General features: G+C 54.8%; 2 protein-coding genes across 5 annotated transcripts; one reads left to right on the forward strand and one right to left on the reverse strand.

The window, feature by feature from the left end:
• The first annotated feature begins 3,127 nt into the window (after positions 1-3,127).
• On the forward strand, positions 3,128-15,538 carry CXCR5 (C-X-C motif chemokine receptor 5). The gene is made up of 2 exons (XM_002822562.3): positions 3,128-3,285; positions 12,871-15,538. The coding sequence occupies exons 1-2, from the start codon at positions 3,235-3,237 to the stop codon at positions 13,936-13,938; spliced, it is 1,119 nt and encodes a 372-aa protein (XP_002822608.1). The 5' UTR covers positions 3,128-3,234; the 3' UTR covers positions 13,939-15,538.
• BCL9L (BCL9 like) lies at positions 15,412-45,520 on the reverse strand. 4 transcript variants are annotated; one of them, XM_009247147.4, is made up of 10 exons: positions 44,569-45,520; positions 38,153-38,206; positions 29,182-29,283; positions 27,533-27,918; positions 26,750-26,869; positions 22,471-22,687; positions 22,227-22,311; positions 19,856-22,145; positions 19,171-19,452; positions 15,412-18,762 (listed from the first exon to the last, which is right to left on the reverse strand). In XM_009247147.4, the coding sequence occupies exons 3-10, from the start codon at positions 29,205-29,207 to the stop codon at positions 17,669-17,671; spliced, it is 4,500 nt and encodes a 1,499-aa protein (XP_009245422.1). In that variant the 5' UTR covers positions 29,208-29,283; positions 38,153-38,206; positions 44,569-45,520; the 3' UTR covers positions 15,412-17,668. The 4 variants fall into 4 exon arrangements, with proteins under 4 accessions (XP_009245422.1, XP_009245423.1, XP_054381197.1 ...); XM_009247148.4 differs by lacking the exon at positions 29,182-29,283 and having other exon boundaries at positions 44,569-45,519; XM_054525222.2 differs by lacking the exons at positions 38,153-38,206; positions 44,569-45,520 and adding an exon at positions 30,408-30,426.
• Between the last annotated feature and the right edge of the window lie 23,965 nt (positions 45,521-69,485).

Consider the following 69,485-nt stretch of genomic DNA (forward strand, 5'->3'; position numbering starts at 1 on the left):
AGAACCTTCAAAATGAAATCCCTTAGGCATGCTATTAAGAGGAGTAGGACCCTGCAGGAAAGTCCAATTGTATTGTAGTTACATAGTTATAGAAGTATGGAATCTTTTTTTTTTTTTTTTGAGAGTGTCACCAAGGCTAGAGGGCAGTGGTGTGATCACGGCTCATTGCAGCCTCAACGTCCTGGGCTCAAGCGATCCGCCTATCTCAGTCTCCTGAGTAGCTGGGACTACAGGTGTGTGCCACCATGCCCAGCTAATTTTTGAATTTTTTGTAGAGACAGGGTTTCACCATGTTGCCCAGGCTAGTCTCAAACTCCTGGGCTCAAAGGATTCTCCCATCCTGACCTCCCAAAGTGCTGGGATTACAGGCACGAGCTACCACACCCTGCCAAGTATAGAGTCTTGAACAAGGAAATGCATATCGTCCTATATTTTTTTCCTAGTCAGATAATATCTAGACCATTAACCAGAAATCACCCAGAGGTCAAAAAACAGGGCGTCAAAGGACCCAGAAACCAAGTCTTCGAATAACAACTGAAGACACTGTGGAATTGTGTTTGGGAGACAAGACTCTCAGGATGTGCTGGCTGTCTTCAGAGGATGCTTATTGGAAGAGGAGTCAGACAGTCCAGACAGAAGGCACAGCCAGGACCTCTGGAGAGGAGTTACAGGAAGACATATTTTGACTCATCATAAGGAATAAGTTTCTAATCATGAAACCATCCTCCACTGAAACATGATCTATGGAAAGGAGCAAATGTCTCACCTTCATTGATGTTTGTATTCATTGATTCTGGGTGATCATCTGATAAGGATGCAGTGACAAGAATCTTGCATTTGCTGGGGGTGGGGGTGTGGTTGAGGATAGTCTGGTTTATCTTCCAAAGTTCCTTTCAATTCCTCTGTGATTCTATACACTGTACCCCTTCCTGATCGATGTCCCTAGCCAGGGTGGCCAAGGCTAAGTCAAGTATGCTAAGGGATTGGAGGGGCAGGGATATTGAGAATAGGGTGAATGGAAGGATGAGGAGTTCCCAGCAAGCTTGGGACACAGGAAACCTTGGGGCAGCTTCCTCCTGGAGGTTTCAGGACTGGAAGTGCTGGAGAAGAAGTGTGATGCCTTGTCCTGAAAGCCTTCTTCTTTGAAAGCAGCTTCTAAAGGCAGTGAATGGAGAAGAGCGAGGAAACAACCCCAATACCACCAACAGAGGCTGGAAACTCCTCAGGCTGTTTAATCTTAAGAATGATGCATCTGTTGGCCAGGCACGGTGGTTCACACCTGGAATCCTAGCACTTTGGGAGGCCGAGGCGGGCGGATCACCTTAGGTCGGGAATTCAAGACCAGCCTGACCAACATGGAGAAACCCCGTTTCTACTAAAAGTACAAAATTAGCCAGGCGTGGTAGCGCATGCCTGTAATCCCAGCTACTCGGGAGGCTGAAGCAGGAGAATTGCTTGAACCCGGGAGGTAGAGGTTGCGGTGAGCTGAGATCTCGCCATTGCACTCCATCCAGCCTGGGCAACAAGAGCAAAATTCTGTCTCAAAATAAATAAATAAATAAAAATACAAAATTAGCCGGGCGTGGTGGTGCATGCCTGTAATCCCAGATGCTCGGGAGGCTGAGGCAGGAGAATCGCTTGAACCTGGAAGGTGGACGTTGTGGTGAGCCAAGATCATGCCATTGCACTCCAGCCTGGGCAAGAAGAGCAAAACTCTGTCTCAAAAAAAAAAAAAAAAAAAAGAATGATGCATCTGTTGGGGATGCAGTGGGGTAAGCATCTTCAGTAAGCAAGATGTGAAGAGGGGAAAGAGGGAAGGCGAATGTGGAGGAGAGGGTGAAGGAGGGCGCTGGAATGGGTAGTAGAATCCCAGCAAAGGGCGATTTGGCTGAAAGGGAGCGTGATAACAAGGGTGGGGGTGGGGCCAAGAAGCAGCCACCATGTGTGGGTGCCTCTGTGCGTGCAGTCATCTTTTTCACATCATTGTGGATCAAGAGAGGAAATGCCCACTTCTGGAAGAAAAAGCCACAAAATGAGACTTGGAAGGGAAATTGATCAACATCTACAAAACGGCTTCTTAAAGGAAGCGGCCCTCAGACAGGACAGAGTTGAGGGAAAGGACAGAGGTTATGAGTGCCTGCAAGAGTGGCAGCCTGGAGTAGAGAAAACACTAAAGGTGGAGTCAAAAGACCTGAGTTCAAGTCCCAGCTCTGCCACTGGTTAGCTGTGGGATCTTGGGTAAGTTGCTCTCCCTCTCCGCCTCACGGATCTCCTGAATAAAAATTGAGGGTTAGACTGGATGATCTCTGAAGTCCTCTCTAGCTTGGTAGTCTATGAGGTTAATAATTTATGAGCAAACCAAGTTAATTTATAGGTAGAACATCATTGTTTTTCAGTCAGAAAATGACTGTGTAACTATGTGCTTTTCTTGGTGATTTCACTTTTTTTTTTCCTTTTAGAGATGGGGTCTTGCTATGTTGCCCAGGCTGGTATCCAGCTCCTGGCCTCAAGCGATCCTCCTGCCTTGGCCTTCCAAAGTTGATTTCATTTTTGTCTTCCAGTATTGTTTTACTGTTGTTCCCTTTGAAAAATTCTAACTTATCTTTTCTGAACTTGGGCTGAGAAGGGAAGGGGTTTTGCCCCTGTTGGGCAAAAGGATGGTGGCAAGTAGTGTGACCAAGTGCCCTAATTTGCCAGGACTTAGGGGTTTCCCAAGTCAAGGGACTTTTCAGTCCTGGGCAGACTGGAATGGTTGATCACCCTAGTGGTGAGGAAAATTAAGGTTTGGAGGTGGCTTGGAGGAGAGGTTGCTGGGAGAGCTCTTCTCCTGTTCTCTGTTGATTAGGAGTTTCCCTCATTATCCTGCTGACTTTGTGTGGCGGTTTCATTACAAGCCCCTTATTGGGGGTATAGGGAGGAGAAGTGAGGGCAGCCTTTAAACTAGTCATAGGCCCCAGTTGAGACAATTGTTGCCGGGAAAGAAGCTGAAATGCTTGACTAGCACTGATGCTGTGGGGGATTTTCCCTCTTTCTTCAAAAAAACAGAAAAGACCCAGTGGAAAAAAAAAAGTGATGAGTTGTGAGGCAGGTCGCGGCCCTACAGCCTCAGGAGACGATGCGCAGCTCATTTGCTTAAATTTGCAGCTGACGGCTGCCACCTCTCTAGAGGCACCTGGCGGGGAGCCTCTCAACATCAGACAGTGACCAGTCTGGTGACTCACAGCCGGCACAGCCATGAACTACCCGCTAATGCTGGAAATGGACCTCGAGAACCTGGAGGACCTGGTGAGTAGACATGGGTAGCTTCCTGTCGCCGAGGCCCTGTCTGGAATTCTAATATCCTTTGCCAGAGTCCAAGGGAGAGGGGACAGCGTGGGAATCCTCTCCCACTGTGGATCTGTAAAATCTAGACAGGTCAGTGAGCTCCCGCCCTTTAAGAGTTTATTTTCCGTTCTGTGGAAGACGCAGATAAGGAGAGCTGCTGTCCTTAGTAGACATCCTTTAGAGGAAGCTGGAAGACACGGGTTCAGGCCCCGTATCCTCCTCTGAGTTGCTATGTGACTGGGAACAGGATACTTCATCTCTCCATTCTTTCTCTCCTTTTCTCTTAGGGTCGGAATATGGAACTAGACAGGAAAGTACTTTGGAGGTTTTCTTACCGTAAGGAGGCTGGCATTGCTAATCAGTCAATGAATGCATAGCTGTTCATCTCTCGCCATATGATTATATCTTCAGGGCACTACATTCTGTGTTGGGTGGAGAAGTTGAGGACCTGGTCTTTGCCCTCAAATAGCTTCTGCTCTGGCCAGAGAAAAAAATCACTCACTGGAAGCTATTAGACAACAATTATGTGCTAAACTGAGGAAATGTGAGACCAGATGGTAGCAAGGAAGAGGATCCCAGCAGGCTGGAGTCAGGGAGCAGGGTGAGAAAACTGTTAATCTGAAAAATGTCTTGGAACCTGTTGTAGAATCTCTAGAGATAAGGTATTCTTGGAAAGGTTTCTTAGGTGGGCTAAGAAAATGGTCCCCAGCACTACGCTGCCACCACTCAAGTCTCTCCAGTGAAGCGTAGTGGTGCAGTTGACTTGGTTGTCACTGGGCTCCCAAAAGATGTGTGTGTGTGTGGAGCAGCTCAACCAGAGAAACACAGGGTTCCTTGTGAGCTGACGGCAGAGGCTGGTTGTAAGGGTTTCTTGGAAACTTCTTCACGGTCTTTTCTCCCCCTGGGGAGAGGACTTGTTTCGGGGCTGCACTCTGGGTTAGATCATGAAGGAGCCAAACCCTGGCTCCTACCAACTCTCCTGGCCCAAACTTACCCTGAGATATTGTCTGACTCCCTCCTGCTCCCCTGGCTGGAGTGGACTTTGTGGAGTGGACTTTGTAGTTCCACCAACCATGTTCCCAGACTTGCTTGGAGAAGCCCGCCTCTTGCTTGCCAAGATCCCAGGGCTGGGAAGTGTAAGTAGGACACAGGGAGAAAGTGGGCAGAAGGGCTGACTACCCAAAGCCTGGCCCCTCAGACCCAAACCGCAGGTGGAATCAGAGCCGGACCATTCATCTAATCAGGACCTGCTTCATAATTTGTGGGACCCAATGCAAAATGAAAACATGGGGCCCCTTGTTGAAAAATTATTATAAATAAGAAGGCAACAGCAGAGCACTAAACCTCGTGGGGGGTCCTGCTGGGTGCAGGCCCCATGTGACTGCCCCAGTTGCAAGCCCATGAAGCTGCCCTGAGTCTAACCACAGAGTATAGGCAATACCCCAAATCAGACTAAAAACCCGCGGCCCCAAAGGGGCAATGTGCTCCCACCCTGGCCCCCGGTCACGGCCGCTGGCCTCGCCTGATTAGTTTATTGGGCGTCTTCCTCTGCCTGCAGCTTCAAACTGACCACGAGCCCTGACCCAGTTGGATATCTTAGTAACCGACTGGAGACCTGGCGGGTCCCAGCTTCTGAGAAACCTTAAGAGTTTCCCCTAACTGCACGCCTCACCTCACTGAGTGACCTACTAGAGACAGGTGGTGGCAGGGGGCAGGGGCAGCAGGGTATGTCCCAAGAAAACCTACATCTGGGGGAAACGGACCCAGTGACTTGCTTCATGTCACACCTCAAATGAGTGATCCTCAGCCAGGCATTCCAATATCTGGATCCCTCACTCAGAGTCTAGCCAGGAGCCCAGGAGTCCTAGGACCATTTGGGCTCTGGAGCTCTTCAGCCAGCCACCAGTGCCTTGTTCCCCCTTCACGAATCTCCTACATACCCTGTCTCCAGGGCCAATGTCCCCTCAGAACACAGACCCTCTCCTCTGCCCACTCACTGAAGAGCCGTGAGCAGCTTGGCAGACCGTCCCTCAGTGTCACAGTACAAAAACCCCGGGCATAGTGGTACAGGCAGGAGAATCTTGCATGTAGCAGCTTCTCAATAGGTATTTATTGATTTGTGATGCAGTAAAGGTCTTAGCTCACCGTTTTCCTCTAGAGTTAGTCCGGGTTCTTCTATTCCTTCTGCTTCCTATTCTCCTCCTTGTCCTTGCCCATACCAAGTATTGGTTCACATTCCTTGAACACAGGGTTTGACACTCTAATGTTGAGCTAAGAACTGGGGCCTTTTGGTTACACAAACTTGCCAGAAAAAAAAAAAAAAAAAGGAACTGGAGGCTCCTGGCCATAAGCCAGGTTGGTCATTCTGTATTCCATTTGTCCTCTTGAACTCAAAGACCAACTCGAGCTGCTTAAAATGTCCACTTCTTTAAGGCAAGGGCCGGGGTGTGGGGAGGGGCTGCTAATTTTCATGAATGAATGGTCCAAATAAAAAAAAAAATTAGATGGTTAAGAACCAGGAACAACAAGATTCCAGGTCCTGGGGTGGGCATGCCAGGGATCCATCCTGCTGGAAAGGCAGATCCTGGCAGACCTAGAGCAGACCCTGTCTATGAGACCCTTGATCTGAGAGCCTCCTTCAACAGAACCAGGGCCTGGGCTGGGGCATCCACAGAGGCTGGTCATAAACTATACCTCCAGCCCCACCCTGCACACCAGCCAGGAGGGGAAGCTGCTATAGCGCAGGGTGAAGCTGGCCCAAGCCCCAGAGCCTGGCTTTCTATGACCCCGCTCCATAGACAATTACCACACATCATGACTTCAGTGTGACCAGAGCATCACAGGCGACACAGCCCGTCCACGTGGACCATCTCATTTCATCATGGAGGTGTGAAGAAGAGGAACCAAAACCAGCTCAGGCTGTTTCTGGGCTTCATCTAGGGGAAAAGGAGGTTCTCCACCTGCCCCCCGCAACCAGGTCAAAAGTCCCAGAGGAACCCCAGCAGAGGAGGCCCAACTGGGGTGTAGTTGGAGGGGTCAGAGATGAGGGAGAGCCCCAAAGCCAGGCTGAGGATGGGTCAGGGTCAAAGTGAATCTGGGTTCAGGCATACAAACTGCAGAGTCTCCGTCAGGAACTCTTGCTTTCCCCAGGGATGCAGGCTGCAGCTGATCCCACTCCTCTAGCAGAACGGCAGAAACAGTGGCCGCGTATGTGGACCTAAGAATCAGGACACAAGAATGAGCATTCTTTCAAGAGTGGTAGGGAAAAATATTTCCAACCCAGGAGATGGTTTCAAGAGGCTGCCACACACACCTGGGAGGCCTGTCTGCCTGCACCTTGGATTGTGTGACTGTATCCAAAGGGCAAAGAGATGCTGGTGTGCCAGGTGGGGCCCCTTTAAGCCTAAAGACTTGCTGCAGAGGCTTGGAGTAGCTTAAACTCTCCCCCTAAAACCACATCCAGCACAGTACCTGCTTCTAATGGCCAAAACCCGTGGGTAGAGATGGAAGAGGAGTCTCACAGACTCATCCCTGAAGGCTGTGGGTGTGGCAAGGGAGATGTGACAAATGGCAAGCCAGAGTCTCAGATGGTCTTTAGGGGTTATGGGCCTCCTGAAGAAAGACGGGGTAAGGGGTACAGACCTACACCCTCACCAACAGCCCAGTCTCATTCCTCCAGACCCCTGCACCCCTTAAGCCACTGAAGGCTGGAATGACAGGTACCCTGGCCAGCCCCACTCACAGCTCCTGACTCTCGGCTGGGAATATCCACACAGGGACATAAAAGGATATGGAGCTTGTGTGCTCCCCCTGGCCAGAGCAATGACTGGCGTCTGTGTGCAGACACCTCCCGCGGCCAGCATGACTCAAGCCTTGGAGTCCTGGGGTTCGGCCTGAGTAAGCCACGCATGCAGGCAGCCCTGCCCCCTCCTCGGGGCTGAGAAGCAAGGTCAGGCTGGGGCATTCACTGGCGGCAGAATGGACTAGAAAAACAAAGTCTCCAGCTACTGAGCTAGACGGAGATCACACTGAGAACCAGCTCAGCCCCAGGCAGGGCAGGACAGACAGAGAATCGGGGAGTGGGAGCGAGGGGCATTTGAAGGCAGAGTCCAGCCTCCTTCTTCCCAGGGCAGGAGTCTCTTCCCACACACTTGGGCTCAAATGTTCCTCTCCTTCCTAAAGGTACCATCTCATTGCTGGACAGTTCTGCCTGTTAGAAAGTTCTCCCTCGTTTGACTGAAACACTACCCCCTCAGCTTCTGCCCAGTCCTTCTAGACTGCCCCCTGGAAGCTCACAGCGAGAGTCCATTGCCGCCCTCTTGCCCATGGAGCTTCTTTCCAAGCCTTGACATCAGCCCTCGGGGACTCAAGTCTTCTCTTTCCCAGACACTACACCCCTAGTACCTGAAAATTTCCTCTATGGGCAGGGTTTTCCAAGCCCCTCAACAAAGTGGTCATCCTTGTCCAGACCAACCAAACTGGGCTGGTGTCAGCTGCCCACTTACAGGCCTCTGTTCACCTAGATGGAGGTAACTGTGGCCCGTCTGCTGGCCATGTCCCTCCCATGATTCATCTTAAGCTTGTAGGCGACAAACTCCCAAGTCTTTCTCACAAACTGTTGTTACCTGGTCCTCCCTAACTTATCCCTGGATGGGTAATGTTTTAAATCTGAGTCCTGGCTTGTATATTTTTCCCCATGCAATTTCATCTGGTTGGGTTGGACCCATGGTTCCAGCTTGTAAAGAACTCTGTGTTGCCTGAGAGTGCCCCCAAAGCTGGGATGAGAGTGCTGAAGAGGAGGGACCCAGGATAGATCCCTGAGGCATGCTAGACACCCCTGCCCAGTGCACCTGCTGACACAGAATCCCCATTAGCAAATGTGAGCTGAGCTCCATGCTGGCCAGTGCTGGGGAGTGGGGCAGCCTCATTATTTGGAGAAGTCAGGTGGGGCTTGGAGACTTAATTATCCAGGGAGGAGCCTGCATCCTATAGTGGAGGGAAGGAGAAGAGTAACATTTTGGACCCTACCACAGGCCAAGCACTTTGCATCTCCTTACACCCCCCACCTCCCCCTAAGCCCCTCAATACTGGACACTGTTACAGCCCCTGCTCCTCCCCAGTGCTCACAGCAATTTCTAACTAGATTCTAGCTCCACTCTCAGCCTCATTCTGGTCATTGTATTTCTTGCCTTCTTTGGGGCATGCAGCCCTGGCCTATGACCAGGCTGTTGTCTGCTGGGTGCCTGTCTAGGCCACATGCTGGTGTAGCCCATCTTGGCATCTGTGTCTATGCAAGGTGCGTGTTGCTGTCAAGAGTGTGTGTGTGCATGAAGGCCTTGGGTTTCTGCAGCTTTTCATGTCAAAGAATGGGCACACCGCTCACGCAAATGGTCTGCCCTGTGCTCCCTCTGGGCATGGGATTGGAGGGCTTCCTTCAGCAGCACATGCCCCACGGTATTCAGGATTCCTGATTCCTCAACTTCCCATGAGGCCAGAGCCAGCCTTGCTTTATTGCCTCTCTCCATAGTTTGGCGGAGATTGGGGGAGCTAGAACTCCTATGTGTGGGAAGTGGCTTTAACATGTGCCACTCCCGAACCCCCAAAACGTCTGTTTGACACCTCCTGCTGAGATGTGCTGTCAATTCCCAGCACCCCTCAAACCAGCTTCCTCCCATCTTACCCTCTCTGAACGCTGCCAGACAAATACCTCTTGGCAAGGAGGAAGACACAGGCCCCTCCCAAGCCCCCTCTAAATCTGGTTCTCAGGAGATGGGAGCCCTAGGAAGATGTCCCACTGCATTGACTTCAGATGAGCAATAACTCAGTCAGCCTGGAACCTTTGAAGGGAAAGAAATGCGTGGAGGACAAGCCCAGAAACCCAGGGCTTTCTGGGTCAGATAGGCTGGCTGGACCTAAGCCCTCACCCAGGCACAGCCAAGGTAGGTGGAGTCCAGCCCTGCTGACCGCCCCAGGCCCTGCTTATCTCCTCCCCGTCTGAACGGCTTGGCTCTGCGTGAAGACTGCTGAATTCCAGTATTAGTCAAGTGGGTGTGCTCAATGACGATATTGGAAATAGCTCCCAATAGAGAGAGAGCCCTCAAGATAGGATCTAGGATCAAGGCCGTCAAGGTTATTGGGAGAAGGCAGAATGCAGAAGATTACGGAGTGATTCCCTGCAGAGGCACTTGCCTAAGTCTCAGATTATAAGGGCTCCTGGCCTTCTCTGGGAAACTGCTTTCAGAGCAGGTCAGCACACATCTGTCCTATGTAAAACACATGGCCTTGGGAGGGGGACACAGAAGGCCTGCTTCTAAGACCTTGCCATCTGGTTAGAAAGTGGTCATCCCAACCCTGGGTGCTGTAATAAATGCACACGCACCATAAGGAGAAGAGCGAATTCCAACAGGGGAGCCGGGAAGGATGTCTGAAGATGGGATTGAATTCGGCTTTGGAGGAAGGGTGGAAATTAGATAGTAAAATTTGGAAAGAAAGACCTGCTAGGCAGAAGGAAAAGACCAAGCAGAGGTTTGGAGACAGGAATGCGTTGGGGTGTTGGGGAAAAGCCGGGGGGTGGTCTAGAGCAATAATATATTAATACAAGACAAAGTTTGAAAGGTCAGAGGAATATACATTTGGGAAGAACATAAAGGCTCTGTTGGGAGGTTAGACTTCATCCCACAGGTCCATGGTTTTCAAATGAAAGTAGAACCATTTTCTTCAATGAAAGCTTATGTGTGAAGCACTGCACAAGTCAAAAGTGGAGAGCTCTAGTTTAAAGTCAAGGAGGGGAGCCTGGAGCCCCAACACCACTCCCCACTCCAGGGGAACCCTGTGACACACACAGTCATGGGTACTCTAAAGAAAGTCCTTGGAGCTGGGCATTGTTGTCACACACCTGCAGTCCTAGCTACCCAGAAGGCTGGGGCAGGAGGACGATCACTTGGGCCCAGGAGGTCAAGGCTGTAGTGTGCTATGGTCACACGTATTAATAGCCACTGCACTCCAGCCTGGGCAACATAGCAAGACACTATCTATCAAAAAACAAAAACAAAGGTGTGTGTTTGGGGGAGAAATTCCATGGAATCCTACTGCATGGGCTGTTCCGCAATGAGTTCTAAACTTTATTTTTTAAAAAAAGGTTTTGTAGAGATGCGGTCTCGCTATGTCGTGCAGGCTGGTCTTGAACTCCTGGCTTCAAGCAATCCTCCCACCTAAGCCTCCCAAAGTCCTGGGAGCCACTGTGCCCAGCAGTTCTGAAATTTAGCCATGTGTGAGTGGCACTAAGTTTGGCTTACTCCAATCTTTTTCTTTTTTTTTTTTTTTGAGACTGGGTCTTGGTCTGTTACCCAGGCTGGAACGTAGCGGCATGATCATAGTTCGCTGCAGTCCCAAATTCCCTGGCTCAAGTGATCCTCTTGCCTTGTCTTCCCAAAGTGCTGGGATTACAGGCCTGAGCCACCATGCCCAGACTCCAATCAATCTTCTATTGATGAACATTATCACAAATATGATTTTTTCTTATAGTTGACTTTGCTATTAAATGTGAAATTGAGGCCAGGTATGATAGCTCATGCCTGTAATCCCACCACTTTGGGAGGCCGAGGCAGGGGAATCACTTGAGGTCAGGAGTTTGAGACCAGCCTGGCCAACATGGTGAAACCCTGTTTCTACTAAAAATACAAAAAAATTACCTGGGTGTGGTGGCAGATGCCTGGAATCCCAACTACTCGGGAGGCTGAGGCAGGAGAATTGCTTGAACCCAGGAGGCAGAGGTTGCAGTGAGCTGAGATCGTGCCACTGCACTCCAGCCTGGGCAACAAGAGCAAAACTCTACCTCAAAAAAAAAAAAAAGTGAAATTGAAAAAATAAGATAAAGACAAAAAACAAAAGAAAACCACTGCTTATAGGTGATGGGGAACCAGTAAAGGACTTTAAGCAGAACACTGATGCGATGGGATTTGTGTTTTAGAAAACTTACCCTGTCCTCTGTGCAGGAGGTGGACAGGATTAGAGAAGCTGGTGGGGATGGGACCCATGGAGAGATGGTCTCCTGAGCATTAGAGTGAAGAGAAGGAAGACTAGACTGAGGCAATGGCAGAGGGATGCTGCGGGAAGGGTTGGCAGATGGCTCTACCCTTGCACTGATGTATCTCCCACACCTCCTTCTCACAGACCCCCATTCCCCCAGAGCCAGAAGGAAAGACCCAGGTTGGAGAATGGGTCTGCTCGGCATTAGGAGTGAGTATGTGACCTACAACTGTGGCTCCTGAGAGGCAAGAAAGCCCTGAGGCACCCAGTGTGACCATCCCCTCCTTGTGGGGGTGCCTTGCTCTCCTGAAATGGGGGCACCATTAAGCCACCCAGAGCCTGGTGGACAGAGTACCATCCTCTGCCTCCCCGGGGCTCATCATTTATAGTATTGCCATTTTGAATACACATAGGTTGGTTATAATTGGTTTTGAATTGCCTGGGGAGGGGCTTGGGTAGGGAGGGTGGGAAGAACAGAGCTGGGAGGTGAGGAGGAACAGGTGCAGGGGACAGCTGTGAGTGAAAGGTGTGAAAACAGGCACATGTCTTCCTTTGTGGTTAGCTGGGTAAACAACCTGAGTGCTGGGGTGATGGAGGGGGGGTGATGGGGAGAGGAAGAGGAGGATGGGGAGGAGGGAACTTCCGGACACATCACGGGCACGCCCCCTGCACTTGGAGCAGGCTCTCTCCTTCTCTCCTGCCAGTCTCCCTGTGTTGCCCTCACTTTCTCCTGCCTCTCTCTGCCTCTGGGCTTTCTGCTTCTGAGTGCTCCTAGCTGCAGGGAGGTTGCCAGTGATGGGAAGTAGCAGGGAGCCTGCATCTGCTGCCCCTAGAAGGAAGCCCAGGCAGGGTTGTTCAGTGGGAGGTATTGGCTTTGGAAGTAGATAAACGTCGGTTCACACAAACCTGATCTTTAGCAAGACACATCTGTGAAATAGGAATAATATTACATACCTTGAGCGGGTTGTGCATATTGAATCAGATGGGAGGCTATTACTGCCATTTCAGTGATAACAGAGACAGTCAGGAACAGGGAGACCCATAAGGAGGGAGCCCGCAGGCCACGTCAGCACCCGCCCGCCCCTAGTCCCCAGCACGATGCTAAGTTGCAGTGCCCGACTGTTCTGCTCAGAACTGGAACAGATGGGTCCTTGTACCAAGCAGGTCCATTCCCCAAATTGAAGCCTGTGACTCCAGCCCCCAAGGCTGCAGGCTTCCGTACATGAGGACCCAAAAACACAAGCTGACTTACGGGGTCCAGCCCTTCAGCACTTACAAAGCTCAGCCACCCGCACGCCTCCCTTCATCTGCGCCACCACTCTAAGGAATCCGGTCCCTTTGACAGGCGAAAAACTGAAGTTGGAAAAAACAAAGTGATTTGTTCAAAATTGAAATTGGAAACTTGACATTTGGTCAGTGGGCCCTATGTAGGAAAAACCTCCAAGAGAGCTAGGGTACCTCTCAGAGAGGAAGGACAGGTTCTCAGGTCCTCACCCTCCCGTCTCCTTGCCCTTGCAGTTCTGGGAATTGGACAGATTGGACAACTATAACGACACCTCCCTGGTGGAAAATCATCTCTGCCCTGCCACAGAGGGGCCCCTCATGGCCTCCTTCAAGGCCGTGTTCGTGCCCGTGGCCTACAGCCTCATCTTCCTCCTGGGCGTGATCGGCAACATCCTGGTGCTGGTGATCCTGGAGCGGCACCGGCAGACACGCAGCTCCACGGAGACCTTCCTGTTCCACCTGGCCGTGGCCGACCTCCTGCTGGTCTTCATCTTGCCCTTTGCTGTGGCCGAGGGCTCTGTGGGCTGGGTCCTGGGGACCTTCCTCTGCAAAACTGTGATTGCCCTGCACAAAGTCAACTTCTACTGCAGCAGCCTGCTCCTGGCCTGCATCGCGGTGGACCGCTACCTGGCCATTGTCCATGCTGTCCATGCCTACCGCCACCGCCGCCTCCTCTCCATCCACATCACCTGTGGGACGATCTGGCTGGTGGGCTTCCTGTTTGCCTTGCCAGAGATTCTCTTCGCCAAAGTCAGCCAAGGCCATCACAACAACTCCCTGCCACGTTGCACCTTCTCCCAAGAGAACCAAGCCGAAACGCATGCCTGGTTCACCTCCCGATTCCTCTACCATGTGGCGGGATTCCTGCTGCCCATGCTGGTGATGGGCTGGTGCTATGTGGGGGTAGTGCACAGGTTGCGCCAGGCCCAGCGGCGCCCTCAGCGGCAGAAGGCAGTCAGGGTGGCCATCCTGGTGACAAGCATCTTCTTCCTCTGCTGGTCACCCTACCACATCGTCATCTTCCTGGACACCCTGGCGAGGCTGAAGGCCTTGGACAATACCTGCAAGCTGAATGGCTCTCTCCCCGTGGCCATTACCATGTGTGAGTTCCTGGGCCTGGCCCACTGCTGCCTCAACCCCATGCTCTACACTTTCGCCGGCGTGAAGTTCCGCAGTGACCTGTCGCGGCTCCTGACCAAGCTGGGCTGTACTGGCCCTGCCTCCCTGTGCCAGCTCTTCCCTAGCTGGCGCAGGAGCAGTCTCTCTGAGTCAGAGAATGCCACCTCTCTCACCACGTTCTAGGTCCCAGTGTCCCCCTTTATTGCTGCTTTTCCTTGGGGCACGCAGTGATGCTGGATGCTCCTTCCAACAGGAGCTGGAATACTAAGGGCTCACCGTGGCTAAGAGTGCCCTAGGAGTATCCTCAGCTGGGGTAGCTAGAGGAACCAATCCTCATTTCTAGAACATCCCTGCCAGCTCTTCTGCCGGCCCTGGGGCTAGGCTGGAGCCCAGGGAGCGGAAAGCAGCTCAAAGGCACAGTGAAGGCTGTCCCTACCCATCCGCACCCCCCTGGGCTGAGAGAACCTCACGCACCTCCCATCCTAATCATCCAATGCTCAAGAAACAACTTCTACTTCTGCCCTTGCCAATGGAGAGTGCCTGCCCCTCCCAGAACACACTCCATCAGCTTAGGGGCTGCTGACCTCCACAGCTTCCCCTCTATCCTCCTGCCCACCTGTCAAACAGAGCCAGAAGCTGAACACCAGGGGATGAGTGGAGGTTAAGGCTGAGGAAAGGCCAGCTGGCAGCAGAGTGTGGCCTTCAGACAACTCAGTCCCTACAAACACAGACATTCTGCCAGGCCCCCAAGCCTGCAGTCATCTTGACCAAGCAGGAAGCTCAGACTGGTTGAGTTCAGGTAGCTGCCCCTGGCTCTGACCGAAACAGCACTGGGTCCACCCCATGTCACCGGATCCTGGGTGGTCTGCAGGCAGGGCCGACTCTAGGTGCCCTTGGAGGCCAGCCAGTGACCTGAGGAAGCGTGAAGGCCAAGAAGCAAGAAAGAAACCCGACAGAGGAAAGAAAAGAGCTTTCTTCCAGAACCCCGAGGAGGGAGACGGATCAATCAAACCCGGCGGTCCCCTCCACCAGGCGAGATGGGGTGGGGTGAAGAACTCCTAGGGTGGCTGGGTCCAGGGGATGGGAGGTTGTGGGCATTGATGGGGAAGGAGGCTGGCTTTGTCCCCTCCTCACTCCCTTCCCATAAGCTACAGACCCGATGAAACTCAGAGTCGGAACGGAGAAAGGTGGACTGGAAGGGGCCCGTGGGAGTCTTCTCAACCATCCCCTCCGTGGCATCACCTTAGGCAGGGAAGTGTAAGAAACACACTGAGGCAGGGAAGTCCCCAGGCCCCAGGAAGCCGTGCCCTGCCCCTGTGAGGATGTCACTCAGATGGAACCGCAGGAAGCTGCTCCGTGCTTGTTTGCTCACCTTGGGTGTGGGAGGCCCCTCCGGCAGTTCTGGGCGCTCCCTCCCACCTCCCCAGCCTTTGACTGGGTGGGGAGTCAGGGAACCCTGCCCTTGTCCCACTCAAGCCAAGCAGCCAAGCTCCCTGGGAGGCCCCACTGGGGAAATAACAGCTGTGGCTCAGGGGAGAGTGTCCTCAGGGCAGAACAGCAAGGAAGCCCTAAGATGCCCATTTTTTCTCTGAGTATCTCCTCGCAAGCTGGGTAATCGATGGGGGAGTCTGAAGCAGACGCAAAGAGGCAAGAGGCTGGATTTTGAATTTTCTTTTTAATAAAAAGGCACCTATAAAACAGGTCAATACAGTACAGGCAGCACAGAGACCCCCGGAACAAGCCTAAAAATTGTTTCAAAATAAAAACCAAGAAGATGTCTTCACATATTGTATTTATATATTTATATTTATATATATATATTTATATAATGGTACAAAATGGCTGGGGGTATGGCCATGGATGGAGGGAAGAGTAGGCTGGCCTGTGGCACGGGTGGGAGGAGAGGGCACTCGGCCTGCTGCGATCTGACCCCTCTCTCCTCAGGGCAGGAAACACAGAGTCAGACAGTTTGGGGGGTCTTGGGCCAGGGGTGGAGGGCTCAAGGGCACAGGGCCCAGGCTGAGGCAGGGCGGGCAAAGCGCCTGGCAGGATGAAGGGCAAGTGGCCCCCCAAACACAGAGGCCCTGGCCATGGCCCCTGGGAGGTGACCGGAGTGAGTCAGGGGCCTGTTGTCAGCCCCAGAGGAAGCGCTGGACCTGGCCGATGGTGGGCCGAGAGGACAGCACCAGGCTGGGAGAAGTGGGGCGAGTTCCCTTTGTGTTACAGCTGCCAGTGCGAGACCAGGCCCTCCAGGCCAGGAAGGCTAGGGACGGGTCCTGGTAGAAGACACCCTGTCTAGAATGGCCCTTGGTCCTGGAGGTGGGGCGCAAAAGGCCTCAGCCAGGGAACTGCCCTGCCACCTCCCAAGGCAGGAAAGGAAGTGAGAAAAGGAGAAGTTTTTTACTCCTGGGGCCAAAGTAGGGGACAAACACCCAGTCGTATATGGCTTCAGCTCTGACCAAAGGCGGATAGGAAGCTCTCCTGGGGAGGAGCAGGGAGCCGAGGGGAGGCAGTGGCTGTGCCCGGGTGGGCACAGACAGATCTGGTACATGGCCCTGAGCCCTGGGCAGAGGGACAACCTTGCCGGTGAGTGGGCAGGCAGAGAGGAGGCGGCAGGATGCTGTTTCCCCGATTCCATCCTCAGGGGGTGGAGACTGGAGGGGAGGTGCACTGACTCAGACGAACTGTTCTCCCCCTTCTTTGATAAGAAGTAGGTGGCAGCAGCCTCTGGAAAAGTCAGGGCCCTGGAGGTTACCTGGCCCAGGGCTACTGCAGCCACAGGCCCCAGTGGCACCATGCCACCCCTTCCATGGGCTCCGGGCCACACAGCCACCGCCTCTTCCTCCTTTCCTTCATCCCAAACTGGGACAAAAGACTTCAAGTTCTGGCTAAGATGTAGCAGCAGCGGATGCCCGGGCATCCAAAGTGGGAAGCCAGGGCCCCATGTCACCGGTGTGGGCAAACACACATGCACGTGCACACATGTTCTCCCTGAATCACTCAGCAGCAGACAGGCTGCCGCCCTGGGGGTCTCAGCCCTGCTAGGGCTCACCAGGTGGAAGCCTAGGTGGTCTGACCTCAGTTTAGGAGTGGGTCATTTACGTCATCTTACCATTTGGGGAGGGGACAGGAATGGTATCCCTTAGGGACCCAGAGACACTGCAAACAGTGGGTGGCTGTGTAGGGCTGCACATCCCTGGGTCCAGGGGAATGGAGGGAGCAATAACTTGAAGAAGGGGGAAGGGTTTCTTTTATCCTTTTTTTTTGTGTGACTTCTATCAAAACACAGAAATACAGCACACGCACAAACCAGCACAAAAGCGCAGCGCTCTATTTACAGCTCCGGCTGGCACCTGCCCACCTGGCCAGCCGCCTGCAGGGAGGGGCGGGAGAGGGGTCAGCCACATCAGCAGGGAAAGGACACGAAGCAGGTAAAGACAGAAGGAAAATGGGTGGGTGCAGAGAAACCAAGAGGGAGGTGGAGCTCCAGCAATGCGGACACGAGGAGACAGCAGCAGAAGGGGCTGGGGGAGACCTGACCTGTCCTTCCTCTCTCCCCCCAGATTCCCATCCAGGACTCCAAAAGCATAGCTGAAGGGGGCGTGGCGAGTGCAGGGATGCAGGGAAAGAGGTAAAATAGAGAGGCTCCATAGGAATTGGGAGGAGTAGGGGAGGGGCAGTCCTGGTGGCCGAAATGGAACCAACCCCAATCCAAAATCCCCCACCCCACTCTGCCACTTCCCCCTAAGCTGCCAGCACATCTGGTTTCCACAAATGCCACTCCCTACACAAGCCCCCTCCCACCCCCTCCACCCCACCCCGCGACCCAGGCCATTCCAACATTGAGGGGAAGAACTTTGTTAAGGTTATCGTATTTGCAACATTGCCCCGGCTCCAGACCCGGCAGCGACTTCTAGAAGGGCAGGTTGGCCATGCCGCCTGGTGCCGGGAGGTAGCCCATCTGGCTGTCCAGGGACACACTGCGCTGCCGAAGGGGGTGGGACACCATGAGGTTCTGCTGGGGCGGGGGGCCCATGAGGGAGCCCTGCGGGGAGAGCATGTGGGGCGGCTGGCTGTAGACCTCGCCCCCCACGCCCCGCTGCTTCATCAGCATGAAATTCTGCTGGGTCATGAGGCCTTGTGGAGGGGACATGACCCCCTGGTGCAGGCCATGGGGCACCATCCCCTGCTGTGGGGGCACGCCTGTCCTGCCCAGCAAGGACATCTGTCCGGGGTGGCACATGGACATGTTGAGCCCCCGCTGGACGCCCTGCTGGCCTGGGAGGTTGGGAGGCCGAGAGGGAGTCTGGTCCGCCATCATGTTCTGCAGGTTCATGAGATGCAGATTGGGGGGCTGAGCCTTGGGGGGCTGGTTCTCGCTCTTGGGGAAGTACTGGAGGGTGCTGCTCGGCTTCTCAGAGGGGATGATCCTCGACAAGTCGAACTCGGGGATCCCCGTTGGGGTGGGCCGGATCACCTCGCTCAGCTCGGGGTCGTTCAGCACTGATGCCACCCCAGGGAGCACACCTGGTGGGTATGCGTCGCCCATGCGCCCAGCCATGGCTTTGCCCATCAGGTGCTGCTGGGGAGGCATGGGGCCTGGCGGCTGGTTGGGCAGGTCCTCGGGAGGCAGGGGCATGCCTGACGGGTAGTGCTGCTGCAGGCCAGACCCCCCGCCCCCACCCCCAGTGGGGGCCATGGCACCATGGGGCTGCTGCAGTCGAGGGGGGAAGGGTATCATCTGGGAGGAGCTGGGCACCGGGCCACAGGGGGCATTCAGGGAGTCGGGGCCCCCTGGGGCCATCATCATGGAGTTTTGAGGGGGCCCCCCTGTCCCCTGTGCGTTGGGATGCAGTGGAATGTTGGAGCCCAGAGGGGTGGGGGAGGGCAGCATGGCAGGCGGGGGCTCATGGGACAGGGGCTGCTGGCCTGGCAGGTTCATGCCCATAGGGCTCTGGGCAGCGGCTGAGTTCAGGTGCATCTGGCTGGGCTGGCTGTTGCTGATCCCTGTAGGGAATAGAAGACAGGGAGTCAGGCACGGTGCGCCCAGGTCGCAGAGGGTGCAGGGCTCAGGCCTTTCCCACTCCCAAGCCAGGTGGTGCCAGGGGTCGGAGTTTTCACCACTGGCTTCCCCTGGCTGGGAGGGAAGGGACTGGAGGCATTGAAGCTAGAAGCCAAGAGACCAAGCTCTGGCCCAGTTCGCCAGACACACCACCAGGTGTTGGAAAGACCACTTGAGTGCTCTGGGCTGGGTTTCACTAATGACTCCAGTGAGTGGGAACAGCATCCCGGAGCCTCCACCCCCACGCCCAGGGCCTTCAGAGGCACAAAAAAGCCAGCACAACCACAGCTTTGCTCCCCGCTCCCAGTGCCCACACCAGCTGGCCTCCCTGGGGTCCTGGCCTGTCCTCGCACCTGGCCCGGAGCCCTGCGGTGGTGGTGGGGGGGGCAGCAGGGGCCGGTCGGGCAGCAGCTCGTCGTCTGAGGTGGCGATGGTCTTGATGGCATTGTGGTAGAGCGGGGTGGAGCTGGGCATGGCGTACTTGGACATCTGGGTCATCATCAGTGACAGGGGGTTCTGGGAAGGTGTGGGGTCTGGGGAGGAAGTGAATGGTAGGCTGGGGTTCATGAGGCCGCTGGGAGGGTTGGCGGGAGGTGCTGAGGAGCTGCTCCGGGGGCCGCTAGGCGGGAGGGTACCTACAGAAACGGGGAGACAAAGAGAGCAGGGGTGACTGGGGAGGGGCAGATGAGTTCGGCTGTGGATATTGCGGAGGTTTAGGAAGAGGTCAGTTCCCCCCAAATCACCTGGTCCTTCAGACACACCCACAAGCCCCCACTATCTCCAGAGCCCACCAGTCTTCAAGCAATCCTTGCAGCTACAGGGCTCCAGGCAAGGGGAAGATCCCAGGCCCCAAGTACGATCACTCAAAATGCCTGGGAGACTCATGTGGTACCCCCTGAGAAAGCGCACAAATGTCATCATCTGCCCCATGAGCAGAGCCATCCACCTCTGGGCCCGTGGTACAGAGGCCCTTACTCACTCACTGCCCAGCCCCAGCACGGACACACTGCTCAGCGCCTGCCTGCCCAATTGACTCACCCTGTTCCACGTTGCTCAGGGTGGTGGAAGAGTTCATGTTGAGAGGCGGCTGCTTGCTCTGGGAGACCCCAGGGCTGGGCATGGCCGTCTTGGGTGAGGCAACCCAGCCTGGAGAAGGCACCGCCATGGAAGGAGACTTGAGCCTGCTGGGCGAGCCAGTGGGCGAACGGACGCTGAGGGAGGAGCCGAGGACCTGGGGCGACTTGAGAGGTCCTGGCGGGTTGGCAGAAGGCAAGGGCACCATCTGTGAGGGAGTCTGGGGTGACTTGAGGTTGGCAGAGGGCGAGGTGACCAGGGGTGAGTGCACCTGGCTAAGGGTGGGCGACTTCAAGTGCCCCATGCCCGGTGAGCCCATCTGATTAATACTGATGGTGAGGTCCGAAGGCCGCCTGCCTAGCCCCCGGTTTGGGGCTGAATGCACGGTCCCGGGAGGATTGGACACAGGGGGCAGAGGCATGTGGCTGAGCCGGGTGGTGCCCACGTTGCTCATGGGCATTGAGCTCTGATCAGGGCTGAACATGTCTTGGGTATTGCCCATGTCCTGCGACATGGCTTGGTAGGGTCCCTGGCCCCCAGAGAATCCCTGCTGGCCCTGGTTGGGAAACTGTGAAGGCATCAGCATCTTCTGCGGGCCGCCCATCACGCCACTGCTGTTCTGGGCCCGAACCCGGGCCATCTCCTCAGGACTGAGGCCCTGGGGCCCCATCATGTCCCCAGGGCCCCGCATCTTCTGCGACATCAGCATCTGCTGCTGCGGGGTCATCTGCACGTTCAGGTTCATATTCATGTTCATGTTGACATTCATGTTCATGTTGAGGTTGCCTGGCCCCATGGGCGGGTCCACCTCCCTCAGCCCAGACTGTCCCATGGGAGGGCTCAGGAGGCCCCGGCCACCACCAAACTCCATGCCCATGGGAGTGCCCGCCAGGCCCTCACCACCAGCCATCTGCCCGGGAAACATGGCAGGATCCATCTGCCGGTGCGCCTGCATCATCCGCTCCATCTCCATGCTCTGTCCCATGCCACTGCCTGCCATGGCCAGGGGACGCTGCATGCCCATCGACCGCTTCTCCAGCAGCTGGTGCCGCAGCAGCTCCTCACGGACCCGGGGGGTCATGAATCGCTCCGCCTCACCCTGCCCACCTGGGTAGGGCATAGTGTTCTGGGCAAAATTGCTGGGTCCCCCCATAGGGGGCAAGTCTTCGGTCCAGCCCATGCCTGGTCTCACGGGCCTCTGCATGGCATTCATGGGCACCTCCATGGGCATACTCTGCATGCCCCCAAACCCAGGCACCCGTTGTATCTGGTTGCCTGGGAAACGGGGCCCAGGAAAGGGAGGTCCGCCCCGGAGCTGCATGGGATCTTGAACATCCATGGGCCCCCGCAGCTGCGCACCCATTCCAGGCGGCCACTGATCCCCAGGCTTGCTGTGGTAAGGAGGCGGGGGGCCCCTCACCATTATGCCCCCCATGCCCATCATGTCCTGCAGAGGACGGCCCCCATGCAGCCCAATCTGTTCCTCTTTCCGCCGTTTCTCCTCGTAGTACTCCTCCTGCAGCTTGCGCCAGGCCACCTGCTCGGGCGTGAGGCTGTCCTGGCCCAGCCTCTGTATCATCATGTTCATCTGCTGCCCCATGTCCCCACCCGGGGGGTGCCCAGGCACTTCATGCTCCAGCGGGGGGCCCCCTAGGCTCTGTGTCTGTGAAATCATGGACTGCAAGGGTTCCTCGTACTTCTTCAGCCCGCTGGGAGGGGCCGTGGGTGGCTGCTGGGGGGGAGGGGGGGCTTGTGCTGGTGGGCCCCCCTCACCCGCTCCTCCTGGGGGCCCCTTGAGGAAGGGCTCAGTCTCTCCACTACGGAGCAGCAGTCGCTCAATGTCTCGCAGCGTCTGGAGGGACCGTTCCCGATGCTCCAGCTGCTCTTTGGACAAGCCCTCTGAGCCCACCAGGCTGCGCTGCCCGTTTCCAGGGGCAGCTGCCTCCCCCAGCAGGGCAGGGCCAGGGGCACAGCTGGGGTCTCCTCCAGGAGGCAGAGGGTTGTTGGCGGTGGTAGCCGTCGGGGTGTTAGGGTGGGTGCCCCCAGTCCCACCACCTGTGCTGGCAGCTCCCACCGAGTTGGGGGCCAGGTCCTGACTGCTGTCCTCAGGAGGCCCCTCTGGGGGCAGAGCAGGCGGGGCACTGCCAGGGGCCGGGGGTGGTGGCGGCGGCAGTGGAGGTGGCTGGGACTGCGGGGTGCCTGCTGACGGCGTGCTCAGGGGTAGCGGTTCTGGGGTAGGGGGCACTTTAGGGGCCTGCGGAAGGACAAAGAGAGCATGAGACAGGTAAGGGGACGTTCTGCCCAGTCCTGCTGCTCACAGAGGCGCCACGCTTACCTGGTCAAGCTTGGCCCGGGGCACGTTCTGCTGGTGGTAGGCGAGGATGGAGTCGGCCCGGCCCTGCAGCACTGCCTCTGCAGCCCTGCACAGAGTGGGGGCACCGACAGCTCAGAGAGGTGAGCAGGAGGGAGCCTCACCCTCACCCACCCCACCCTGCCCCTGCACAGGGCTCCCTCGGAACCCCAGGCTGAGAGGTGCTGGGCAGAGAGAGAGAGACCTGGCCTGCCCACCAGGCACTTACGTGTTGGCCAGATGGGTGGTGAAGACATATACGAACTGCGAGGGAGGCTTTCCGGGGACGCCCCCGCCCCCGCCCCCGCCCCCAGGGGCATCAGGCCGAAGGCCAGGAGGAGGGCCGTGCGGGGCGCCTGGCACGCTGCTCTCGCTGAGGGGCAGTTGGGTGGTTTGGCCGGGACCCAGCTGTGGGGCCGCCATGGCTGGGTCTGCTACATTACAATCTGCAGGAGGAGAGAGGAGAGGGAAAGGGGCTAAGTGGTCCAGACGCAAGGAGGACCAGCTGATACCCCCTCCCACTGATGCTCACAGCCTTACAGCTCGTGCCCACAGGGACATTTGATGTCACTATCTGGTGTTCTCACCAGGCTGGTTTCCACGATGGCAAGAGTGGTGACCATGTGGAGAGCGGGGACAGAGAAATTGTGTCCTTTCCACAGGCTCCCATGGGCCTGGCATTCTGCTGGGGACTTAATAGGTGTGATTTCATCTCATGAACACACCCTGTGAGGAACGTGTCACACACTCCACTTAACAAAGGAGGAAATAAGTTCCTCACCCACGGTTACACAGCCAGATAGTGTAGAGCCAGAACTGAACCCAGGGCAGGGACTCTGAAGCTCTGCTCTGAGCTCTGCTGCTGCCCCTCACACTGGGTAAGTGTATGTGCACACAGTCTAGTGACCCAGTTGGGGAGAAGGCAGAGAGGGTGCACAAGCTGATGATTCAAATGATGGATGGTTTTTCACTCTAGCCCCACTGCTAACTGACTTTGTGATTTTATGAACCAGACATCTCTCTAAGCCTCAGTTTCTTCATCTACAAAATGTAAAATACTAACCTCCTCCTTGCACAGGGGGCAGGTCAAAGAAATATATTTTTTAACAGTAAGTTTAAATCAATGTCACAGACTAAAAAAATCCATTTGAAAAACAGAGAGCCGGGAGCAGTGTCTCACACCTGTAATCCCAGCACTCTAGCACTCTGGGAGGTAGAGGTGGGCAGATCACCTGAGGTCAAGAGTTCAAGACCAGCCTGGCCAACATGGTGAAACCCCGTCTCTACTAAACGTACAAAAATTAACTGGGCATGGTGGCGCATGGCTGTAATCCCAGCTATTCAGGAGGCTGAGACATGAGAATTGCTTGAATTTAGGAGGTGGAAGTTGCAGTGAGCCGAGATCACACCACTGCACTCTAGCCAGGGCGACAGAGCGAGACTGTCTCAAAAAAATAAATAAATAAATAATAAATAAATAAATAAATATAAGAAAGAAAAAACAGAAAAAGCTGACATACTGGAAACACTCTCAAGACAGACCAGCTGCCCTCAGCACCAAGGGAAGTTTTGTTCCATGGTTATACACTTGACTGTAAGTCTTAGCGTAGAAAAAAATCTACAACGGGTCTAGGTGAGTGGGTAGACCCATTCGCATGCCAGGAAAAGCAAGTCACAGTGCCTGGCCCGCAGACAGTAAGTACCAGCATTCTCAGTTAATGGGAGACAAATTGCCTGAAGCTGTCTCCATCGAGCCAGGGCAGTGACCACCTTCCCATGGGCCCAGTGTCAGGCTGCCCTCTTTGGAAAAAGTTTCTTCTCCACCTTCTTCTCTGATGGACCCATCCCAAAACGGCCCTGCTCTGGACCCTATCTATCCAATTTTACATAGAAGAGCAGAGCCAGAAATTTGCGGGGGAGCTTGAGAGCTGACCTCAATGTGTGAAGGCTGCTGAGGAGCTCTTGGATACGAGCTATGGGGAGAGAGGCAGGGCTTAGTCCAACAAGGAACTTTCTAGTACAATAACAATGATAAAAGCTAACATATTATATGTATAACCTCATTTACTCCTCGTACCAACCCTGTGAGATAAATAATATTCTTACAGATGAGGAAACTGAGGCCCTTTCCCAAATTTACAGAAATAACCTGGGTTGCAAACCAAGGCAGCCTGATGGCAGAACTAGTCCTGTCAATGTCTACGTTCTGTCGCCCCTCCAGTAAGAACTCTTTAAGAATCTAAGGGCAGGCCGGGCACGGTGGCTTATGCCTGTAATCCCAACACTTTGGGAGGCCAAGGCGGGCGGATCACTTGAGGTCAGGAGTTCAAGACCAGCCTGGCCATAATGGTGAAACTCCATCTCTACTAAAAATACAAAAAGTAGCCAGGCATGGTGACGCATGCCTGTAATCCCAGCTACTTGGGAGGCTGAAGCAGGAGAATTACTTGAACCCAGGAGGTGGAGGTTGCAGTGAGCCGAGATTGTGCCACTGCACTCCAGCCTGGGCAACAGAGTGAGTGAGACTCTGTCTCAAAAAAAAAAAAAAAGAATCAGGCCGGGTGGCTCATGCCTGTAATCCCAGCACTCTGGGGGGCTGAGGCAGGTGTATCACCTGAGGTCAGGAGTTCAGGACCAGTCTGGCCAACATGCTAAAACTCCACCTCTGCTAAAGATACAAAAATTAGCCAGGCATGGTGGCAGGTGCCTGTAATCCCAGCCACTCGGGAGGCTGAGGCAGGAGAATCGCTTGAACTCAGGAGGCAGAGGTTGCAGTAAGCCGAGATCGCGCCATTGCACTCCAGCCTGGGCAACAAGAGTGAAACTCCGATTCAAAAATAAATAAATAGATCAAAGAATCTAAGGGCAGTACAACTAAAATAGTCACAATAGTCGCCTTGAGTATGGATGTTAGTAATTTCTACTTTGTATTTCCCTATGTTTGCCAGGCACAGTGGCTCACTCCTGTAATTCCAGCACTTTGGGAGGCCAAGGCATGAGGATCGCTTGAGACCAGGAGTTCAAGATCAGCTTGGGCAACATGGCAAGACTGTCTCTACAAAAAATACAAAAATTAGCCAGGTGTGACACATGCCTGAGCCCAACTACTTGGGAGTCTGAGGTGGGAGGATCACTTGAGCTCAGGAGTTTGAGGTTGCAGTGAGCTGTGATCACACCACTGCACTCCAGCCTGGGTGTCGGAGAGAGACCCTGTCTCTAAACAATAAATAAATAAAACTCACAAAGTTTCTACAATGGTGCAGTCTGATGTGACATAAGTGAACTGGAGGTGGTGACTATGGGGGGAGGTGTCTGGTCTGGGAAGCAGTAAAAGGTTCTATCATCAAAGGGTTCAGCCAGAGTCTTGGTGACCACCAGGTTAGTCCCATGGGGGAGAGAGAACTGATACAGGATGGTCCGTGAGGTGCCAGCTAACTGTAGAGGTTTGGTATTTGAGCCTCTGCACCCCTGTCACAGACACAGTCTGCTCACTCCATAACATTTGCTGACTCTCTTTCCTCCTCTGTAATTGGCATCATGATAACACTGACCTCACAGGGCTGTTGTAAGGATTAAATAAAACAGAGTAGCAAAGTAGCCAATGTACTCTTTTCTTTCTTCTTTCTATAGTCCCTGCCTTCAAGGAGTTCACAATTTAATAGTCTGTGGCTAGTTTCTTTTTCTTCTTTCTTTACTTCTTTCCTTTCTTTCTCTGTCTCTCTCTCTTTGTAGAAATGGGGTCTCCCTATGTTGGCCAGGCTGTTCTTGAACTCCTGGGCTCAAGCAATCCTCGGGTTTCAGCTCCCCAAATTCTGGGGATTATAGGTGAGAGCCACCACACCCAGCCTCTCTGGCTAGTTTCTTAAGTCTCTCACCTCAAAAAGATGTAAACTTTGAGGGAAAAAAAATGTGTACAAGCTTCCCAGGGGCAGGGGTTACGTCTGGCTCTCCCGCATCACTCATGGAACGACAAAATATAGGCGGATCCATAAAAGAATCAGAGGAGGAGTGGGCATCCCTCCATACCCACTTCTTGTCCTGGTGACACACCCTGGGTACTTGCCAGGAGTCAATTAGAGGTTAGGGAAGGGCACCAGAGACACAGCCAAGTGGCAGCTCACACCCAGGCTTAGCAGGGCTTTGCACAGCAGAGCCAACTGTCCGACTCCCAGGGACACTGGGAGCCGGACGCTTCACCGCCCTCCCTCCACTAACCAGTAGGTGGCAGCATAGGCCAGGAATTCACAGGTAGAGGTGTAGGTGATGTGACCAGGAAGGCGGCCACTCCACCCTGCCCCACATAGGGTCCCTAGGGAGAGGGGCCACTGAGCACCTGGAAGGCAGAGGCGAGGCTGTTGCAGTGTAGGGAGGGACAGAGTCTGAGAGGTAGGATGGGAGAGAAAAATCCAGGGCTCCCAGTCCTCACTTCTTTCCCAGGCTCAGTCCTCTCAAGTCCATCCCCCAGGAACATCACGGGCTACAGCACCCTGGCATCAACAGGCACTCACTGTGGGTGGCCCCAATGGGCTTGTCGTCCTCCTCACTGTCCGGTCCAGAGCACCATTCGTCCCCACTGTACGGCTGCTTCCGCTCCAGCACACAGCGCCGCTTACTCCGCGGCGCCACCTCTGCCCAGGCAGGACGGAGGAAAGAGTGAGTGCCCAGAGGCCCCATTATTCTCCCACACCCAGGGTCCCTCCCAGACCCATTCTCTAAGATGCCCCACCCTAGAGGGCACTGCCCAGGTCATGATGGGCACTTCGCCAGCCCGTGGCCCCCACCACGCCACCATTTGTTTCTGATTTCTCTCTATAGCCCCATGCCTGTCTCCCCTCCCCCCCAACACCAAGTAGAGCATAATCCCCAACCACAACTGGTTCTAATTAGGGCTGGAGGGGAGGGGGAGCTGCTGCTACTCTTCCAGGCCCCGGTGCCTGCTCCCAAAGGGCTCCCACCAGCCGGGATACGGAGGCTCCTGGAAGTGTGTGGGTCTGGGGTCTGCTCCTCACTCCATGGCACCTCCCTCTCCCCTTCTGGAGCTCTGGTGGGAAAGCAGGAGGGGAAGGAGTCCAGAAGTCTGACCACTCTGTGTGGCCCCTCCATGGGTGGCACCATGGCCAACCCCAATCCCGAATGATCTAGTTGGTGGGTGTTGAAAGGTACCCATGCAGAAACACTGGAGAAGAACGTGGGATGAGGACTGGACAAGCAGGGGGCAGAGAGGTGATCTCCCAATCTGAGCCTTGGACTATGGGAGATGCTAGGGTCTTAGGGATGAGGAAAGGGGGTACCTTTGGCCTCTGAATCCAGGGATGGGGTCCCAGCCTCTCGCTGCTCTCCAGAGTCCACAGACACACTCCGTTCCCTCTTCACCTTGCCCTTGAGCGAGCTGAAAGGGGGCACCCCTGCCTGGGGGTTCTTCAGACTTGAGTTGCTAGGCGAGATCTGGTTGGCCTTGGCCCCATGGTTCCCCGCCCCCACGCCCTTCGAGCCCAGGTTGCAGGTGGGTCCTTGGTTCACATTCTGGTGCTGAGATTGGGCCCCGCCATTCCCTGTCTTGCCATGATTGGTCAATTTATTTTCTGGGTGCATTGGCTTGGCTGGGGCAGGGGGGCAATGGCCGCGGGGGGACAGCGGCGGGCTTCCTGGAGCTTCTCTCCTCCTGGGGTGGGGTAACCTGGGAGAAGGTAGGAGAGATGTGAAAAGTTAACCTTGCTAGGGGCTAGGTATGCCTGGAACTTAATTACCCCATCCTGCCTCCCCTAATAATAGGGGAGGGTGGGGGGAAGGGGTGGCATCTGAAGACCACCACCAGCCATTCGCTACCTCTTTCCATGGCTTCCTCAGACAAGGGCTGAAGCCCTCATCCACCTTGGGGAGTGGAGATGGGGACACCCTCCACCCCCCAGCCTCCACAATTTGAATGGAAACCAGGGCCTAGAGTTGGCAGAATTCGCCCACCTCAGCCCCAAAACACCCATCAGCCTGCAAGCTTCTGTGCCAACCCTGTCCTCTGTATCAGGCTTAAGCATCCTTTCTTCTAAGATCTGCTGCCTTCAGACTCCTTCCAAGGTCTCAAACCTCAACTCCCGTATGTCCCAACACCAGCAGAGAAGGGCCACAGGACCTGGGGTCACTGCACATGCCCCGGTCTCATTCCCCAGGGACAGTGGGGAAACGCACACCAGGGAGTGGTACCCACTGGTCCAGACAGCTGGAGGGGAAGGCCTGAGGAGGGGGGCCTGGCAGGCCAGGCCGGCAGGCAGAAGCAGGAGGAAAGGGGGAGGGGAGCGGTGTGTCAAGCAGATGGGGAGTGCAGCTTGAAGCCAAGGATTCCTGCAGCCTAGGCTGCGGGCCCTTTAAGCTCCAGCCCGCTCCCCCCGCCGCCTCCCCCTCCCCGGAGACCTATTAATAGCCGCTGGAAAGATCACATCACGGGAGAGGATATTTATCCCCCCTCATTCCACACCAGCTCAGATTTATTTCAGCTCTGCTGTCCTGCTGCTGCCGCCTGGCCCTGTCTGCCGGCTTCTCCGGGGAGGGGGGAGGGGGGAGGGAGGCAGGCACCGCCCCCTACTCGAGCTCCCACCTCCAGCTAGACTGAGGCCAGAGGCGGCCTTCGGACCCCACAGTAGGGTGGGAGGGGGTCTGCTCAAACCATTTTAAGGAGGGAAGAACTAGAAGGGACCAGAAGCCACAAGCATAGCTGGCTGCCAGTCCCCTCTGCCCCCCACCCAGGCCCAGGCACTAAGGCTGGCTGCGCCTCCTGCCTCGGGCCAGGCCTTCCCATGCTAACCCCCCTTTAGCCCACTGGTGGCCTGGGAGCCAGGTGCCCAGGGCGGCTCCTCTCCTGGCCAGCACAGCTTGGGCCCCATCACCACTGGGCCCTTCCCTTCCCGCACTCCACACACACATCCCGCCCGCCACGACACCCACACACCTTGTCTTGTTAGCCAGGATCCTCATGGCTCCCACACACAGTGGGGCTACGGCCCCTGTGCGTGCCCAGGGCCCAGCCAGGTACTCGGTACTGGAGCACGGACTGCAGCAACAAGCCCCAAAGAGAAAACTCGTGACTTGGGGAGGGGGTGTCAGAGGGGGAGGGGAGAAGGGAGGACCCAACAGCCCTGGGACTGGGGAGCTGGATAGGGTGGGGTGGCACTGGAAAAAGAGGATTACGAGATGTGGTCTCGATCCTGGAGGCCAGCCCTGTCCCCATCCCTCCCGCACCTTGCCCTCAGGGGGCTTGCAGTCTCCAGCAAGCCTCCGCCCCGACGGGCGGCAGAGACAGAATTCACTAAAAGGCTAGGTAGCAAAGGTGCCGCGTGGGGCGGCTGTGAGGTCTGCCCTGGCCCCCTGAGGGATTCCTGCTCCCAGACGCGCCCCTCACCCAGGGTGGGGTACCCCTTGCGCCCCACCCCCAGAGCGCTCCAGCCGTGGAGGGGGCCCGGGGTGGGGGCCACGCCCCGCCCCGTCCCCAGCTCGAGGCCTAGCCCATGCCCATCCCAGCAGGCCCGGGCGGGCAGCGAGAGGCCTGGCGGGGCCCCGGGGCTGCAGCTGGGCTCTTTTGGAGACCAGTAACGCTGGCTCAGATTCCTCCCCGACCGCAAGAATGCAGGAGCCTCCCCTCCCCCCGCCCTGCACCCCCACCCCGCCCCCTTCGGCAGAGCCCGGGCGGAGAGGCAGAGCGAGCGAGCGACAGCCAGCGAGGCAGCGAGCGGGAGGCGGACAGGACTGCAGCGTGCTTCTCCAGACCCCGCGCGCGGACAGACACACGGACAAGTCCCGCCAGGGGTTGGGCGCGCGCCAGCCGGCAAGAGCTTGGCGAGCCCCGGGTGCTGCCGGCAGAGGCTCAGAGACCCACAGACACCCGAACTCTGACTCACACACACTCACAGCTCACACGTGGACAGGGAGACAAAGACACGCACGGAGCCCAGGAAGCTAGAGGCGCGCCGGAGGCCAGGGAAGCGCCGGCCGGAGCGTGAGCCGCGGAGACAGCCTGGGGCACGCGCAGACACCGGGGCTGCCCGAGGGCTGAGTGGGAGCGCCGGACTCATTGAACAGATGAAAAGACTGAGGCCGGCCACAAGACAGCCGAAGAAAGTTGAGCCTGGTAGTCACAAAGAAACACGCACAGGGCCATAGATACAGCAACAGACTTACACAAACACAGAGGCCTCGCCCAACAGCCCCCAGCCCTGGCTCCCCCCTCGCCTCCCCTACCCGCCCTCCAGCAGCCCTCCAGCGGCCGGTCAAAGGGGAGGAGTCTTGGGCCCAGGAGCTTCGTCCCGGTGACAGGCCCGGCCAGACACCGGTGCACACTCCTGATGCTCCCTGCGGGGCTGCTGGAGGCTGGGCGGGGACCTCGGGGTGAGGGGGACCCACCTGCCACCCTGCGGGAAGCTAACCCCAACTTAACCCTAGGGCACATTGGCCTTCGCCACTCCAGCCGTGTCTCTGGGGAGGAAGGCTCCTGGGGGAAGGTTCCAAAGTCCAGGACCTGCCTGGGAAGCAGCCCGCCACCCCCAGCTTCTCCATCGCAACCAGGGAAGAGCAGAGGCAGAGGCTGGAGTCACTGAGACACCAGGGCTCTGAGCAGGCTCCTGGCTGGCATGCATGTCAGGCTCTCCCTTCACCAACTCGCTGATTCTCAAAAGGATCGACCCCATTTCAACGAGGAAACTGAGGTCTGGGAAAAGGAAGTGACGTGACCTTGAGTCACATATCCAGTACGTGGCAGTGTGGGGACCCTCATTCCAGACACTGCAGTGACCCCACCTCGCCACCCCAGCCATGACTGCTCCTCTGAGCCTGCAGCAGATAGGTGGGCTTCCCACATTCCAGCCACAGTGCCCAGGCCCCCCATAAGGGGGGAAGGGCAGGACAAGGGCCACTCACTACCTATGTTCACAGCCTCAAAAATTGAGAACCTGTAAGAATTTGGGAAGGGGCTATTAGAAAATCAGTCCTCTCCAGTGGCCGTTCAGGCCTAGGCTCCTCCCCAGAAGACTCTTCCAGTCACCCTCCCCTCCGGGACTCCACCCCCTCTCTCCCACCCCGCCGCAGGGCGAGCTGAGTCAAGCGTGGATGAGTCAGGACTTTCCCATCTCACACCTCCCCCCTTTGCCCCTCAAGAGTCTGCCCCAGCTCCCAAAGACCCCTCCTCCTCCACACACTCACAGTCTCCGAAGACACCTGGAAGGCCTGGTGATGGGAAGCCAACAGGGCTGATCCCAGCCCAATGCAATTTTAAAGTACCCAGTGAAGGGGGCTTCCTAGTACTAGGCCTGGGGCCCTTGAGGTACGAGAAAGCAAAGGGATGGGGCTCTAGAAAGCAAAGGGATGGGGCTCTGGGAACACATCACCGTGCCTCCCTCTTAGGGGGTTAGGTGGGGAGGGGTAGCAAGCTCACAAACAGGGAGCAGGTGCGAGTCACCTGAGTGGAAGGCCAGGCGCATACCAGGAGAATGAATGTGCCCAGAGGAGCGGAGGAGGCGGCTTGACAAAAGGCCTGAGATATCCATCCGCTCCCCAACCCGCCACCCCCACCCCGAGTGACGAGAGGGTAGAAGCCAGCAGCCTAAGGGTTGCTAAGGGTTAAAGTGGACTTGATCCTAGCTGGGGGAGGGAGCTGAGGAAAGCTCAGATGCCCAGAGCCTCCAGGTATGACACACCGGCTCTGCTCCACACACAACTACCACAGGTAGGGCAGACGTTCCCACATCCAGTGGCAACCTGCCTGCTCCCAGCTGCCCCCACGTTGGGAGCCTCTGCTTGGCTCACCAGCTGGCCCACCAGTGTCACTGCCTAGCTCAAAACCACCCCAAAGAGGCAGTAAGAAAATGTTTTGGAGGGTCCATGCTCCTGTGCTGCCAGGGCCCCCTGTGATGACGTGAGAGCTCAGGACCCTGCTGGGGACAACAGGGCGAACGAGATCCTTGGCCTCTGGCTCAGGGAGATACAGCGCCCGAGACGACAGGGTCCCAAATCCCCTTTCTCCTGGGTGTCAGGACCCCTCAGTCCTCAGAAGCTCTCTCCACCACTCAGGTCACTTCCTCTTCGTGAGCTGGTGACTCAGCGGGCGGGGAGGTCAAGGATTCGTAGCCCGGCAGGAAATCTGCTCAAGGACCAAGGTGCTGCTCTGGGACCCTCGATGTGGGGACTTCCAGGCTTAGGGGGCCTTCCCATGGCCCTGGTTCCTAGTAGCTCTCCCCACTTCCCCCCACCCTGTGCCAAAGGAGACCATGCAAATCAGCCATTTTTGCTTGGGAGGTTTTCCCTGGGAGTTTCCAGCCCCACCCCACCTGCAGCCCTAGGGTAATGTCAGACAACCCCAGCTCCACAGGACCACGGAAACTCCTGGTCCCAGACCTTTCTAGTCTGGGATCGTTGAACAGGGTACTGGGGGGGTGATCGGCGGTTTTGCCCATTCTGGCCCACTGTCCCTTCTGGAGCCTGCACGGACAAGTGGCATTGCTTGGACAGGCCTGAGGTCACCTCACTTCTCTTGGCTCCTACAGTCATTGTCAGTGTGGCCGGGCCTTGGGAAGCAATCATGGCCTGGCAGTGGGGTGCCCCCAAAGACAGCTACCCAATCCCCAGCTGCTCCCTCCCACAGGGGGAGGGGTGGAGAGGGGGTGGGGGGCACAAGGAAACAAGACAGGGCAGGAAGCCCAGGCAGGCGGCGGGCACTCTGGGCCAGGCACAAACAACCAACACAGGAAACCACAGCCCACCCCCGCCCACCCCACCCGCCCAAGGCTCTGGGAGAGAGGAGTGCCAAAAGCCTGGTACCCCAACAGAGGCAAGGGCCAGGGGTTAGCCCAGGGCAAGCGAGGAGCAAGAAGCTCTCCAGTCCTCTCTCTGCCCCAGACCCTACCTGGGGAGGGTAGAGGGAGCCAGGCTGGCAGGGATGGTGCTGCCTCTTTAAATCCACCGAAATCCTGAGCTAGGCCCAACCTAGCTCTGGTTTCACAGGAAGGAAAAGAGCTCAGGAGCCAGTAGGGCAGGCAGTGGTGGCTGGAATTAGCCCCACCGGCCCAAATATATCTGGTCTCTGCCCGCCGCCCCACTGGTACTTCCTGTCCCCTGGCACCTGCACCAGGGTGGGGGTAGGAGATGATCCAGGTGCCACTCTCTACCCTACGGAGACTCCCATCTCCGGAGGTGGTGTGGTGCTGGGTTCACGTGGGTAGAAGGTAACTTCCCAAGCCTGGGTTCCCAGAACAGGCAGAGATGGGCAAGGCAGCTCCCTGTGGGCCCTCACCTGGTCTCAGTCCTCCAAGGGGTTAATCTGGCCCCTATTTAGGGGGGTAGGGGTGGCCGAGGAACCTCCTCCAAACTGCCTGGCTGCTGGGAACAATGGGGCCATTGTGGGAGGACGGAGTGCAGCAGACTGCTGGCACAGCCAAGCGCACCACGGTGGGACCTCACCCAGCGCCCGCCCGCCTGCCTGCCTGCTCTGCTCTCTCCCCAGGTACAGCCAGAGGCAGAGGCATCCCTCCTGGCCCCTCACCTCGCCTGATGGCCCACACTCTTGGCACCAACAGCACCTGGGGGCCCCACGAGCTCTGCCCACATTGACATCCAGACTGTCATGACCCTCCAGGATGCAGGGGCACGTGGGCCAGGCCGGGAGGGGTGGGGGTGATGAGACAGGATGTATGCCTGTGATCCTCTGCAGGGGAGACAGGAAGGCCACACGGGGTTTCTAGTGTCAGTCCTGGCACCCTCAGGCAAGAAAGGCTTAGGGGATTGTGAGAGCAGTGACAGGCAGGGTCCCCTGTCCCCAGGCCTCCTCTCCCACACCCATTCAGTAAAGCTGCTCCCAGAGGAGGTCTGGTGCCTGGTGGCCTCGCCCTCTGGGGCTGGGGCCCTGGCAGGCAGTATGATGCAGTGGAATAAGAACTGAGTTTGAGGGTCAGGCGCGGTGGCTCACGCCTGTAATCCCAGCACTTTAGGAGGTCAAGGCAGGTGGATCACGAGGTCAGGAGTTCAAGACCAGCCTGGCCATGATGGTGAAACCCTATCTCTACTACAAATACAAAAATTATCTGGGCATGGTGGTGGGCGCCTGTAATCCTAGCTACTCAGGAGGCTGAGGCAGAGAATTGCTTGAACCCAGGAGGCGGAGGTTGCAGTGAGCTGAGATGCACCACTGCACTCTAGCCTGGGCAACAGAGCGAGACTCTGTCTCAAAAAAAAAAAAACCGAGTTTATAGTCAGACAGTGTCAATCACACCCTGCCCCTTCTCATCTATGGGGCCTTGTCCTTCCCTTTATCCCTCTGAGCCTCAGCTTCCTCATCTGCAAAAGAATAATTTTATAGAGTGAGGTAACAGTAGTGAAACTAACAGAATGCCTAAGACACACCAGCCCTCGACAAACCACTTGTGGCCTTGGTGTCCTTTTCTTTACCTCCTGCCATGGCACCCAAATATATGGGCATTTGGTAAAGGCAGGCACTGTCCAGATATTTTCCCTGTGAGTGTCCAAGAGAACAGGGCCCGTGGGCATCATATTAGTGGTACCAAGTACAAAGACTTGGCTCCTCCCCTGCCCTCCTCTCAGAGGCCAGCTCCCTCCGCTGGCACACTCCTGGGCATCCTGGGCTCACCGACACACTCAAATCCAGAGCATGAACCCAGAGAGGGGCTGGGCGGCTGTCCACTCTCTTAGCCTCAGGACCATGTCTCAAAAGTCCAGGAGGCAAGTGAAGGGGGATTTCCCTTCAAGAGAGCCAGCCTTCCCTCTGCCAGGTCCCCTTCTCCCTGCCTGCCCCTTGGCAGTCACCCTGTAGTACTTGCGCTGGGAGAAAGCTTAAGCCTACTCTCTTGCCATGGATCCCAAAGGAAGGGTCTGGGAGAGAAAGAACAACTGACAAGCAGTTCTGGAAAGTAGGGGGCCCAGGGAGAAAACCTGTTCTCTTCTCAACTAGAGAGGGCTGTATCTCTCAGGGTTGCCCCAGAAGCCCCCAAAGGGTTAACAAGGCCCTAAAAATAACCTGCGCCCAGCAGGACCCACTGATCGGAACCCTCTAGCCATCTGTTCCCATTTTCTCCTGTTCACATTGGAACATCTGAAACCGGCCCCAGAGCCCCAGCCCAATCCCAAAAATAGCCCCAGCCTGCCCAAGGAACAGGCCCCAGGGGCTGGGCACAGGAGGCATGGCCAGCCCAGTAGGGAGGCATGGCCAGCCCAGTAGTGAGGCATGGCCCAGGCAGACCCTGAGCCCTCATCCCCCAGGCCCATGGATGGGAGGTGTCCTCTCTGGATCCAGAGGAACATGGTAAGCAGAGCCAGGGGCTCCAGCCCACCCCTCTTGGTACCAAGCCAGAGAGAGCACCTGCTAGCTAAGTCCCAGCCTCAGACCCAGGGGCCCTGGGATCCTAGGCACTTCTACCACATCTTAGTCCCCAGAAGATTTTACCCACCTTGTCTGCATAGCCTCCCCACCTCATTGTGGGCACCCCATCCCTACCGCCCACTCCCGGGCTCCTCATCCAGAAGTTCCCAAGCCTCAGCCCCTCCACCATCCCACTCTCACCCCAGGGCCTATAGGAGCCCTGGCCGCCTGGCCCCACTCAGCATTCTCCCTCGCCAGCACACAGGGTTAAGGCAGAACTTTTCCTAGCACTGTCCACGCTCCCCCTCGCAGCTCAGGGAAGGACTCTGGAGGTGTCCCTTGGACGCTGTGGATGCTGATATTACCCCATTCCCCTTCTGGGCTTCATGATGCCCCCTCCCTGACCATCTGTGTCCAGCAGGTGACAGACAGGCCCATCAGGGCTCCCCCACATTATCATAGGCCTGGGCACTGCCCCTCAGAGAAATGCCCAGGCAGGGCACAGGGAATCCGGGGGTCCAGGGCCCTGAGGTGTTCCTAACAGCTGCCATCCAGGTCACAGCTCCACCCTGACACTTCTCTCCCCAAGCCAGGTCCCTGTCCCCTAGGCCACGAAGGAGAGGAGGTGGCCATTTAAGCCATTTAAGGACGGAATGTCTTGTTTGCCTGGTGAGAGCAGAGCAGCAGGGGATGGGGCAGTGGGAGGAGTGCTGGAGCTGAACTGAGCAAACAGCCTCAGGGAGGAGGGCTGGCCCTGAGAAGCCTGAAGATAGCGAGGCAGACGTGTCCTAAGCTCCCTGGGCCTTCTCCAGGCCCCTGGCTATTGGGGAACTTGCAATCAAGAAGTCAGCAGGCACCAACGATGGGGAAACAGAGGCAGCAGTGGATCTGGAGGGGTATTAGAATCCAGGAATCTGGAGTGTGGAAGGCTGTCTCTTCCCCACCCCCACACTCCCTCTTCTCACTATCAATTCTTCCCTGCTAAAACCCCTGGGAGGATCAAAAGTTCCTATGAAGAGCTCTGACTAATCAAATGAGGAGGATCACCAACATTTATTGAGCATTTACTTTGTAACTTCACCAGTCCTAAATGCTTCACGTGCATCATCTAATTTAATCCTCAGAACAATCTGGTAAGAAAGTATTCTTATTATCCCCACTTTCCCACTAAGAAAAGGGAGGTGCCGAGAAGTTAAATAACTCGCCTAAGGCCCATAATTTTAGAAGAAGCAGGATTTGAATTCAGACACCCTGGCATCTGGGTTCTGGGCCATTTCACAATACTCCAGCTGCACCACAGTATCAGTCCTCTGAACGATGACGAAAGAAAGCATGGGTGTCCAGGCCCCACCCTCTCGCTCCTCACATCCTCCCTCCATGCCTGATGTGCCCGGGGCTTGCCCAGGGAAGATCAGAGAGAGAGCACCGCTCCCCACTCCCTCAACCCAGGTACCCACCTGGCCTGGCCTGTGGTGCCAGGACAGAGCAAAGTTCTCCGGCCTCCCCCAGCCCCGCCCAACTCCAGTCCGTTACTTCCTCACCCATCCTTGTCCCTGCCTGTCAGAGGAGGGCACAAGGCTAGTCACCCAGACAACAGCACAGAGCCCCTGCCAAGAGTTACCACGGGCTCATGAGGCCCCAGGTGGGGGTCAAAGGTCAAGTGGGACTCACCAGTGAGGGTGGAGTCCCAGCCCTGCCCCCCACCCACCTGCTCAGCCACACGGGGCCAATGCTCCCCATCTCTTTCATTCCTCAGTAGAGAGCAGGACCACTTCCTCGGTGTCCCTTGGGGGGTGGCTTCAGTGGAGAGGTTGGGGGCTGAGGTGAAGGGATGAGAAGCCCCTCCCTCCTGGGGATGGTCTAGGAGAAGCGCCTCCTCCCAGTCCCCAGCTTCCTCCAGCTTTCCCTAGTCGGACCGGGAGCCCTCAGGCGTGTTTGTTGTGAATTCAGGGAGTTGTTGCTAAGTAAGGAAGGGGGGCTGGCGGAGGGAAAGAGGCTGGCTCTGTGTGTGTGTGTGTGTGTGTGTGTGTGTGTGTCTGTGTGTGTACACACACGCATGTGTACGCTAGGGTACCAGGGGACCAGGGCAGAAACCACGCTGCTGTGGCTGGTAGCCACCTGGCTTTGACTGAGCCAGAAGAGGCCAAGCCAGCGAGGAAGAGCAAGGACTTGGGATAACCAGGAAATCGTACCTTGCCCTCCAGGGCGATTGGGCGGAATCTCCTCGCCTCCCGCAGGGTGGGGCAGGTTGGGGGTGAGATCCGCTGAGATAGAGAAGGGCTGGACTCTCACTGGAGTCTGGCTCTAACCCCTCCCAGCCCGGCCCCACTCCCCACCCGACTGGGTCTAGGGTTCTGGTCAGGCCGTTTGCCCACCAGGAGCCAGAGGAGACCTCCCTCCTCTGGCGGGAGGGGAATGAAAGGAGAGATGGGGGCAGAAAGCCAAGAGGAGGGAGCCCAAAAGACAAAACGCCAAGCAGGAGGCTAAGCCAGGGTGACGCGGCTGCCGCGGACAGAAATCAGGGAGGCTGAGAGGGACACACAGGGGCACACAGACCTCTCACCTCAGGAATAATGTCGGGCTCAGGCTCAAGGGTGTGGTCTGGATTGGGGGCTCCCTGTGGAGAAAGGGTCAAAGCTAGAAGCCCCCTTCCAGCAATCTATGTCCCCGCGCCTCCCATCACCCCAGCACCCCCCACCAAGACACCACAGAAACATGTACGCACAGTCCACACAGCCTGTAGCTCCAGGAAGTCTCTGAGCTACTCATTTGCCACCCCCCACCCCCACCAGGACTTCTGTGGATTGGCTGGGAGCCAAGCCTGACCCAGCTGCACCGCGCCCCCCTCCCGCAGCCCCCACCCCCTACCCACCACACCATCCCCTCCCTAGCCTGGAAGCAGGAGAGGAGGCGGCACTGGAAGACCTTAGAGCTCCCTTAGAGCTTGGCCCCACGGGGAGGAGGAGAGGCAGAGGACTCCCACGACCTGGCCTGAGGACCTGGGGGAGGAGAGGGATGGGGAGGCTGCAGGACCCCAGATTCTAGCACCAGCCACCTCCAGGTTATCCTATGTCAGGGAAAAGAATGGCTGTGTATTCTACGTCCCTGTGTGGTTTCCCTGGCTATAGCCCTGGTTCCCTGAAGACGCCAAGTCCTGAGGACCTGGTCTGGTTGGGAGGACCTGGGGCGAGGGAGTCGGTTTAGCAATTCGGTAGGAGGGGGCTGGGCGAAGCTCCCACAGCAGGCAGGAGGGAGGCTGGTGGCTGGGCTCAGTTTGTACTGGGGGGTCAAAGGGGAGTTCTTTTCCGAAGAATTCTGGGAGAGACGCCAACTAGAGCAAGCTGCTAACCACCCCTCCCTCTTTCTCACTGCACTGGGCGGGGGGTGTCCCTGCCAACCAGACTTAACCCTCTCCAGCCTGTGTTCCTCCCAGACCTGAGATGGGGTCTGCTGGGGAGGAGACCTTTGGGTGGGCTCAACTTTCCATTCTAAGGCTCCTACAGAGCAGGGCATCTACCAGCATAAGGCTGGTTCCACATGGCCTCGTCTGGCACTGCCCTGCCCTGCCGCCACCTAGGTGACTTTTCTGAGCTCATCTCCTAAAGGTGTCTGCAGTGACGTGTGTGCGTGTCTCAGAGACAGAGATTGAGAAACAAACTGAAAATTCCTTGCCAAGGCCCTCCCCCTGCTGGGTCACTGAGCACTGTACCAACCTGTACCCCTCCCTTCCTCCCACTGTGCTCTGGGACCAGAGGCCACTGGGGGTGGGGACGTAAAAGGGACAGCTTATCCTTATGTCCACCTCCTGCTGCTGTCTCCACAGGTCTCTGACTCACACAATCAGCCGCGGCCACAGCACTCTGCTTCCTCACTGATTTGTCACAAGTGCTTCTGGAGAAATGCATTCCATTCTAGCCTGAGATCCCAGGATGGGAAACTGAGATGCAGCAAGGTTATGGGGGTTCTAGTGCCTGCATCCCATGCACTAACTCTGCTATCACTGTCCTTGCTTTGGCCCCAAATCAAAAAACCCTAGGAACCTCCTCTAATGTAGAATACTGTCTAAGTGCAATAGGAGGGAATGAGATTAAACATCAAGAAGGACTTCCCATGATCGATCAAGGCTACAAGGGCAGCTGGCCCCACCCCAGATGCCTGGATTCCAGACCCCTCCGTCTTCTGCTCAGGCTGGAAATATGAGTGTCTTCTCTTGTTTAGCTATTTGACCCTAGCTGGAGAAGTCAACTTTTCTGAACCTTAAATTTGCCACCAAGCTCCCAAGTCCGATGTGATTGGCTGTTCCTGGCCCTCAATGAACAAGTGACCCCAAAGTGGGGTGTTCACTCCCTTTCCCCACCCCTTTTCCTTTAGAACAGCGGGCCTCTCTGTAACAACCACCACTGTATAATCAGGACAAAAAGAGGGTGGACAGGTGGTATGAGGACCCTACAAGGTGCTAGGTGTCCGTGAGGGGTAGAGGGAGAGAACCCAGTCCCCAGGGAGAGTTTGTCACAAAGTCTCCACTGCACCACTCTCTCTGCAAGGACCACAGAACTGCCAGAAGCCTTGGCCCCACTCCAGGAAACTTCCCTATCAAAGGGCAGAGGACTGCATGTCCCAGGGAGCTGTGGGGAGACCTGTGACTACATACCCCAGACATGTTCCCAGGGAGGAGAGAGGAGGGAAGAGAAGTGAAGCGCATGTGTGTGCCCGCACACGCACATACACGTGGATGACACACGCCCCCAGCACACACACTCTCCAGAGGTACCCCGGACACTTACAACACAGACACAACTCCCAAAGATGCACATCCAAAGACATTTCCTAAAAAGCACTCCAAATTCTCCAAGAGTGGCCCCTTCAGACCCACAGAGGCTCCCGTATTCATAGAGACAGCCTAGGGGAGCTCAGGAAACACACATGACATCGGCCAATCACACAGAACTGCCAAACAGAACCGCTGACAGAAGATACACCCACACTGAGACACACACACACACACAAACTTACACACACACACACAAAGTAGTACGCAGCCATGTGCTAGCACACAAACTCAAACACACAAACTTGCAGCGCACAGTGTGTGAAGTCGGATTAGAAGGCAATGCTCTGGGGAGGAGGGGAGCCTGCGGGGGGTGGAGAACCACTCAGGGATTTCAAAACAATCCTGGTTTCGAAATGCTGGAAATGCTGGATTCAGGGCCATTCCGAGTTGAGGCTGGGGGTGGGGAAGTGGAGAGTGAGGAGGAGGGGAAGACGGGCCAGCCCAGGGCTACCAGTCCATTGGAGGAGGAACGGGAATGGACAGAGGGAGTCCCAGCCCAGGTGGAAGGGGGCCTAGAATAAAACACCAAGGTTAGGAGGGGGGCCAGTCCAGGGCCAAGCATGGAGGGCCTGGGCTGCAAAGGAGAGGCCTCTGCTTTTGCCACTGACAGGAAAAGTGAGAAGGCAGGGGGGGCCACCCCTCCCCCTCGGCATGGAGAATCAGGGGGAACCTGTCTGTGTCCTTTCCTCTACTCCTGGGCAGTGGTGACCACCTTCTCCCCTCCAGAGTGGCACCCTGGCTCCCCTTCCCCACCAGCTAGCACAGCCCCAAGGTGGGTGGAAAGCTAAGGGGTCACAGGGGATGGGGAGACGGCAAGGGCCTGCAGGAGTCAGGGGTCTTCCACAGGTTCCAGGACCCCCCACACTCAGAGCAGGCTGTGGCCATCCGCCTGGGAACCCAAGGCTTTCTTCCTCTCCACAAGGATGCGGGACCCTTGGGGAGACTGAGGCAGTGTAACACATGCCCACACCCAGGAAGTCGCCCCTCCCACGGCAGCCAGAATGCCCTTACTGCCCCTCCCCCAGCCTCCAGGGAAAGTCAGGCTGAGTTCTCCCAGGAGGCGAGGGAGGGGAGGTCAGGCCAGGCTGGGGGTGGGGCTCAGAGGCCTGGCCCTGGCACCAGGCAGAGGAAATTCCAGGCTGTAAGTCCAGGCAGTCTTCAGGGCCGCTGAGCCAAGTGACATGCACCAGCTCAGGAGCTGCAGTGCTCTGGCCTTCCCCTCCTAGCCCTGGCCTTCCAGCCCTCCAACTGGCTCCAGCCCCAGCTCTGGGACTCAGATGGGCTCCTCAGCCCTGGCAGGAGCTCCCACCAGCACCATCCCGGGTCCTCTGGCCAGTTAGAGCTTCCCTTCCTCAGTTCCCTGAGAGCAGCCCCCACGGTGTGGCTATGGGTGGGCAGCTGTCGGGAATGGCAGGCAGGGGCACACATGCGGAGCTACAGCAGCCAGGCAGGCGCTCAACAGGTTGAGCCAGTCCATGGAACAGCCGCCCCACCCCAGGGAGAGCGGGCCTGGCAGAGGCTCCCTGCCCGCGGCACCCAGCCTGTACCCGCTTGGCTCCCACGGCTGCCCACTTTCCCACGGTGCCATCTCCCTTCTGCCCCCTCCCCCCATCAGAGGTCAGCACCCTGGCATTGCCCAGGGCTCTGGCACAAGGAAGGAAGGGATGCCATTCCCCTGTCACCCCTGGGTGCCCAGGCTCTTGAGCTACCTCACTCTCAGCACCCAAGGAGCCCCAGAAACAGCCAGCATGGCAGCAGGACCACAAGAACCCCAAAGGACCTCCCAGGCACCTCCTTGTGGGCCTCTTCTGATCCTGGGAAGACTGGACACTTGAACACCCCAGCTTTCCAGAGCTGTCCCAGGGTCCTGGGACAGAACTTCAGCATGTGGTGCCAGAGGCAGTGTGGGGGTGCCCCCAGCTCCTCCTATTGGACTCCCTGGAGGAGGGGTTGCAGAGCTGGGTGACAGTGGCTCTCAGACTCCCTGGAGGAGGGCTGCAGAGCTGGGTGACAGTGGCTCCCTCCACTCCTGCCTGGGCTGCTGCTGCTGCAACCCTGGTCCTTTCCTCCCACTCCACTCCTGGGCTCCACGGAGCTCCATCCCAGTCACTCCCCTGACAGGCAGACAGCTCCCCTTTGCTCAGCATCTCCTTTAATCTAAAGCAGGTGCCAGGCATTCCAGCCCTTGCTGAGCCGACACTGCCACCCCCTAGACCTCTGCCCAGAGGCTACTGTCCTGCCTGGTCTGGAAGTTGAGACCCCAGCCTAGGGCTCCCGCTTAACCCAGGTACCAGGACTCCAAAGGCAGGAACTAGCTAAGCAGGGTCAAGGGTACCCAACACAGATTCAACAGGCAAGATCAATAGGTCCCACATTGCCACCGAGGCGCTAGATTTCTGTGGACTGCCAATCCCTCTCTAGGACCCTGTAGTATCTCTCCAGTCCCATGACTCCCCATCCTAGTAGAGATTCATTCTGAACCTCCATATGGGCCTCCAGAACCATCACCAGTCATGGGACCCCTTCTACTCCAGGCACAAGAGTCACTCTGGATCCAAGATTTTAGGTATTCTACCTGCCCCTCAGCACCCTTCCTGCTGTGAACCATCACCCCACCCCACTCAGGAGCAACATGGGTAAGCAGGGAACCCCTAGAGGGAGGTGGCCAGAAGACTGGCCTTCTAGACCTGGCTCTCCAAGGCCAAGGAGGCAGATCACCTGGGGGAGGCGGCACCATCCTTCCTGGCACCAGCCTCCCAGTCTCTCTCCCTGCTCCTCACCTTCCTCACCCATTCTCTCCCTGTCCTGTCCTGAGGCCTCTATCAGCAGGGCCTCAGAGCTGACACCAGGAAGACACGGCCTGAGCATGCTCTTCCTCTGGGGTCATGAAATTGTGGTCCTGACCCGGAGAAGGTAGCCAGGCCCATGCTGAGAGGCAGCAGAAGAGCAAGGCAGCCCCTGCCCGGAAGTGGCTGCTCCCTGGAGAGGCTGAGAAGAGAGGGAGAAGACAGTGGAAGCCCACTCACTGTGGCGGTCTCATCCAGAGAGCTGCTCAGAGGCAGCAGCAGAGTTGGAGCAGATACAGTGCACAGTCAGCTTTCACACTAAACCAAGGCTGGGAGTGAGGGCAAAAGATCCAGGGAGCCTTGGAACCCCTTTCTGAGGGCTCAAACACACGCCCAGGTCACCTCTCTCAGAGCAACACTTTTTCTCCTCGCAGCAGAGGTCCCCCCAGACACAGACACAGACACAGACACACACCCCAAGCAGTAGACAGAAAGAGGAGGGAGGGAGGGGGTGTCAGAAAAACCCGGAAGGAAGGAAGCTGGACAGACAGACAGAAGCTGATCCTAGCTTCATTGCTCCAGAGAGACACCCTCCAGACTCCTAGACTTCAAGGGACACTCTCCTTCTCAGAAGGATAGAGCAGCCCTCTGTCTCTTCTGAAACCAAATTCCAGCAGCCCTGGAATAGGACCTACCCCAGCGCAACAAGAAACCTAAGCTCACTTCTCTTCCTACATTCTTCCCCGAGGGTTCCTTTGGATCAGGACAGGGGCCACCTCCCCTTAGCAGCGCAGGGACACCTCCAAGGAACTGTATGACTGCCCCACCCCCCAGCCAAGCCCACATCACTCAGAAGCCTTGGAAGAAGAGACTCCTCAGTCACAGCCCCCGCTACTCACAGGCAGTGCCTGGGAGAAAAGGGTGACCCCCAGCTCTCCCCAGTCCCAACCCACCTCCTTCTGGAGGCTCCTATCAGCCAGAGGAGGAGGGCTGGGGTGCTGAGACCCACGGGGTTGGTGAGCCTGGGAGGGGGACTACATCTCCCAGAAGCCCCCAGGGCAAGGTTCGCTGCTCCAGCTGGCCCAAGGCCGGCCTTGTTCTCTGCGCTAGGGTGGCAGGGTCCTCTGGCTGCCCCTAAGCCCTCCCCACGGTGTTCTGGAGCTGCCAACCTGATTGGGGGCTTAAGAGTAGCCTCCACTGACCCTGGGGGAGTCCCCCACACCTTAAACAGCCTGGGGGCACGTGCCAGAGAGCAAGAGACAATCTGACTGTGTTTCCCCTCCCCGATTCAAACTGGATCTCCCTCCTCGCGCCTCTGCTGGCCTGGCATGACTTTCGCCTTGCCCCCAGCCCACCCCTCACCTCACGCGGATTGGGGGGTCCTCACGCCAGGCCGGAGCTGGACGCCATGACCAGGTCAGGGTCGTTGTGTGGATGGGGGTCCTCCTGCTCGCCAGTTGGAGATGCAGAGGGGGCGGGCAGGCGGTGATCTTTTGATCCTGGTCGCCTTGATCTCAATACCAGCCCGGCCCGGGAGAGGCTATCTGGGGATCGCTGGGTGCCTGGGTTCCTGCCTCCCAACCGCGGAGCATGGTCGTGGGCGCCGGGCAGCGGCGGGAGAGCGCGCACACCCGCCGGGGCCGGGGCGCGGGGCTGGGGTCTCGGCCCCGAACCTCAGGGCTCCGGCTCCTGCTCCTGCTCCTCCTCCCTTGCTTGCTTGCTTGCTTCCTTCCTTCCTTCCTTCGCCTCCTCCTTTCACTTTCCCCAAAGCCCGCGGGGATGGCGGGCGCTGGGTGGGGAGGGGGCTGTCTGGGCGCTTATTGTTGGTCGGACGCCGAGGGTCCGGGTCGCAGCCCCCGGGCGGCGCGGCGCCGGGGGACCCAGGCGTGCGGGCGTCCGGCCGGCTGGCTCCGGGCGGCGGCGGTGGTGCAGCGGCCCCGGGTCCGGGGCATGTCCAGCCACTGGCTCCGCCGCGCGCCGCCGCCTCCCCGGGCTCCCCTGCGCTGCCGGAGCCTCGCTTGCCCCTCCACTCGGCTCCACTCCCCAGCCTGAATAAGCATCGGGGCTCTCTGGCTGCCTCCTTCTGCCTTCATACCAGAGCCCGGAGAGGCCCCTGTCAAAATAAGAGCTCCCCCATCTCGCTTGCCTCCTCGCCCAACCCGGCTCCCCCAGCCTCCCAGTGGTCTGACTCGGTAAGGCGCCTGGCCGGCTAGCGGGAGGCAGGTTGGCCCGGGGGCGGTGAGGGGGGTTTCTTCTCTCCTCCTCACTCCTGAGGATTGGGGAGGAGACGCGCCAACAACATCCCAGGCTAAGGGAAAGGTTTGACAAGCCTACCTTCCTATCTGCACTGATTAGAAGGAGTGGAAGTTGCCTGGACACGCGCGCGCGCGCACACACACATACACACACACACACAGCACTGGGTCCCCTCTTCGTTGTACCCACCCACATCCATAATGCACTGAGCATCTCTTTATTCATGTCTCTCCTAGTAGACCATGAGGTCCTTGAGGACACAGACTGAGTTTTTTCATCTCAATCCTCAGCAGCACAAAGTGGATGCTAAGAAAATGTTTGTGGAAGTGAAACCTTTGTCTTCTCAAAAGAACTCTCCTAACCTAACCTCAAAGTGCGTCTCTCTCTCTCTCTGACTGACACACACACACACACACACACACACTCTCTCTCTCTCTCTCTCACCACCCTATAGGACAATTGAGGCAATGAAAAAGAAATTGTAAAGCCCTTTTTTTTTGAGATGGAGTTTCACTCTTGTCACCCAGGCTGGAGTGCAATGGCGCGGTCTCAGCCCACAGCAACCTCTGCCTCCTGGGTTCAAGCGATTCTCCTGCCTCAGCCTCCCAAGTAGCTGGGATTACAGGCACCTGCCACCATGCCCGGCTAATTTTGTATTTTTAGAAGAGACAGCGTTTCACCATGTCGGCCAGGCTGGTCTCGAACTACTGACCTCAGGTGATCAGCCTGCCTTGGCCTCTCAAAGTGCTGGGATTACAGGCATGAGCCACTGCGCCTGGCCCAAAGCACTTTTTAAAAACATTTCACATGTTTCAATGTTCACCACAAACCTGCAAGAAAGATGTTATGGTCCCATTACAGAGGTGAGGAAATTGAGGTTTGCATTACCTAAGGACTTAGCCAGAGCTACTCAGCTAGAAAGTGGTAAGCCCAGGACTAGAATTTGGGTCTCCTTATCCCAGGGCACTTTCCCTGATTCCTACTGTCCCCACCCACCCAGAATTAATACCAAGTGACAAGCATTGACTGTGTCTGATAGGAAGAACACTAGCCAGCCTGCTTGCTCCTGCTGTTTCCTTGGCCCTCTCCCCTGCCGCTCCTCACAGATGGTCCCCAGATAGTTCTAGCCTCACTGACTCCCTCTCTTCTGACCACCTATCCCGTCATAGCAGCTGAGTAATTCCTGATGTGTTTTATCTTATTTGTCACATATATTATATATACACACACACCTATATATGTATAGGTGTATGCACACACACACACACACACACACACACACATATATATGTCTGATTTCCCCCAAAAGATTCCTAAGGGCCCAGACCATGCCTCCTAACCTCTCCATTCCCCACAATACTCAAGTGCTGGCTGGGTTCGTAGTAGGACTTCAGTAAATACTGACTTGAGGGGTTGATGGTGCCAACAGCTGGGCACTGGACAAGGTTTAGGGAGGCACAGGTGGAAGCGGGCAAAAACCCGAAAGAAGATAACATAGTAACCCCCCTATGTGTCCCATCACTGCTTACAAAGCATTTTCATGCACGTTGTCTCATGATGATGCTTTGATCCAATCACCAAAACTTTTCCAAGTGCCAGCCTGCTGTGCCAAGCACTGTCCTGGGTTAGGGGATTGAATCACCACCGTCCTGAGAAGTCGATTTTATCCCCACTTAAAAGAAAAGAAAACCAAAGCCCAGAGAGGCTTCTAATGTGAAAGATCCCAGCACCTAGGCTAGTACCTGACCCATGGAAATAAGGTTTAATTTCTTATCTCCTCTCCAGAAAGACATAATATGGGCCCCCACTTCTCGAACAGGGTGCTTCTTAGAGGGGACCACTGCATTTATATGGATCAGTCTCCCCTTACATGTATGACAAGCCAAAGGGGCTTGTTATGCTCTCTTTGGCACAATTCCTGGTTTATAGTAGGTCCAAAACAGTGTTTGCAGGGGTAAGTGAGTCTGTGTTGCCAGGGGTCTCTTAAATGGTGCACAATACATGTCCTATGGAGCAGCCATGCGGAGCGCTCCCCTGGGTGGGGCTGTGACTCATTCCCCCAGCGAAGGTTCCAGGTTGGGATTCGGAGCTGAGCTCTGGGCAGCCACAAGTTCTGGGTGGAACCCTGGAGAGAGCCAGGAGGAAAGGAAAGAGGCAGGGGGCCCTTGCTGGAATCGAGCGGCTCCCTCTACTGGCCAAGTCCGGGAACCTCTGTCTTTCCGTATATCTGTGTGTCACTGTGTCACGAGGGGTGTCACAGGTGTGTCAGCGTTGGCGTTCGTCGGTGGAAGTGCCCGCATGGGTATGGGTGCGTGAGGGTGCCCGTTCGTGACGCACTGTGGGTGTGCCAGCGCTACGAGGGGCTGTTTCTGGAAGCACAGTGTGTACACACAACCGTATCTTGTAATACAATTTACTTTGGGGCTGCTGGGGGTCGGCGCGAGGGCTGCTGATGATCTGAGATTAGGCATCCCGTTGCCGGGGTTACTAGGACAAAAGGATTCTCCAGCTGGTACTCCTTACCGGCTGGAGCACTAGCCCGAGAAGGTGGGAGGAGTCCAGACCAAACAGTTCCTGGAAAGGACTCTATCCCCTAAAGCAAATAGGGACCCAAGAAAGAGTTAACGCAGAGCCCCACAGTGACTTCAATCATTGGCTCAGGGCACTGTCAGTCAGAGGTCTGGGGGCGGGGTTTGTGGGGCCTCCTTCTGACTGCCCAGCGCCCCTCACTTGCCCCTCGACCCCCACATCATCTCACTGCTGGGCTGCGCCCGCACCCCCATCTTGGTGGCGACACCGTCCTGGGCCCTGGAGGAAGAGCTGATCCGGGCATCCTGGCTTCCCCACTCACTCCAGCTGCCTGGCTTCCTGATAGATGGTGATTATTATATAATAGACTTGCTGGACAGAACCGTGCCAGCGCTCGGAACACTTTGCCCCCTCCTCGAAGCCTGTCCCAGGGCCTGGCACCTGCCACACAGAGCCTGCTGCCGGGTTCTGCCGGCGCCCCCCAGCAACGCCTCCATTTTGGGGTGGGAGACCCCAGGACCAGGTCCTGGGATGGGGCGGGCGCCAAGCAGAGAGAAGCAGGGCGGGTGCCCCGCGGGTCTCAGGGTCGGCCTGAGGAGTGTGGCTTCACAAGCGCCTCTCAGGATAGTGGGACACGCCTGGCCCCTTCCAACCTGAGCTTGCAACTTGGGAGCCAATAGAGGAGGTGCTAGGGGGCGCAGAGGCCAGGGTGGGAACGGGAAGGAGTTTGGAAAAGGTGTGGGGGCAGGAAAGGGAGGCTGAGAGAGGGGGCCGGCTGGGGCAGGGGGGAGGGACTCTTATCCTGACAGGGCTCCCGCCTTCCCCGACTGGAGGGTTTGGAAAAACTGAGCAGGCAGCCAAGGCTTGGCTGGAAATCCTGCAGCCCACCCTCCTGGGGACACAAAGCTGGAGGGCGGGGGCAGGGCGGGGGGAGAGAGCACGACCCCGGGGAGGACAGGGCCTCTTTTGGGGCTGGGGGCCCAGGGGCCAGGACCCTGGGGAGGGGGTTCCTGGCGCTGTCTCCCTGCAGTCTGCTTCCCCCTTCTCCTCTACCCCCTCCGCTTCCCCCTCCTCCCCCTCCGCGGCTCCAGTCTTGCAGATTGCGGGCAGACTTAACTCCTTGAGTGCCAGCCTGGTGGACTCGGTGGTGGTGACGCTGTGAGGGAGGGAAGAAGGAGGGACTCCGGACCCCACTCCCACCCACAGTTTAACACCTTGTGCCCCGGAACGCAATCCCGGAACTGGTCGGGTTCCAGTGCCCTGAAAGGCTGCTTGGTTCTGGAGTCGCTACACGCAAAACAAGGCACCTGAGAGTTGCGGAATCGCCCGCTCTCTTGCCTAATCTTCCGTGCCTCCCCTCCCCACCGCCGCCCTCTGGGACTCTCCCTCCACTTTTTGGCTACCCTTCCCCCACCCCACCCCCATCTCCAAGTTGCAGCCGACAGCCGAGGTCCCTGCCAGATTGAAGCAGGGGAGCCCGGAAGTCTGGGTTCTGTAGCTGCCTCAGCGTTCTCCTCTACATCCCACCTCTGAGGCCCAGCGCAGGTGACCGCAGCCCATGCCTCTCTTGCCCCCAGAGGGGCTGCTTCACCCATCTGGGGGGCTAACTACCCAACGGAGGCAGGGAACGCTAGCCTCCCCTAGCTCCAGCGAGGACTAAGGACTTGAGTAGCTGGAAACCTGACTTCACCTCTACCCTAGCCCCTCCCCTAGCGAACAGCCCCTCCCCCGTCCTCTGTGCCCCTCAACTCTGCTGTGGATGACTCTGCCGAGGGAATACCGCAGACTAGGCAGGAAGGGGTTAACGCAGCTACTGCGCTCGACTGGAGCGCCAGGTGAGGCACCACCCATCTTGGCCTTCAGGTGTGTGGGTGGGGAAAGAGGAGGGACACTGACCTTAAGGGCTGCTTTTTTTTGCCCCCTGGTGGCTAAATCTGGCTTAGCAGCCGCTGGAAAAAATATGCTCACATGCGGATTCGCGGAAGAACATTGGCGACGACAGTAGAGTGTTCCTTTTGCGGGAACAGCACCTTCCTAGGGAAGGAGATCGTTCTGGGAAGGCTGATGGAAGGAGGGAGCTCCCACAGTCCCTGCCACACCATCCCGCTCAGTAGGCTGCCTCAGCCACTTCCAGATCCTTGCCCTAGGGGCTCTACTTGTAGGTCCCAAACACCTGGAGGAGGGTAGGAAAAAAACAGAAGATATAGGCCCTGTCCTCCCAGGGTCTCCATCTAATAGAGAGGGTCTGTAGGAGGAAGTTGCTCCTACCTTTTCCTTCTGTGCCTCAGGCCTTCCCAGAGCACCCATTCCCTCCAGACCCCAGCATCAAATACAAACCAGCCAGGCTTCGAAGCTCCTACCAGCTATCCCAACCCCCTTCAGCTTCCCTCCCCTCTAGCCAAGCTGCTTTCTAGGTCCTTCCCTGTAAAAAGACTCCACTTGAGGGATTCCAGGTGTTCTTATCCCCAGCATGGCTGAGACCCTTCCTCCCATCTACCCAAAGCCCTCCCTGGTTAGCAAAGCCAATCATCTTGAAGGGCTCCTTCCCCTCCCCCTTTCAACTGCCTTACTTTTCTCCCTCTCCTTATTTCCCACTACTTTCCTTTCAAGAGTTCTTTTTGCATGGGCAGTTCACCCAATTGGAGACAATTCTGTCTTCCTTGTACCCTGTGATACCTCAATATTTGCCTTTTCTCCTAGCTCGGTGGCAAGCCCTGTAGTACCAGCTAGCAGGCAGGAGGATCACTTGACCCCAGGAGTTCTGGGCTGTAAAGCATTATGCTGATGGGTGTCCACACCAAGTTCAGCATCGATATGGTGACCTCCTAGGAGTGGGAGACCACCAGGTTGACTAAGGAAGGGTGAACTAGCCCAGGTCAGAATGGAACAGATTGAAACTCTGGTGCTGATCATGGTGGGATTGGCCACACAAGCCTGACAACACCAGGACACCTTGTCTCTTTAGTTTTATTTTTTTTCAAACACCAACTCAAACCAGATGAGACCTTGTCTCTTAAACAAACAAACAAAAAAAAAAGTCTTTTCCTTCAGGAATCCTTCTCTGACCAACCCCACCTACTTATTCATCCAACAGATATTTATTGAGGACCTGCTATGTGCCTGCCACTTGACTAGATACTAGGTTGGTACACATTGGTGACATAGATGTTTGTCCTTGTCCTCACACAGCCTGCAGCCTAGTGGGGGTCAGACAACAAGTGAGCAGGTGATTTCAATTCAGTGTGGGCACACTTAGGGGAAGTGGACACCAATCCCAGACTTGAGAGTTTGGGGAAGCTTCCTGCAGGGACCAACTGTCTGAGCTGGAACTTCCAGCATCAGGTATGGTTCTGTCCAGGCAAACAGTACATCTCACTAGAGCTCTAAAGATAGAATAGGAGGCTGGGTGTGGAGGCTCATGCCTGTAATCCCAGCACTTTGAGAGGCTGAGGTGGGTGGATTGCTTGAGTCCGGGAGTTCAAAATCAGCCTGGGCAACATGGCAAAACTCTGTCTCTACTGAAAGTACAAAAAAAAAAAAAATTAGCCAGGCATGGTGGTGCATTCCTGTAGTCCCAGCTACTCGGGAGGCTGAGGTGGGAGAATCACTTGAGTCCGGGGTGGTCGAGGCTACAGTGAGCCGAGATCACGCCACTGCACTCCAGCCTGGGCAATCAGAGTTAGACCCTGTCTCAAAAAAAAAAAAAAAAAATAGCATCCCACCAAAGGCTCTCCACCAGTTGTTATGAGAGGCCTCTAAGGCGGCATTCCCAAACAACGCTTTTTTTGTTGTTTTTTTCCAAGACAGAGTCTTGCTCTATTGTCCAGGCTGGAGTGCAGTGGCATGATCTCTGCTCACTGCAACCCCCGCCTCCCAGATTCAAGCAATTCTCCTGCCTCAGCCTCCCAAGTAGCTGGTTGCTGGTGGCTGGGATTACAGGCATGCGCCACTACGCCTGGCTAATTTTTGTATTACTAGTAGTGATGGGGTTTCACCCTGTTGGCCAGGCTAGTCTCAAACTCTTGATCTTGTGATCCGCCCACCTCAGCCTCCCAAAGTGCTGGGATTACAGGCATGAGCCAACACGCCTGACCCAAACAACCCATTTCTGTTTTTTTTTTTTTTTTTTTTTTTTTGAGACGGAGTCTCGCTCTGTCACCCAGGTTGGAGTGCAGTGGCGCGGTCTCGGCTCACTACAAGCTCCGCCTCCTGGGTTCACGCCATTCGCCTGCCTCAGCCTCCCGAGTAGCTGGGATTACAAGCACCCACCATCACGCCCGGCTAACTAATATTTTTTGTATTTTTAGTAGAGATGGGGTTTCACCGTTTTAGGCAGGATGGTCTCTAACTCCTGACCTTGTGATCCGCCTGCCTCGGCCTCCCAAAGTGCTGGGATTACAGGCGTGAGCCACCGCACCCGGCCCCAAACAACCCATTTCTAATTCTCCAAGTCCCAAAAGAACTTTGTTCTGAGAGTCCAAAGTACAAGACCTTGGCCTAGTCACTTCCTGTCTCTGGGTTGCAGCTTCTTCAAATGTAAAACAAGAGGCTCAGGTGCCTTTATCTTCGTGCTCTTCTTTATCCTATAGATAGCGATTAAATAGTTGGTTTGTTGAGAGAAAAACACTCACTTAGCTCTCATCTGCATGGGGCTACCAGAGCTCATAAACCCAGGAGAAGCTGTCAGAGGCAGGACCTCAGAGAAAGCCAGTCGGTCAGTCACCTGTGTCTTGCCCACTGCCCCCTTGGTCTGGCAGTTCTGCGTCCTGGGAACATTTCATTCTTGCTGCTAATGGAAGGCAAGAGGCTTTCCGAGATTGTGCTGGAGGGGAGAGCATGCCCACAATATATTTAGTTACTACGTTAATCTGCTCTAATGTGTAGCACTATAAGACTGTTATTTTTGAGAGAGGGAATGTTCTCAGGTGAGGAAACTGCTTGGTGAAGGTCCAGAGTGGTGAAAGGACTCATCTAAAAGCATAGGGCTGGTGCTGATAGCTGGAAGAGGTACCCAGGCCTCCTGATTCTGTGTCCAGACACTTTCCACGACACCACGGCAGCACTTGATCCAACTTTCCATTGGACTTCTTCCTGTGTCTGGCTCATTTCCCTGTGAGGCCATACGATCTGGGAAGGCAGGCTCGGCCTCCTTATCTGGACATCCCCCAGAGCCTGGAGGGGTGCTCAGAACCTGCCATCTCCCAGGCCCCCCCTTTTCTCTCTCATCATGACGTTGTTTATGTTTATGTAGCTGTCTTACTCATTCTAAAAAGGCTTCCCTGGATTGTGGACAAAGCCCTGGGCCAGGCATAGTCCCAATCTCAGCCAGACCTAAAACCTGCTCTGTGACTTAAAACAAACTGATTCACTTCCCTGGGCCTTGTGTTTTCCGTCTGTCAAGACCTATAACCTGGCGGGGCACAGTGGCTCACGCCTGTAATCCCAACACTTTGGGAGGCCGAGGTGGGTGGATCACTTGAAGTCAGGAGTTTGAGACCAGCCTGGCCAACATGGTGAAACCCCGTCTCTACTAAAAATACAAAAATTAGGCCAGGTGCAGTGGCTCATGCCTGTAATCCCAGCACTTTGGGAGGCCGAGGCAGGCAGATCACGAGGTCAGGAGATTGAGACCATTCTGGCCGACATGGCGAAACCCTGTCTCTACTAAAAATACCAAAAAAAATTAGCTGGGTGTGGTGGTGCACGCCTGTAGTCCCAGCTCCTCGGGAGGCTGAGGCAGGAGAATCACTTGAACCCAGGAGGCAGAGGTTGCAGTGAACCAAGATCGTGCCACTGCCCTCCAACCTGGGCTACAGAATGAGACTCCATCTCAAAAATAGGCCAACCTATTCTAACTCCTAAAGCATTTGTAATCTCAGCTCTGAAATCCCAAATCAGGAAGTGTTTTTAAAAGACGTAGCTCTGCCGAGCGCGGTGGCTCACGCCTGTAATCCCAGCACTTTGGGAGACCTAGGCGGGTGGATCACGAGGTCAGGAGTTTGAGACCAGCCTGGCCATTATGGTGAAACCCTGTCTCTACTAAAAATACAAAAATTAGCCAGGCATGGTGGCATGCTCCTGGGAGGCTGAAGCAGGAGAATCGCTTGAACCTGGGAGGCAGAGGTTGCAGTGAGCCAAGATCGCACCATTGTACTCCAGCCTGAGTTACAGAGCTAGACTCTGTCTCAAAAAAAAAAAAAAAAAAAAAGACATAGCTCTGAGGTAAGGGAATAAGCCCAATGCTTCTGTCTTCCTGCAGGGTCTCACAACCTCAGGAATACATCTGCTTTATCTGCAGGGACTAGGGTGCTGCTTTTTTTTTTTCCCCAGAGGTGGTTGTCTCACTATATTGCCCAGCCCCAAGTTCTTATCCTTACTAGTCATTGTACAAATAATACAGGTACCTGCCTTCAAGGGGCTTATAAGATGGGGACAGTGAGAGAACAATAAAAGATGCTGAATAGGCCGGGCGCAGTGGCTCACACCTGTAATCCCAGCACTCTGGGAGCCCTAGGCAGGCAAACCACCTGAGGTCAGGAGTTCGAGGCCAGCCTGGCCAACATGGTGAAACCCCATCTCTACTTAAAATACAAAAAAATTAGCCTGGCGTGGTGATGCACGTCTGTAATCCCAGCTACTTGCGAGGCTGAGGCAGGAGAATCGCTTGAACCAGGGAGGCGAAGATTGCAGTGAGCCGAAATCACGCCACTGCACTCCAGCCTGGGAAACAGAGCAAAACTCCATCTCAGAAAAAAAAAAAAAAAAAAAAGATGCTGAGTAATTAAATGATATGAAGTTTATGCAGTCAGTGCAAATTGCATCCTCAGGTAGACCTGGTGGAGAAAGAGAAAACTGACCTGGAGCTGGAAAGACAGGCCAGGGACGGAGGCACACAGAGGGCTTGGTGAGGGGCAGGGAAAGAGCAAAATCAGGATTAATGTCAATGGGAAGGGAGTGAATCTCAAAGACCAACTACCTAGTTCAAGTTCTCTTTTTTTTTTTTTTTTTTCTGAAACGGGGTCTTACTTCGTTGCCCAGGCTGGAGTGCAGTTGCGTGACCACGGCTCACTGCAGCCTCAGCCTTCCTGGGCTTGGGTGGTCCTCTCACCTCAGCCTCCTGCGTAGCTGGGACTATAGGCATGTACCACAACACCCGCTAATTTTTGTATTTTTTGTAGAGCTGGGGTTTTGCATGTTGCCCAGGCTTGTCTCTAACTCCTGGGCTCAAGCAACCCTCCCTCCTCAGCCTCCCAAAGTGCTGGGCTTATAGGTGTGAGCCACTGTACCCAGCCTTCAAACTCTTTCTGATGGTTACCTCCCTGCAAACATCTCTGGCCAGCAGTGTATTGGCATCTTCTTCTTCTTTTTTTTTTTTCTTGAGATGGAGTTTTGCTCTGTCACCAGGCTGGAGTGCAGTGGGATGGTCTCAGCTCACTGCAACCTCGACCTCCCGGGTTCAAGCGATTCTCTTGCCTCAGCCTCCCTAGTAGCTGGGACTACAGGTGTGCGCCACCATGCCCAGCTAATTTTTCTATTTTTAGTAGAGACAAGGTTTCACCATGTTGGCCAGGATTGTCTTGATCTCTTGACCTTGTGATCCACCCGCCTGGGCATCTAAAGTGCTGAGATTACAGGCGTGAGCCACGACCCCTGGCCATCAGCATCTTCTTGAACACCTTCAGTAACAGGGATCTTACTGTTACTCCCAAGACAGCTCACTCCGTTTATGGACATCTGTTTTTCCTTCCTCAAAGCTGAACTTTATCTCCCAGTGGTCTCCACGGAACTGAACTTCATTTTGAGCTGATCTCTTATCTTCTGGTGGGCCGTGCGCTACCTTTGGGGGTGCACACTATAAATCTAATTCTTCCTCCCCATCATAGCCCTTCAGGTATTTGAGCTTTAGTAGTCCCTACTCTTTCTTTCTTTTTTTTTTTTTTTTTTCTGAGACAGAGCTTTGCTCTTGTTGCCCAGACTGGAGTGCTGTGGCACAATCTCAGCTCACTGCAATCTCCACTTCCCGGGTTCAAGGGATTCTCCTGCCTCACCCTCCCAAGTAGCTGGGATTACAAGCGCCTGCCACCACACCCAGCTAATTTTTATATTTATAGTAGAGACAGGGTTTTGGCATGTTGGCCAGGTTGGTCTCGAACTCCTGACCTCGTGATCCACTCTTTTCTTTTGCCTAAACATTCCCAGGTCACAAAACAATGGCTCCCATTATAACACCTGGCCAACTTACAATAAAGCAAGATTATCTGTCTTCTCCTTTTATTCCAAATACTGTATCTCCAGTAACATGACTTAACGTTGGATTTGCTCCTGGCAGCCATGTTATGCTGATGTCCCTTTTTCTTTTCTTTTTTTTTGAGACAGAGTTTTGCTCTTGTTCCCCAAGCTGGAGTGCAATGGCTCGACCTCAGCTCCACTGCAGCCTCCGCCTCCCAGGTTCAAGCGATTCTCCTGCCTCAGCCTCCCGAGTAGCTGGGATTGCAGGTGCACACCACCACGCCCGGCTGATTTTTTGTATTTTTAGTAGAAACGGGGTTTCACCATGTTAGCCAGGCTGGTCTTGTACTCCTGATCTCAGGTGATCCGCCCGCCTCAGCCTCCCAAAGTGCTGGGATTACAGGCGTGAGACACCGCGCTCGGCCTGATATCCCTTTTTCTTTTCTTTTTTTGAGACGGAGTTTCACTCTTGTTGCCCAGGCTGGAGTGCAATGGCGCGGTCGGTCTCAGCTCACCACAACCTCAGCCTCCCGGGTTCAAGCGATTCTCCTGCCTCAGCCTCCCAAGTAGCTGGGATTACAGGCGTCTGCCACCACGCTCAGCTAATTTTTATATTTTTAGTAGAGACGGGGTTTCACTATGTTGACCAGGCTGGTCTGGAACTCCTGACCTCAAGTTATCTGCCCGCCTCAGCTTCCCAAAGTGTTGAGATTACAGGCATGAGCCACCGCACCCAGCTTGATGTCCCTTTTTCTTTCTCCCTATCCCCTCTCCCCTGCCAATGCTGATGTCTCAGACTGAACTTACTAAAACCCCTGATTCTTTTTCACCTGAACTTCTTCTAAGCCATGTCTGGCCCACTGTGTATTGCTGGGGTCTTACATAGATCTCTGATCACTTTATTCTGTTAGGTTTACCTAACCATTCTATACATGGAGATGATTCTTGGATCCTTATCTTTCAATGTTTACTATCCCTCAAGGGTTATATCTGTGAAATGTGATACTATATTTTTGTATAAGCTGTTAATAAAAATATTTAACAGGAAAGAGATGGAGACAAAACCCTAAAGTATGCAAATGTTCTTCCGATTGGTACCAATCCATGTCACACTGAGAAGTAGCAAGAATAAATGGTTTTGTAGGTGGGATGGAGTCAGATCAAAATGAGCCTCAAAAGAAGAAAATAGAAAGGCTCAGAAGGTTTTTGAGTGAAGAGTGATACGAGGAACAATCTGGTATAGCAAAAAAAAAACCAAAACACTAACCCTGGAACTCAACAGATCTGGATCTGATCTACAATTCCAGCTCTATTGCTTATTAGCTGTAGAACTTTGGGCAAATTAACTGCTCTGAGCATCTGTTTCTTCTCCTGTAAAATGTGATAACAACTACCTTAGGATTTATTGTGAAGATTAAAAGAGATAGCATATATGACAAGCCTAGTACATAACAGTGCTCAATAAATGAAGAAGAAAAATGAGAGGGTGAGGAGGAGGAGAAGAAAGTCATGCTCAGGACAGGCCCAGGTCTAGTAGTGTCTCACTCTATTGCCCAGGCTAGAGTGCAATGGTATGACCTCAGCTCACTGGAACCTCCACCTCCCAGGTTCAAGTGATTCTCCTGCCTCAGCCTCCTGAATAGCAGGGATTACAGGCATGTGCCACCATGTCCAGGTAACTTTGTATTTTTAGTGGGGTTTCACCATGTTGGCCAGGCTGGTCTTGAACTCCTGACCTCAGGTGACCCACCCGCCTCGGCCTCCCAAAGTGCTAGGATTACAGGCATGAGCCATGGCGCCTGGCCAGGTCTGGTTTCTGAAGAGGGATTACGTTTATAGTAAACCCAAGTGGGAAGTCCCCCTCTGAGGCTACTGTGAGGGCCTAAGATGACTCACTGGGGCTGGAGCTTGGTCTAGGATAATATGTACGGAATGGCAAAGGGAAGGAAGTAGATCTGAATGACATTTCCAAAGGAGAATTGATCCACCTTGGACTCGAGTGAGGTGTGGAGGATGACAGAGAGAGAGGAGTCACAGGTAGCACCAAGGTTTTTACTCTGGGTAGTGACAGGGAAGTACGAAGGGGGTGATGGCTTGGGGAAGGTGGTTCATGTTTAGTCACTGCATTAGGCATAGCAGTAGGATACCAAGTGGACATGACCAGTGAGGAGGTGAAGAGATTTGATTAGAACTTCAGAGAAAGAGAAGTCAGAGCCAAAGTTAGGTTCCTGGGAAGCACCACATGCCAGTGGTAGCTGCAGGCATTGGGTGAGGTCTCTGAGGGTGAGCTGGGAAGCGAAGCAAGGACAGGACCCTGTAGGACACATCCAGAGTCATGACTTAGGGCTGGAGAAGAAACTGCCCCACACTGCTTTCCCTCCCCAGCATTCTCTGCCTCCTGGTCAGAGTTGAAAAGATCAACCCAAGCTGACACCCACCCACCCACTGCATCACTGCAGACAGAAATCTGTGCAGAGCCCACTGGAATCGAAACCCTCCAGGACTCTGATTTTCTGTCCTGATATCAGAAAGAACACAAGTTCTTGTCTAATCAACAGACCCCAGCTTGTTGCTGCAATCGTGCACTTGAAAAGGGAGAGGCAGGAGGGATGCCATAGAGAGAGATGTGGACAGAGGCAGGCAGGGACACCTTCTTGAAGAGCAGGAGAGAAACAGAAGCTGAGGGACAAAGGGGAGGGGAGCGCTGTGAGTACCTCGAAAGGCTGACTGACAGAGGAGGAGAAAAAGAGACTTAAGGAGGGGGCAGGAGAAAAGATTCGCTGGGAAGCTGATGAAGTGCAACTGAGAAAACTGTTGCCATGGTGATGGATCCAGAGGAGGGAGTAGGAATATAAATCGGATTATGAGTTGGGGGAGTCTGTATGTGCCGGGGGTGTTCAAAACCCAGATGCTGTCTCCCCACACCAGGCCCTCCCCACGAGACCTTCCACAGCGAGGAGCCTTTCCCAGAGGTCCTCCCCAGGCCAGGCCAAGGAACGCAGTGAGCAGAGGCACTGGAGTGGCCCAGGGTTCAGCATTCCCTCCCCTCCTCCCCCAAAGGCCCCTCAGTGATACAGAAGAGCCCTGCACCCCCACACCAGGTGCCCCTAGCCTCTTGGAGAGTCCTCTGCACGGACCCTCTTCATCAGCGCCCGAGGAGGAGAGGAGGATGTTGTTTTAAGCACCTACTTACTATGTGGCAAGCAGTGTGTTAGGCACTTCATTCCTTGTTCATTTGGTCCCCACCAGGGCTCTGTGGGGTGGTATTACCACCTCCATTCATAGACAGGAAGTGGGTCCAGGACACAAGCTGGAAGGCCGCAGGTAGAGGGCGTGTAGTCCTGGCCCATCCGCTCCAAAGCCCATTCTTTTTCTCCTAGCCCTGGCCTCCCTCACATGGCCTGCTTCCCATCCCCTGCTGCCATCTCCTGCACCCTTAGGGCACGGTGGGCATCTTGGGAGCTGCTCAGGGGATAGACTAGGGTGAGGCTCTAACTCCATTCTTGGAGATGAAGGGAACTGGGGAGGCTTGAGGCAAATACGCCACAGCCAGCGAGACTCCAGGCTGGGGAGGAGGTGCAGGGCAGCGCTGAGCTCAGGGCTGGGGAAATGGGGAGGAAGGGCTGAGGTTGAGAGGCCTGGGGGGGTTGGGGGAAGCTCCAAGGCCCAGCCATTTCCGGCAGAGCAGAAACTCCCAGCGTGGGCCACGTGGGGAGCTGGGGAAGCTGCAAGTCTGGGAATGGTGAAGGAGAGCGCTGGGGGTGGGCATTTTCCTGCAGGTCCCTGCAAGTGGAAGGGGCTGGAGGCAGGAAAGAGAGGGGAGCAGTTTCCCTCCTTCATCTTCCCTCAGGTTTCTGTACAAATAACAGATTTGCAAAGGGCACCAGTATCTGATGTGCATATCAAACAGGGCCTGGGGAGGCGGGAGAAGGCCAAGTTCAGGGCTGTGGCCTGGGCAGCTGTGCCAAGACCACCCCCCAACCCCAGGAGGATGGGATAGGATTCCAAAGCATTCCCACCCCTTCCCATCATACCTGGCTGTTCCTTCTGGTGACCATGAAACATCCCCCACTGTTCTCTCAGGGGACCAGCCTGAGGCACAGCCCAACTTGGAAGTCCCTGTTGGGGTGGGTGGGGGGTCAGAAATGCCTGGACTCCAAGAGGGGTTAAAGGTCACAATTCTGTTGGGTCCCTTGGCCACTGGGCTGGAGAGTCCAGGTCTCTGCCCCACCTTTCCAAAGGAGGATAGGGCTCCTTCCCCCGAAGGCCTGGAGGGAAGGGTGTCCCAGGATCGGCTTGCTTTGGTGCTTCATTCATACCTTCTCCACCCTCCACCCTCCACCAGCATCCCAGGGAGGCCCTCCTAACCCTATTTCCCTGTGCGCATCAGAGGTTCTTTCAGACAACTAAGAAGGAGGCCCAGCAGGAGCCAAAAAGATCTAAGGAAGTGCATGGGGTGGTGGGGTGGGGCGGGGGAGATCCTTCCCTTTCCTTCTCCCGCCCTCCTGAGGCCCTCTGGTCTCTTAGCCTTTCACTGAGTCCTAGACCCTCCACACAGCCATTTAGTCCTTCAGCATCCTCTTGCCCAGCTTAGTCCCTCTCATTCGCATGCCCTCCAGTTTGAAGAGATTTCCAGTGACTCCTCCGACTCGCCAAATCCAAGGAGCACATTTCAGCACATCTCTTGAGTTCCCTGTGGTCCTGATGCTGCTCGCTGTGCCTCCCACAAGCATCTTCCCTGGGCACCAGTGATACTGCTCCCTCTCGGCTATTCTTTTTTCCTTTAGGGAAGTTTCTCGGTTTCCTTTGCAGTCTCCTCTTTTCCTTTGCCCATAAATGTTGGGGCTCCCCAGGCTCTGTCCTTGACCTTGTCTTCTCACTCAGCATCCACTTGCTCCTCTCCAAGGCTTCAGCTGTTGCGCCTGTGCTGACAACCTTTCCTGTGCTCCAGACCACACATCCAACCACCTTCAACATACCTCCATCTGGGTATCCTTCAGGCACGTAAATTGGCAAGTTCAAGAGCCAAATATCTCCACCCAGCTCCTCGCCACAGCCTGCCCCTCCCACCCCCCACTGTGTTCTCTGGCCCCTGACGGTTCTGTCATCCACCCTGCTGCCCAAACCAGGACCTGGGAGCATCCTCCTTAACTCTGCTCCCCAAACCACACAAAACTGTCCCTGTCAAACCGTTACTAGACCCTGTCAACTTTGCCCTCTGCCTAGAGCAGTAGCCTATGCCTATAATCTCAGCACTTTGGAAGGCTGAGGCAGAAGGATCTCTTGAGCTCAGGAGTTCAAGACCAGCCTGGGAAACATATTGGCACCCCGTCTCTACAAATAAAACGTTTAAAAAATAGCCAGGTGCGGTGGCTCATGCCTGTAATCCCAGCACTTTGGGAGGTGAATGCGGGTGGATCACGAGGTCAGGAGTTCAAGACCAGCCTGGCCAACATAGTGAAACCCCGTCTCTAATTAAAAAAAAAAAAAAAAATAGCTGGGCGTGGTAGTGTGTGCCTGTAGTCCCAGCTACTCAGGAGGCTGAGGCAGGAGAATTGCTTGAACCTGGGAGGTGGAGGTTGCAGTGGGCCGAAATCATGCCACTGCACTCTAGCCTGGGCGACAAAGCAAGACTCTGTCTCAAAAAAAAAAAAAGTTTAAAAAATTAGCCAGGCATGATGGTGCACACCTATAGTCCCAGCTAACTTGGGAGGCTGACACAGGAGGGTCACTTGAGCCCAAGCTTGAGCTGCAGTGAGCTATGATCATGTCACTAAACTCCATTGTGGGCAACAGTAGAAGACCCTGTCTCAAAAAAAAAAAAAAAAGCCCTCTCCCCAAATCTCCTCTTCTATTGTCTTTTGCGTAGGATCTGATTTCTTTTTGTTTGTTTGTTTGTTTTGGTTTTTTTTTTTTTTTTGGAGACGAAGTCTCACTCTGTCATCCTGGCTGCAGGGACATGATCTCAGCTTACTGCAGCCTCCGCCTCCCAGGTTCAAGCAATTCTCCTGCCTCAGCCTCCCGAGTAGCTGGGATTACAGGCATGTACCACCATGCCTGGCTAACGTTTGTTATTTTTAGTAGAGACAGGGTTTTGCCATATTGGCCAGGCTGGTCTCAAACTCTTGACCTCAAGGGATCCGCCCAAAGTGCTGGGATTACAGGCACAAGTCACCGCGCCAGCCTAGAATTGGATTTTTTTTTTTTTTTTGAGATGGAGTCTCGCTCTGTCGCCCAGGCTGGAGTGCAATGGTGCAGTCTCCACTCACTGCAACCTCTGTCTCCCAGGTTCAAGCAATTCTCCTGCCTCAGCCTCCCGAGTAGCTGGAATTACAGGCACGCACCACCACGCCCAGCTAATTTTTAAAATTTTTTAGTAGAGATGGGGTTTCACTATGTTGGCAACCTCTGTCTCCCAGGTTCAAGCAATTCTCCTGCCTCAGCCTCCCGAGTAGCTGGAATTACAGGCACGCACCACCACGCCCAGCTAATTTTTAAAATTTTTTAGTAGAGATGGGGTTTCACTATGTTGGTCAGGCTGGTCTTGAACTCCTGACCTCGTGATCCACCCACCTCAGCCTCCCAAAGTGCTGGGATTACAGGCGTGAGCCACCGTGCCTGGCCTTAGAATATGATTTTAATAGCCTCTAAAATGTCTCCCAACTATCCATCCAACACAATATCTACATTGCAGCAAGAGCCATCTGTATTCAATACAATGTGATCAGCACATTCTCCAGTTTAAAACCCTTCAAGGGCTTCCTTTTATCCTTAGGATCAAAATTAAAATTCCTTAAAGGGACTGTAAAAGCCTTCCATCTTTTCCCAGCTACTTCTCCAGTGACTTCCCCAAATTCTACTCTGACCCTCCAGCAGACCCATTCTCTGACCTTGTGCCTTTGCAGGTCTCTCAGCCTAGAACAATCTTCCCTCTTCCTCCCCTCTCTCCACCTTCACCTTCCTAACTCGGACTTAAATTTTAGGTCTACACTTAGTTACCACTTCCTCCAGGTAGCTCTTCCACACTACTCAAGCTCGTGTAAGTTGCCCTTTGGTGAGAAGCCTCTTTTTTTTTTTTTGAGATGGAGTCTCGCTCTGTCACCCAGGCTGGAGTGCAGTGGTGCAATCTCGGCTCACTGCAAGCTCCACCCCCCAGGTTCAAGCAATTCTCCTGCCTCAGCCTCCCGAGTAGCTGGGACTACAGGCGCCCACCACCACACCCGGCTAATTTTTTGTATTTTTGGTAGAGACGGGGTTTCACCATTTGGTAGAGACGGGGTTTCACCATGTTAGCCAGGATGGTCTTGACCTCCTGACCTCGTGATCCGCCGCCTCGGCCTCCCAAAGTGCTGGGATTACAGGCATAAGCCACCGCGCCCGGCCTGGTGAGAAGCCTCTTTAGCAAGTTATTTAACTTCTTTGTGCCTTAACTTCCTCATTAATAAAATGAGGATAATAACATTGCCTGCCTCACAGAGGTTGTTATAAGGATTAAGAAAGAAAATATATGTAAAGGGGCCAGGCGCAGTGGCTCACGCCTGTAATCCCAGCACCTTGAGAGGCCGAGGCGGGCGGATCACGAGGTCAGGAATTCAAGACCAGCCTGCCCAATATGGTGAAACCCCGTCTCTACTAAAAATAAAAAAAAAAAATAGCTGGGTGTGGTGGTGCACACCTGTAGTCCCAGCTACTGGGAGGCTGAGGCAGAAGAATCTCTTGAACCAGAGAGGTGGAGGTTGCAGTGAGTTGAGATCATGCCACTGTACTCCAGCATGGTCCAGCCTGGGCGACAGAGCAAGACTCCGCCTTAAAAAAAAAAAAGGCTGGGCATGGTGGCTCACGCCTGTAATACCAGCACTTTGGGAGGCCGAGGCGGGCGGATCACCTGAGGTCCGAAGTTCGAGACCAGCCTGATCAACATGGAGAAACCCCATCTCTACTAAAAATACAAAATTAGCCGGGCATGGTGGCACATGCCTGTAATCCCAGCTACTCTGGAGGCTGAGGCAGGAGAATGGCTTGAACCCAGGAGGCGGAGGTTGCTGTGAGCCGAGATTGTGCCATTGCACTCCAGCCTGGGCAACAAGAGCGAAACTCCATCTCAAAAAAAAAAAAAGGACGGTGCGGTGGCTCATGCCTATAATCCCAGCACTTTGGGAGGCCAAGATGCCTGGATCACCTGAGGTCAGGAGTTCGAGACCAGCCTAGCCAACATGGTGAAACCCTGTCTCTACTAAAAATACAAAAAATTAGCCTGGCATGGTGGTGGGCGCCGGTAATCCCAGCTACTCGGAAGGCTGAGGCAGGATAATTGCTTGAACCCAGGAGGCGGAGGTTGCAGTGAGCCGAGATCACACCACTGCACTCCAGCCTGGGTGACTGAGTGAAACTCCATGTCAGAAAAAAAAAAAATAGAAATATATGTAAAGGAGTTAATATTTATTAACACATTATTATTATTATTATTATTAATTATTATTATTTTGAGACAGGGTCTTGCTGTGTTGCCCAGGCTGGAGTGCAGTGACACGATCTCAGCTCACTGCAACCTCTGCCTTCTGGACTCAAGCAATTCTCCCACCTCAGCCTCCTGAGTAGCTGGGATTACAGGTGCTCACCACCACGCCCAACTAATTTTTGTATTTTCTGTAGAGTCTCATGATGTTGTCGAGGCTGGTCTCAAACTCTTGGGCTCAAGAAATCCTCCCGCCTCAGGCTCCCAAAGTGCTGAGATTACAGGCATGAGCCACCACACCCAGCCATGGGAAACACTTAGTAAGCAATAGCTGTTATTATTATATCTTCCACTAAAATCCTGATGCGGTGTAGTAGTGAACTCTTCTCAGGACCTCTCACTAGACCTTATTTCAGTAAGAGCAGTGTCCTCTTCACCCCCGAATGTCCATAGCTCAGCATAGTGACTGACACTAAAGCATTTACTTATTTGAGATGGAGTTTCGCTCTTGTCGCCCAGGTTGGAGCGTAATGGCGTGATCTCAGCTCACTGCAACTTTCACCTCCTGAGTTCAAGCAATTCTCTTTCCTCAGACTCTCGAGTAGCTGGAATTACAGGTGTCTGCCACCACACCCAGCTAATTTTTGTATTTTTAGTAGAGACAGGGTTTCACCATGTTGGCCAGGCTGGTCTCGAACTCCTGACCTCAGGTGATCCAACTGCCTCGGCCTCCCAAAGTGCTGGGATTACAGGCGTGAGCCACCACGCCCTGCCGACACAAAAGCATTTAATAAGACATTTATTGAATAAACTAATTCATGTTAATTTGGTTCATCATTATGTCTTGTGTGAATTAGCTCTCCTTCGGGCCTGAGGAGAGGATTGATTACCCCACAGTGAAACCTCCACCTACTCTTAGAGAAATCTTTCTATAACCAAACTTAATTATATCCCGTCCCTGCTTAAACCCTGTGAGAGACTCCTCATGTCTGCAGAATACATGTGGACCAGGTCTTTTCCAGGGCAATTGCTCTGCCACCTCCTCCGCCACCACCCCATTCCATTGCATTCCTCCTTCCCAGGGCTCTGCTTGCTGGCTGCCCTGAGCACATTGCTGCTTCTAGAATCCTCCAGCCAATTTCCTACCAACTCCAAATATTCCTCCTTGTTCGCCTAACAAAAAACCTACTCTCCTCCCAATACCCTGTCCCAAATGGCACAATGTTGGGGGCCCTGATGATAAGGCTAGCCTTGAAGATGTATATGATTTGGCTCACAAAATGCATTTTCATAATGTGTATTTATTCATTGCAAATTTAAAAATAAGGGAGTTTTGCCTAAAAATCCAGATTTTTGGCTCCTCTTTTTCTTTTTTTTTTTTCCTTTTTTGAAACGGAGTATCACTCTGTCACCAGGCTGGAGTGCAGTGGCACGATCTTGGCTTATTGCAACCTCCGCCTCCCGGTTTCAAGTGATTCTCCTGCCTTAGCCTCCCAAGCAGCTGGGACTACAGGCCCCCACCACCACGCCCAGCTAATTTTTGTAGTTTTTAGTAGGGACAGGTTTTCACCATGTTGGCCAGGCTGGTCTTGATCTCTTGACCTTGTGATCCGCCTGCCTCGGCCTCCCAAAGTGCTGGGATTTCAGGCGTGAGCCACCACACCTGGCCGGGACCTGATGGTTTTATAAGGGGCTTCCTCCTTCGCTCAGCACTCATTCTGTCTCCTGCTGCCCTGTGAAGAGGTGCCTTCCACCATGATGGCCTTCCCAAGCCACATGGAACTGTGAGTCAATTGAACCTCCTTCCTTTATAAATTACCCAGTCTCAGGCAGTCCTTTATAGCAGTGTGAAAATGAACTAATACAGTCCCTCTTTCTGCAAGGCAACTCTCACAGAGGTGTGTAAGGCGACCCCTTTAGACAGAGCTCATGCTGCTACACTCTCTTCAGTTGGCCGCTCCTTGTACTATTTTTGTTATCTGCCTGGCCCCTGGAGGCAGCTGGGTCTGCGGCCCCTGTCCTGGCCTCACAGTATTTTGATGCACCCAACTGCAGTGAGGACCTTGGCTCCCTCTCCCCTGCAGCCACCTAACTGGCTGCCATTCTATGTCCTGTCCCCATCTACACTCTCCTGCTTTTCCACCTCTCTCATGCCTTCCTTCTGCCCTGAGCTCACCGAAAACCCCCATCCCTCAGTGCTTTCCCCTCTATTGCTCCTGTCCATCACTAGCCTGGACCTTCTTCTTTATTTCTTCACTCTTGCCAATACCTCCACATTTCCCTGCCTTGAAAACCCCAATTCTAAGCCAATACGACCTGATGGCTTTGTCATTTCTTCACTTAGCTGTTAGGTAATTTGAAAAACTCTGAATATGTCAAGGTAGATACGATGGTTAATTTTACATGTCAATTTAGGTGGGCCATGGTGCCAGGGATTGAGTCAATTGTTATTCCAGATCTTTCTGTGATGGCATATTTTTGGATAAGATCAACATTTAAATTGATGGATTTTAAAACTTTTATTAAATGTGGCCAGGTGCGGTGGCTCACGCCTGTAATCCCAGCACTTTGGAAGGCTGAGGCCGGAGCATCACTTTAGGTTTGGAGTTTGAGACCAGCCTAGCCAACACGGTGACACCCTGTCTCTACCAAAAAATACAAAAATTAGTGGGGCATGGAGGCACATGCCTGTAATCCCAGCTACTGGGGAGGCTGAGGCAGGAGAATCACTTGAACCAGGAAGGCAGAGGTTGTAATGAGCCGAGATCACGCCACTGCACTCCAGCCTGGGTGATGGAGTAAGATCATCTCAAAAAATAAAAATGAATAAGTAAATAAATTTTATTAAACGTATTTAATAAATAAATTTAGAGAGTTGTGCTCTGTCGCCCATGTTGGAGTGCAGTGGCATAATCTTGGCTCACTGCAACCTCCACTTCCAGGGTTCAAGCAATTCTTGTGCCTTAGCCTCCCCAGTAGCTGGGATTACAGGCACGCGCCACCACGTCCAGCAAATTTTTTTGTATTTTCAGTAGAGACAGGGTTTCGCCATGTTGGCCAGGCTGATCTCAAACTCCTGGCATCAAGTGATCCGTAATTTTAATTTGTAATATTTATTTAGCGCCGGGCACAGTGGCTCATGCCTGTAATCCCAACACTTTGGGAGGCCAAGGAGGGCAGATAATGAGGTCAAGAATTCAGGACCAGCCTGGCCAACATGGTGAAAATATATATATATATATTTGTTGTGGGGGGTCTTGCTCTGTCACCCAGGCTGGAGTGCAGTAGTGCGATCACGGCTTACTGCAGCCTTGACTTCCTGGGCTCCAGGAATCCTCCCGCCTCAGCCTTCCAAGTAGCTGGGACTACAGACGCATGCCATCACACCCAACTGATTTTTTTCCTTTTTTTTTTTTTTTTTTTTGAGACCGAGTCTCGCTGTGTCACCCAGGCTGGAGTGCAGTGGTATGATCTCCACTCACTGCAACCTCTGCCTCCTGGGTTCAAGCAATTCTCCTGCCTCAGCCCCCTGAGTATCTGGGATTTCAGGTGCCCCACCACCACGGCTGGCTAATTTTTGTATTTTTAGTATTTTAGTAGAGATGGGGTTTCTACTGCTACTGTTTTGTTTTTTTTGTTTGTTTGTTTGTTTTTAGAGGGAGTCTTGCTCTGTCACCAGGCTGGAGTGCAGTGGCGCGATCTCGGCTCACTGCAACCTCTGCCTCCCAGGTTCAAGAGATCATCCTCCTGCCTCAGCCTCCTGAGTAACTGGGACTACAGGTGCACGCCACCATGCCCAGCTAATTTTTTTGTATTTTTAATAGAGACGGAGTTTCACCATGTTGGCCAGTATGGTCTCAATCTTTTGACCTCGTGATCTGCCTGCCTCGACCTCCCAAAGTGCTGGGATTACAGGCGTGAGCCACTGCGCCCGACCAGGAATTCTTTTTTTTTTTTTTTTTTCTGAGAGAGAGTCTTTGCTCTGTCACCTAGGCTGGAGTACAGTGGCCTGATCTCAGCTCACTGCAACCTCCACCTCCCAGGTTCAAGTGATTCTTGTGTCTCAGCCTCCCAAGTAGCTGGGATTACAGGCGCATGCCGCTACACCCCGCTAATTTTTGTATTTTTAGTACAGACAGGTTTTCGCCATGTTGGCCATGGCTGGCCTCGGACTCCTGATCTCAGGTGATCTGCCTGCCTCGGCCACCCAAAGTGCTGGGATTGCATGCGTAAGCCACTGCATCTGTCTGAAACAAGGAATTTTGCCAGCAGACTGCCTTTGGACTTGAACTGCAACTCTTTCCTGAGTCTCTAGCCTGCTGCCCTCCCCATCACAGTTTTGGACTTGCCAAGCCTCCACAATCATGTAAGCTAATTCCTTAAAATCTCCCTCTCTCTCTCTCTCCATATATATGTATACACACACACACAAACACACACACACACATCCTGTTGGCTCTGTTTCTCTGGAGAACCCTAATACAGTTGGTGCCCCAGTAGTCCCCAAGCTCAGCTGGGCCATCACCACCAAATACAGCCTTCCTCGAGGCTCTTTGTAGCTGCACCCCCTCCTAACAACAACTATTTCAAGCTCTTGTTCCTCTCTGGCCTCCAAACCCTTCTCCCCACTGAGTTTCCTATTTCACAGAAAAAGCAGAGGCCTCCAGAAGGGAGTTCCTTTATTTCTCCCATCTTCCTGACTTTTCCACCCCAACCCCCCAAAAAGCATAGCATTTTTCTGCATCATTGCCCCCATTCTTCTCTCTGCTTGGAAATGTCACCATTTTGGCCAAAGGCTAACCTGAACCCC

Source organism: Pongo abelii, chromosome 9 (genome assembly GCF_028885655.2).
Source record: "Pongo abelii isolate AG06213 chromosome 9, NHGRI_mPonAbe1-v2.0_pri, whole genome shotgun sequence".
Taxonomy (NCBI): domain Eukaryota; kingdom Metazoa; phylum Chordata; class Mammalia; order Primates; family Hominidae; genus Pongo; species Pongo abelii.

What these genes read in the sequence shown, in the direction of transcription:
- BCL9L (XM_009247147.4), bottom strand. Translation starts at nt 29,207, where the DNA reads ATGAGGATCCTGGCTAACAAGACAAG. An exon ending in GCCCATTGGGGCCACCCACA is followed by an intron (nt 22,688 to 26,749) that starts GTGAGTGCCTGT and finishes CTCCTCCTGCAG; the next exon opens with ATTGTAATGTAGCAGACCCA. An exon ending in CCCGGGCCAAGCTTGACCAG is followed by an intron (nt 22,146 to 22,226) that starts GTAAGCGTGGCG and finishes GTCCTTCCGCAG; the next exon opens with GCCCCTAAAGTGCCCCCTAC.
- CXCR5 (XM_002822562.3), top strand. Translation starts at nt 3,235, where the DNA reads ATGAACTACCCGCTAATGCTGGAAATGGACCTCGAGAACCTGGAGGAC. An exon ending in TCGAGAACCTGGAGGACCTG is followed by an intron (nt 3,286 to 12,870) that starts GTGAGTAGACAT and finishes TTGCCCTTGCAG; the next exon opens with TTCTGGGAATTGGACAGATT.